This window comes from Juglans microcarpa x Juglans regia, chromosome 7D (assembly GCF_004785595.1).
Source record: "Juglans microcarpa x Juglans regia isolate MS1-56 chromosome 7D, Jm3101_v1.0, whole genome shotgun sequence".
Lineage (NCBI taxonomy): Eukaryota > Viridiplantae > Streptophyta > Magnoliopsida > Fagales > Juglandaceae > Juglans > Juglans microcarpa x Juglans regia.
In genome coordinates this window covers 15,660,479-15,732,567 of record NC_054606.1, presented here as the reverse complement: position 1 = coordinate 15,732,567, position 72,089 = coordinate 15,660,479, and the positions used below count along the sequence as shown (strand labels likewise).

At 36.3% G+C, this 72,089-nt stretch overlaps 1 protein-coding gene and 1 non-coding gene across 4 annotated transcripts; one reads left to right on the top strand and one right to left on the bottom strand.

The window, feature by feature from the left end:
* Positions 1 to 35,324: 35,324 nt before the first annotated feature.
* LOC121239816 (E3 ubiquitin-protein ligase RZFP34) lies at positions 35,325 to 39,921 on the bottom strand. 3 transcript variants are annotated; one of them, XM_041137143.1, is made up of 13 exons: positions 39,464 to 39,921; positions 39,222 to 39,379; positions 38,985 to 39,072; positions 38,785 to 38,844; positions 37,218 to 37,250; positions 37,041 to 37,118; positions 36,812 to 36,855; positions 36,661 to 36,701; positions 36,497 to 36,579; positions 36,312 to 36,403; positions 36,007 to 36,076; positions 35,862 to 35,903; positions 35,325 to 35,774 (listed from the first exon to the last, which is right to left on the bottom strand). In XM_041137143.1, exons 2-13 carry the CDS (start codon positions 39,323 to 39,325, stop codon positions 35,607 to 35,609), a joined length of 903 nt encoding a protein of 300 aa, XP_040993077.1. In that variant the 5' UTR covers positions 39,326 to 39,379; positions 39,464 to 39,921; the 3' UTR covers positions 35,325 to 35,606. The 3 variants fall into 3 exon arrangements, with proteins under 3 accessions (XP_040993077.1, XP_040993078.1, XP_040993079.1); XM_041137144.1 differs by having other exon boundaries at positions 35,631 to 35,774; positions 35,999 to 36,076; positions 39,464 to 39,652; XM_041137145.1 differs by having other exon boundaries at positions 35,676 to 35,774; positions 35,999 to 36,102; positions 39,464 to 39,652.
* A 17,144-nt stretch (positions 39,922 to 57,065) lies between these two features.
* On the top strand, positions 57,066 to 57,137 carry TRNAM-CAU. Its single transcript has one exon. It is a non-coding gene; the product is annotated as a tRNA-Met (tRNA).
* The last annotated feature ends 14,952 nt before the right edge of the window (positions 57,138 to 72,089 follow it).

The window sequence follows — 72,089 nt, the reverse complement described above, 5'->3', positions numbered from 1 at the left end:
CTTCTTAACATGACTCATTTTATAACTCCTCCACGTTGATAAGGTCATACAAGATTGTTTGTCATTTTTCACTTGCAACTCTAAACTGATATGCATACCAAGAAAATCTTCAACTCTCCAACATTCCAACAAATAATCTATATAGATTCCATAGTCTTCAATATATAATCCACCGTACCTAAAGCAAACATTTTTATCCTCACCATCTAACTATTCATAACAAAACTTTATAAACTTAATCAATTCAGCCATGTCCTGGATTTTCATACTTGGCTTCGTAAATTCCTTAGTTCATTATTCCAGAGCTGAATATTATCATTTTTCTAGAAGGCTCTCGCTACCCTGTCTATCAAGAGCGGCAAACCAGCACACTCATCAACAACTAACTTGGCTATTGGTTCAATGCCTAGAAGATTTACATTCTTACCCACTTTTTCCTGGAACATTTTATATGCATAAGCTATAGACATTTGCCTCACATAAATTTGTTTATGAGTTTCCATATAATGACAAATGTCATGGTGTCTGGTGGTCAATACCACTTTATTATCCTTCTGGTAATGGATTTCCTATCTCATGTAGATCAAGACAGTCCTATACTTCATCCAAAAGAAGTAGATACCTTTTACATTCTAATTCCGTAGATATTCGCCACACAATTTCATTATTGTTGCCATCAATAATGTCATCCATATTCAATTTTAGTCATTGTATAAATCCTTGTTGCAACTTTTCTATGCTCTGATCTTTTGATACGGTTGTCCAAATGACGAAGTCAAACATTTTAGCAATATCATCATTATTATTAAAGTTCTACATTATTGTTGTTTTCTCAGTTCCTACCATTCTCCAAAGTCCAACTCTCTAAAGATGGCCACTCTATTGAGTTGTCGATCCAAATGCTTTTTACTTTTGGAAGATCAATGAGTATTAGTGTCTTTGTAGAATATTTTCTTTGACTTTTGGCATCTACTCAAAGTTAGGGTTGCTAGTTCGGCAAGACTTCTAGCATGACTACTCTTTCCCAAATGTTTACTAACTCTAGGACATTGTTTATGTACAAATTTTATAAGCACTCTAACACCCTTCTTGTGACACTATTACCATCAACAATTATTTTAATTTCATTGTACTCTTCATCAAACAACCTCGCATCCTGTTGATGCCATTGACTCCAAATTCTAACAGTTTTGAAGCTTCCTTTTGTCCAATCAATTCAAATGCATTAGTTTCTTTAAAAATCTTTGAAATTGCACAATCCACCCCTCTACCATTTGCAAACTTTAAACACCTCCTGATCTAATATTCCAAAAAGTCAAGAATTCAAAACCAGGCTAACGCATGGTAACCAGCCAAAAACTGGGATTTGAAATGGAAATCCTTTCATGTAGGTCTCTTTGAGATAAAAATATCAAGACAATCTATTTTAAGAAGCAAATTGAAAGTGAAGTCAAATGTGATAAGGTAGCCACGACCTCAATAATAGCCATTGATACTACATTGCATGTCCCATTGTTTGGATCCACATCAATTCTTAGCTCTTCCAACAAAGAAAGACTTGACAAATATTTTGATGGAATTCCACATAGTTCAATTGTCCACTACCAGAATATAGTGAGATCCGCAAACACTTCAACTAAATCAAACGTCCAATCTGCATTGGAAAATGATTTATCCCGGTACCTCAAATGTCAAGCACCTCCAGTTGCATTAGTCCTATGTCAAATGGGATTTCCATTAGATTGATGCAAGAATTCAAATAGAGTGCTTTAAGGCACGTCAAACAAGATATAGATGCAGGCAATAATGTGATACTAGTCCCATGTAAGTTTAGCACTTGTAGATTATGCATGAGTTTAAAGAATGGCTCAGGAATTACTCTTTGAAGTTGGTTTCTACAGAGAAACAAAGTTGAGAGATTCTTGCAATCCGGCAATTCTAGTAAAGTGCACAAGTCATTATCCATCAAAGAGATTTGATTTGCTTGTTATCTTTCTATCTCACTAGGGGACTCTTGCAGCCCCTCCCCGGTTTTCACCAACATCTAAAATGTACTACGTTGCGAAGAAATTTTAACCGACATAGTCCGCAGCACTTGGTTCTTCTTAATATGATTCATTTTATCACTCCTCTCAAGCAAAAACACGCGTTGATAAGGTCAGGCAAGACTGTATGTCCTTTTTCACTTGCAACTCTAAACTCATATGCATCACCAAGAAAACCTTCAACTGTCCAACATTCTAACAAATAATCTATATAGATTTCAAGGTCTTCAAGATATAATGCACCGTACCGAAAGCAAGCCTTTTTATCCTCACCATCTAACTCTTCATAACAAAACTTTAAAAACTCAATCAATTCATCCATGCCCAGGATTTTTATACTTGGCCATCTTCATAAACTCCTTAGTCCATCATTCCAGCGATGAATATTATCCTTTTTCCTGAAGGCTCTCGCTACCCTATCTATCAAGAGTGGCAAACCAGCACACTCTTCAACAACTAACTTGGCTATAGGTTCAATATCTGGAAGATTTGCATTCCGACCCACTTTTTCCTGGAACATTTTATAAGCCTAAGCTGTAGACAATTGCCTCACATAAATTTCTTGATCAGTTTCCATATAATGAAAAATATCGTGGTATCTAATGGCCAATACTACCTTACTATCCTTCTGGTTATAACGGATTCCTATTTCATATAGATCAAGACAGTCTCAAACTTCATCCAAAAGAAGTAGATACATTTTACATTCTAATTCTGTAGATATTCGCAACACAATTTCATTACAATTATTGTTGCCATCAATAATATCATCCATATTCAATTTTAGTCATTGTATAAATCATTGTTGCAACTTTTCTATGCTCTGATCTTTTGATACGGTTATCCAAATGACGAAGTCAAACATTATAGCAATATCATCATTATTATTCAAGTTCTGCATTATTGATGTTTTCCCAGTTCCTACCATCCCCTAAAGTCCAACTCTCTAAAAATAGCCACTTTATTGAATTGTTGATCCAAATGCTTTTTATTTTTGGAAGATCAATGAGTCCTAGTGTCTTTAAATTGTAAAAGGATCCAGGTTTCAATTTAGTGTTTTCAAGTTCCATAATAACTTTTTCAATCTCAGGACATTGTTCAACTCTTAAATTCAATAGTTTAGAGAGTTGTTCAATCATTCATTTGAAAAAAATCTTCTTTAACTTCTGGGCATCTATTCAAAGTTAGGGTTGTTAGTTGGGCTAGACTTTCAGCATGAACAACTCCTACCCAAATGCTTACTAACTCTAGGACATTATTTATGTACAACTTTTCTAAGCACTCTAACACACTTCTTGTGATACTATTACCATCAACAATTGTTTTAATTTCATTGCACTCTTCAATCAAATAACCTCACATCCTGTTGATGCTATTGACTCCATAGTCTGACAGTTTTAAAGCTTCCTTGTTCCAATCATTTCAAACGCATCAATTTCTTTAAGAATCTCTAAAATTGCACAATCAACCCTTCTATCATTTGCAAACTTTAAACACCTCCTAATCGGATATTCAAAACAGTCAAGAATTCGAAACCAAGCTAACGCATGGTAACCAACAGAAAACTGGAATTTGAAATGGAAATCCTTTCATGCAGGGCTCTTTGAGATAAAAATATCAAGACAATCCATTTCAAGAAAGCAAATTAAAAGCAAAGTCAAATGTGATAAGGTAGCTACGTCGTCAATAATAGCCTTTGATACTACATCGCATGTTCCATTGTTTGGATCCACATCAATTCTTAGCTCTTACAACAAAGAAAGATTTGACAAAATATTTTGATGGAATCCTACATCGTTAAATTGTCCACTGGCAGAATACAATGAGATCCGCAAACACTTTGACTAAATCAAACATCTAATCTGTGTCAGAAAATGATTTATCCCAGTACCTCAAATGTCAAGATCCTCCAGTTGCATTAGTCCTATGTCAAATAAGATTTCTATTAGATTGATGCAAAAATTCAAATAGAGTGCTCTGAGGCACGTCAGACAAGATATAGATGCTGGCAATAACGTAATACCAGTCTCATGTAAGTTTAGCACTCGTAGATTTTGCATAACTTTATAGAATGGCTCAGGAATTAGTCTTAGAAGTTAGTTTCTACAGAGAAACAAAGTTGAGAGATTCTTGCAATCCGGTATTTCAGGTAAAGTGCACAAGTCATTAGCCATCAAGGATATTTGATTTGCTTGCTGCTATTCTATCTCACTAGAGGACTCTCGTATCACCTCCCTGATTTTTACCAACATCTTAAATGTATTACTTTGTAAAGAAATTTTAAGGGCCATAGTTTGCAGCACTTTGTTCATCTTAACATAATTCATTTTATCACTCCTCTCTAGCAAACACACGCTTATAAGGTCATGCAAGATTGTTTGTCCTTTTTCATTTGCAACTCATAACTAATATGCATCACTAAGAAAATCTTAAGCTCTCCAACATTCCAACAAATAATTTATATAGATTTCACAGTCTTCGGGATATAATGCACTGTACCTAAAGCAAACATTTTTATCTTCACCATCTAACTCTTCATAACAAAACTTTAAAAACTCAATCAATTCATCCATGCCCTGGATTTTGATACTTCGTCATCTTCGTAAACTCCTTAGTCCGTCATTTTGGAGGTGAATATTATCTTTTGTCCTGAAGGCTCTCGCTACGCTGTCTATCAAGAGCGACAAACCAACACACTCATCAACAACTAACTCTGCTATTGGTTCAATGCCTGAAAGATTTACATTTCAACCCACTTTTCCTAGAACATTTTATATGCATCAACTGTAGACAATTGCCTTAACATAAATTTGTTCATTAGTTTCCATATAATGACAAATGTCGCGGTGTCTGGTGGCCAATACCACTTTACCATCCTTCTGGTTATCAAGATTCCTATCTCATGTAGATCAAGACAATCCTAGACTTCATCCAAAAGAAGTAGATATATTTTATATTCTAATTCCGTAGATTTCGTCACACAATTTCGTTACGATTATTTTTGCCATTAATGATGCAATCGATATTCAGTTTTAGCCATTGTATAATTCCATCTTGCAACTTTTATATGCTCCAATCTTTTGATACAGTTATCCAAATGACGAAGTTAAACATTTTAGCAATATAATCATTGTTATTCAAGTTCTGCATTATTGTTGTTTTCTTAGTTCCTACCATTTTCCAAAGTCCAACTCTTCTTACATTCCTATCTCGTAGAAGGCCCAAAATTTCTTCAACCACCCTGTAGAGTGATGGTATATCTTGTGTTTTTGGTGCATGCATAGTTCTCACAGGTTCTGGCAATTTCTCAACCATTATTGCTGTGTCAAACTTTCCCGCTAACCAAAGGCTATGTAGTTCCTCACAGTTTTCTATGTCAAAATATAAGGCAAAAATAAAGAGTCAAATCTTAGTTTAGAGGATGTATATAGGTAAAAATGGATACAGCTAGTCAAAAGATGCTAACTAGATGCAGTCAAATCAGTCACAAAGTTGAATTATTAAAGAATTGAATACAACTTTGAATTTGACGAAAAGAAAAAGCAGAAGAAGAAGACACTAGACACAATTTTCACTCAATGGAGATTTTTCCATCCCTGGGCTTATGCTTCGTTTTCTTAATGCACACTAAATTTTGATTTATCTAAAGAAATTGGGTATTTTTTATAATAATTTTAGAAAAATTTACATTTCACCTACAACCATCATTGGACTATACTTGTATCATTTTGAACCATTAAAGTTCCTTTTCATTTCAAATTCAACTTCCATCAATTCTTGGAATTAGGATGAATGGAAGTCTCATTTCATAGACACAAAATATTGAAAATCCATTTACATATCAATTTGGTCTATACATCTATAACTTCATTTTATTTTTCTCCTTTCTTCCAAACATAGATCAATAACCTTTACTTTCAAAGAAAATTATGCAGCCAAGAAAAAGAGAGAAAATTATGCAAATATGTTACCCTGTCACCATAGTAAATCTGAACTAGCATAACATAGGCCATATATATTTATAAGAAAGAGATAGATACTATTATCAATATTTCTTTTTAACATGAAAAGGATAGGTTCATTTCAACGCTCTAGTTGAATTGGCTGGTCAATATAGTGAAAGCTTAATATCAAATAACATAATTACAATTAGTAACATAGGCAAAATAAATAAAACATCCACAAATTATCCAAAGATTTATAGGTTGTTTGGATAGTGAGATGAGATAAGATGGTTTTAGATAAAAGTTGAAAGTTGAATAAAATATTGTTAGAATATTATTTTTTAATATTATTACTATTTTGAGATTTGAAAATGTTGAATTGAGATTTGAAAAACTTGAATTATTTATTGTATTTTGTGTGGAAACTTATGAAAGTTGTAATGATAAAATGAGATGAGATGAGATGGGTTGAGAGTGTTTCTCAACCCAAATAACCCCTTACAATGAAACAACTGTCTACATCCATGGCAACGCCAATGGAAATTCATTACCAGCCACACATGGATTATAAATACACTACTAACTAAATATTCACATTTCCAATACCTATCATGTGATAACCCGGACTTAGCCAAGTCTTCACCTGTCTTATGCCGTCATGTTGGGCCATGCATAAGGCTTAGGGTCTTTGGGCTTTTTAATTTATTAAATTATTGTCTCAATATTTTTAGCATCCAAAGCCCATAGAAGAGGCCCACAAGGCCCATGGAATTCGGCCAAACCTTTTGAAATTAGGGTTTGAAACCCTAGTGAGGCTTAGGGCATGCCCAACCCATTTTTCCTTGCCACTTGTCACACATGCACTTCCACCAAAGGGCTTTATGAATCTAGATGCGATATGGGGAAGGAGGGTGAGAGAGCTTAGGGTTTTGTAACCCAAAAAGCCCCACACACCACCTTAGGATTTTGGTAAGTCCAAGGTTTTCAATGATTTGAAGAAAGGAAGGGACACATGGGAGCACTACAAATCAGAAGCACAAGTCTCCAAGAGACTTCTAGGGTTTCGACTATGGGGACTTGCATGCCCATCATGGGAATCCAACCCACTTTTTGCCACTTGTCATGCATGAAGGGAGTGCCTGAGGGATTCTAGAAGGGAGTTTGCTTGGGAAATGGAAGAGGCGGATGCGGAAGGCACACGCCCACACAAGTACCAAGGTTCTAAAAGAAATCTTGTGAGAGGAAGAGGAAGAGGTGGACAGCTAGGGTAAGACCCACATGCCTAGGGAACTTACACTCACGCCTACCTAAGACTCGCCAAGTGTCACACATGCATTGGATGAGGTCTCTTTTCTAGAAAAGTGCAATGATTGGAAGTGGAGGAGGTGCCTAGGATGATGCAACCCTAGACCCTAGGATTTTAGGCCACTATACCCACACACACACCCTCTCACGCCACTTGTCTCCCTTTGGGAGTCATTGAAACAATTATCTGTTTTGGGAATTATGTGAACAAGAATGACAACTTTTGGGATAAATAGTTTTATGGTACCATGCTCCATTGCAATTGTTATAAGCATTGCTTAGTTATATATGAATTTAAATTTTTTACTGCAATTTATTGCATAATGTTATAATATAATAGGTGCATTGCATCCTAACTGTTATGTAAAGGGGTATGTAGCCATGAGTTACATGTCCTGACATTTCAGTTACCATCAAATCCTAAGCGAGGATTGAGGGCGTCAAGTATCATACCCAACTTAAACTCTTAAGTCTTAACTCACAAACTTGGCACTCACAATCCTAAGACCCATTACATAATGATGCTCTCACACTCACTAAAGCTCTCTCTTCAAACTCACATGAATAGGCATCTTTCAACATTTGAACCAACTCACACACATCTTTCAACCTTCAAATACTTCTATCCTAGACATGTTTATTCCAATGTGTCTGAAAGGATACCTTAGGTTGAAGCCTCCAATTAATCAAAGTACTTGGTCCAAAGCCTCGAAACCAAAATTGTGGGGACCACGCCAACGCAAGTGGTCAAACCACCGTCCGAGGATAAGTGGCAGGCAAAGAAGAGAGCCTTTTCTCAATTTGGTAGAAGACGAGACAACGGTGTCCTACAGAGTGTTAGCTAGTCCAACAAGGCGACTGACACTATGTAAAAAGCCAAGCTGAAACATCTCGGTGCAAGGTGTAAAAAAAGATTTAAAAAAGCGCCAACAGTAAAAAGGCGAGAAAGGCTAGTGCAAAATGCGAGGTAAGAGTCTAAGACGAACAACAATGAAGGATATGGGGTGTCATATAAGGTTAGTACTAGGAAAGCTTGGAACATCAATTTTTTGCCTAACTCAACAAGTCCGAATTTTGGTTGGAAGAAGTTAAGTTCCTCGATCATGTGATATCTAGAGAAGGAGTCACAGTAAAACAGACTAAGATCAAAGCGGTCATGGATTAGAGTGTCCTACCACGGTACACGAGGTTAGGAGTTTCTTGCGACTATCAGGTTACTACAGGAGATTCATTAAAGAATTCTCCAAATTATCATGTTCTTTCACAGCATTGACTATGAAGAAAGTCAAATTCATTTGGATCGAAAAATGTGAATAGAATTTTGAAGAACTAAAGAGTTTGCAATTAGTGATGAGCACTAAGGGCTCGTTTGGACACTGAGAATCATATGTTCTCAAATATTTTCTTCCAAAATACATTTTTTAATTTCAAATCTTCAACTTTCTCATCTAATCATTACCTAATCATTACAATTTTTCTAAACTTTCAGACCAAACACAAAAAGTAATACAAGTTTTTCAAATTTCAAAACAAAAGTTATATTAAAAACTTATATTCAAATAATTTTCTAACTTTCTAATATTTTTATTCAAATTTTTCTCTCATTTGTCAAAATCTAATAAAATATCTTAACTCAAATCATTTCTACTATTCACAAACTATTTCATTATTATTCATAAATATTCTGAGATATTCTCAGTTAAAGTTACGCAAAAATCCAAAAATCCAATTTTGAATCCGACTTCAACAAATCGAGTCAAGCTCAGATTTTTTATTTTTTTAATTTCACAATCGAGGAGTCAATGGACCGACTCTGACTTTATGCTCCAACTCCGACTTTGCCCTCCGACTCTGAATCCAACTCCAATATTGTACATATGTTATAAAAATATGTATTTATCTATATATTTATCATATATACTTGTATAGTTATGTAGTAACTATATAACTAGAACTTATATAGTTAAATTCAACAATATACTAATATGAGCTAATTATTATAAAATAATATACTTGTACAATACAAATAGACTAATGACAGTTTAGAATATGTAAACATCATAGTATTACTATCATACATAATCAAGTATAGAAATAACTAAGAAGTCTAATATAATAAGTTAATAACACATAATATTGATTTACTAAACTATAATAACATGTAATTAGACACTATAAATAAATCTAGTGTAGAAATAAGTTATAAATAAGTTAGATAATAGTATAATATAATAACATATAGAATTATAGTATAATAACATGTAATTAGACACTAAGAATAATATGTAATACTACAGAATGATAACATGTATTAGAGACTACAATATAAGTTTAGTATAAAAATAAATTAGATATTAGTATAGAAGTAACTTAGTAGTGAATAATTTAGCTTTACTTTTTAATTTTATGAAAAAATTGAAATTTGAAAGCCCACAAAAATTACTTTTTTAAACTGGTCTAAATATGAAACTAAAAAAAAAAAAAAAAAGTCCAAAGCTAAAAGCTCAAATCTGACTCCACTCAGACTAGTTAGAGTCGAAGTCGGATAGGAGCCTCCACAAATCGGAGTCAGAGTCGAAGTTCGAATTTGAACTCCAACAACATTGGATTCAAATTCAAATTTAGAGGAATTCGGTCCTCACCCTCATTCTCAGTATCCAAACGAGCCCTAAGTTAAGATTCAGGAGCTCTTCATCTACAGACTGACACACAGTCAAAGAGGATAATTTTGATGCTGGAGGACATGTTGAAAGCATGTATGTTAGAATTTTAAGAGTCCTTGGGAAAACCAGATCCCACTCATCGAGTTTGCCAACAACAATAGCTACTAGGTGACCATCCAGATGGCCCCTTACGAGGCTTTGTATGGGATAAAATGTAAAATGCCTATATGTCAAGAGAATATAGGAGAGGCCAGGATGATTAGACTAGAGATCATACAAGAGATGAGGGAGAAAGTCAAGCTTATACTTTCATACAAGAAATGATGGATAAGGCTCAGAGTTGGTAGAAGAGCTAGACTAATGTAAGGAAAGAGTTGACTTTTGAAGAAGGCGATTGGGTGTATCTCAAGATATCACCCATTAAAAGAGTAAAAAGATTTGGGTTGAGATGAAAATTAAGCTCAAGATATATTAGACTTTATCAAGTATTGGAGAAAGTAAGTCCAGTGGCGTAGAGAGTGATGTTATCTAAGGAGTAGGAAGGGATCCATAACATGTTTTAAGTTTCCTCGTCGAGGAAGAATTTCGAGAACCAACAGCCCATAATGATTAACCTAAATCTAGTCCCACTGCAATCGAATCTAACTTACAAGGAAAAACCCATATGAATCGTAGACTAGAAGGAACAGAAACTACAGCCCACAACTGTACAATTGGTGAAGGTGCAATAGTGACCAATTAGGTTATTAATCGGACCCATGGTTAAGGTTTATATTTTTAAACCCCAAACTATATCATGGTCGTCACTAAATGCGCAAGCATGTATGCATAAAAGGACTAGAAGAATATGGTCGTTAAGCATCTAGGTTGTTTGAAATACTAACAAATTTCGAGAACGAAATTTTTGTAAGGAAGGGAGTTTGTAACAACCCAACCCAAATATTTTTAGAGATTAAATGCGAATATTTTGATATTTCGTAATGTATAATCCTCTTATTGTTATTATTAGTATTATCATTCTTATAGGGTTTTATGACATTAATAAGTTGTTCATTTTTTTAAATACAGATTTTTATTATAGCTATTATTTTAATTACAATTATTAACATTTTTTTAATAATAATCTTTCTTATTTAGCTTAAATATTTTGAGACCTTCCATCATCTTTCACACCTTTTTCTCTCAAACGTTCTTATTACATATATAAATTTTTATACGTCTCTTTCCGTCATATTATTTCTTTTCTTATTCATTTCATATTTTGCAACCGTTTTAAGCCGCATATCTCGGTTTGAATCTGAACACTTTTCTTCTTGCAACTGACGTACTCACACAAAGGAAAAACCCTACACGACTCCCATTTTTACCCACGTAGCCATGCACACACCACCACACTTTCAGCCCGTAACGCACCAGTGTATATATATAGAGAGAGAGACCTAATGTACGTTCATCTTCTTCAACCTCTTTGATTGCCACTCAACCTGCCATTGAATCGGGTGGAGAAGCAGAGCGCCAGCTCTTTCCAACGAACGGGCGACATGCACTCAAGCCATGGAGGACTCTCGCCGTCATCGTTGCACTCTATCACCACTCCAACATGAGTTACCTTACTCCTTCACAACAGCCAACCATCATGAACCACCAAATCAGCCCAAGGGATATCGACGTAGCCTATGTTTTATACCACAAAAACCGAGCATCACCATCCAATGGAAAGCTGCAACGGACGCAGCCACGCCGAAAGACCACCGAAATAGAGCCCACATGCATGTACCCGTGTCTCCTCCATCTTGCCTTGCCGTCGTCGATCACTATCCGACCACCCAGAACGGCCGTCACTTGGCGTCACTTTCTCCCTCTCGATAAGCTCCACCAATCTTACTCTGATCTCCTTCTCCATTGCATCACAGTGAAGTACCAACAAAACAGTTTTCTTTTCACTCGTTCTCAGTGCTCTCCCACCGCGATTGCCACCTTCCACCTTACCCAGCTCCGTCGTGTCTCCTTCTCTCGGAGAGTTTTGGAGTTCCTATGTCGCACGTGCTTTCCCCTCCCGTAAGCCACTATCTCCAATCTTCATTGTTTTGGTTTTCAAACTTTCCCAAAGAGTGCATGCAAGTTTTCTATTACTACAAGATTGCCCTTTAATCCATTTCTATATAGCTCCTCACGTAAAGCATATTGAAGACCCTTTGTTTTAATGCTTTTACCTTGTTGCCCTTGGGAAGCAAGTCATGGCAATATGCTTTCGGCCTGTTTTCACGTTGATTTTATACTAGACTTGATTTTTAATTGGAGTTGGATTATGTTAAATGATTTTTAAGTTGGACAGGTGTGTTATTGAGCGAAGTTGTATTTATTTATAGAAAACCATTTTATTATGTTTTACGTAGGTTTGGTTTTTATTAAATAAATGTGTCAGTCCAGAATTTTTATTGTTTATAGAAAATACTCGAGGGTTTTGAATTATATTATCAAGTATTAAATTATTATTATTATTATTATTATTTTAAAATGAAACTTCCATTCATAAACCAAAGAATACATGATGATTTGTCAACAATCACAAAAGGAGTAACCTCAGGTGGTTCCTCTTCCATCCAAATCTGTTCAGAACTTGAAAATAATCCTAACTTGGTAGCAACATCAGCTGCTTTGTTTCAAGTTCTAGTCACATGCTGGATGGTCCAATTTTGATGAGACAACAAAGTACTCTTTATATCCTTAATGAGTTGACCATTCCAAGAATAATCAGAGGTGTTCTTGTTGACAGAATCCACAACCAGGTTTGCATCTACCTCAAATTGAACACACCTTAAACCAAGGTCATTGCAGAAAGTTACAGCTCTGAGTAAAGCCTAGCATTCTGCTACAGCCGCAGATTGGATAGCACTTCTAGAGGCAGCTAAGATTGCATGTACTTCACCTCCAATGATCCCTTACTACAACCCCAATACCCATCCTCTCTGTTTCTTCGACATAAGCAACATCAATATTCGCTTTTAGGAACCCAATGCTTGGTGGAATTCATCCTTGCACAACTTCTGTCATTCGTATTCCTTCCTATATGACTTCATTTGAGACCTGTGAACCTGGTAGGCACTTGACTTCACCATCCTAAATTGCCAATTGAAACAGAAGAGAAGGGCTTCTAAATTTCACAGACTCCTCTGCTGAATGACATATCGGGCATATTGAATTCTCAACTATCCTTCTTTTCAATAGTTTTTCTTTTGTAGGTAAAATATTGTTTAGAGCTTTCCACATCAGCTGTTTTACCTTCCCTGTACAGTCCAGCTTCCATACCCCCCTCCACAACTTAGCATCACATGAAGATATAGAGGCCTGGCCTATGCTTTGGTTCTTCTTATCAAGATCAACAAAATAGGCAGATTTAACTGAAAACAATCCTTTATATGCTAAACCCCATATTACCTTGTTGTCCATGCCCCTGAAATTGACAGGAATTTTGCTTATACAATCTACTTCCTCCCTTCTAAATACTGAGTACAACATTTCCTTTTTCCAGGTCTTGGCATCTTCATCAATTAGCCCATCCACAGTAGCCCCAGCATCCAGAATAGATATTGGTATTTGAATCTGAAAAGTAGATAGAATAGGAATCCACTTATCTTTCCAAATCTTAATTTGTTTTTTATTGCCAACTCGCCAGACATACCCCATCTTTACCAAATCCAACATTGAGCATAAACTTCTCCAAATATGTGAGGGACAATAGCCAGCTTTTGCCTCCAATACATGACTTGTTGGAAAGTATTTTTGTTTGAAGACTCAAGCAGCCAAAGATGAAGGGTCTTGAATAAATCTCCAGACGTGTTTGGCAAGCAAAGCCCTATTGAAACAGTTGAGATCACGGAAGCCCAAACCTCCCATACTCTTAACAGCCCCTAACTTTGTCCTGCTTTTCCAACGTATCCCTTTGCTTTCCTTACTGTGATTCCACCAAAAGTTGGCAATCAATACTCAATTTCCTTGAGTAACACTTTTGGAAGCTTGAAACACTCATTGTGTATGCTGGAATTGCTTGAAGAACACTTTTAATCAAGACTTCATTGCCTGCAGTAGAAAGTAATTTTGACTTCCAGCTTGTGACTCTTCCAAATTGTGTCTTTGAGGCCTTTAAAAGTGTCATATTTAGATTTACCCACAACTATTGGTAAACCTAAATATTTATTATAATTGTCACAAATTACTCCTTCAGCATGTTGAAGAATACATTCCTTAACAACAACCCTAGTGTTAAAGTTGAAGAGGATTGAAGTTTTTTGTCTATTTAGCACCTAACCAAAAGCCACTTCATACATATGTAAAATATGAAGAAGATTAAACCATTCCACTTCCATAGACCTACAAAAAATACACAATCGTCAGCAAAAAGGAGATGATTGATCCTTATGCCTCCCTTAGAAGCTGCCACCCCTTTGATCAATCCCCTCATTTCTACTTGTTGTAGTAAATTGCTAAGGCCCTCTACACATATTAAGAACAGGTAAGGAGACAAAAGGGTCTCCTTGCCTTAGACCCTTTGAAGGCACAATAACATCTCCTGGCACTCCATTAACCACAACATAATAGGTGACAGACTTGACACAAGTCAGGAGCAACTTGATCCAATGATCACTAAATCCCAAACGAATTAGCATTGCTTCCAAGAAACCACAATCCACCCTATCATAAACTTTTGAAATATCCAATTTAAAGGCCATGCACCCTTCTCTATTTTCTTTCTGGTGTGCATTGAATGGAGAAGCTCATAAGCAATCATTTTATTGTCAGTGATCAAACATCCAGGAATGAAAACACTTTCGTTCTAAGAGATAATCTTTGTCAAAATTGATTTCAACCTATTAGCTAAAACTTTATAGATAAACTTGAACCACACATTGCACAAACTAATAGGTCGAAATTCATTAGTTGTTTTTGGGGAATTGGCCTTTGGAACCAGAGCGATAAGGGTATGATTCAAGCCTGATGGCATACTACCATTGTTTAGAAAACTTTGTACCTCTTTAGTAACCTCTGCACCAACAACATCCCAACGGTTTTGGAAAAGACCTGCACTAAAGTCATCTGACCCTGGTGACTAAAGTCAGGAGTGACTCTTTGTTCCACCCCATATAAACATGCATGAATGGAATTTGAGGATGGATGGGAAGATTGAAGAATCTGATGAAAATGGTTCCAAAATTTAGCTGTTATCTCCTCATTTGTCTCCAAAATCTGCCCTGAGTCATCCTCCACTTGCTTAATCATATTTTTCTTCATTTTTTGGTTGACACAAGCGTGATAGAATTTAGTATTTCTATCACCTTTAGCCAACCAATGAGACTTTGCACATTGTTGCCATCTCATATCCTCTAAATCTAGTAACACTTCTAACTCCTTTTGAGTTATTTTAATGGTCTGCATATTTTCTACACATTCCATCAATTTCAACTGTTTAATCTCTTTAACTTTTTGTTTGAATGCAGCTTCTCTATTTTTGTTAAGATTCCTACTCCAAGTCTTCAATTCTCTGTTGCATATTTCTAGTTTCTGCTGTAAAACACCAATATTGGGAGGCAAAGCACCCCCCTTCTGCCAAGCAGATCTAATAACCTCCTTACAACCCAACTCTTTAGACCAATTAGCTTCGTACTTAAAAGAAGATTGAAATCTAGTTGTTGGGCCTCTGATGTGTGAATATTCTAGAACCATTGGTCGATGATCTAAACACATAGCACTCAATGTTTCAACTTTAACATCATAAAACCCATCTCTCCACAAATTGTTTGCCAATACTCGATCTAACCTTTCTTTAGTAAAGGAGGAATCCTCATGCCTATTACTCCATGTGAATTTACATCCTCTCCACCCAAAGTCATAAAGATCCCCTTCTTGAAGAACCTTTCTAAACATATCAGTCTGAGATTTAGAAAGAACTCTGCCTCCTGCTTTCTCATCATGAGACAGTACCTCATTAAAATCACCTATGATGCACCACCCCATATTCCTTGGATTAAAGGATTTCAAAAGTTACCAAGCATCCCTTCTCTTACTCGAATCTGGATGCCCATAGAAACAAGTCGACAGCCAACACGGTTTATTGTCATTTGGTCTCACAATGGAATTGATATGTCTCTGGGAAAAATTGACCAACTCCAAATTTATGTCTTGTTTCCACATGATCATTAGGCCACCACTCCTTCCTACAACATCCATGACAACACAGCCTTCATATTTCACTCTCCTTGCTATAGCATTCGCAGTATTCAACTTGGTTTCCACGAGGAAATTCACATTGGGAGCTTTTGCCTTGAGTAGGAAACTAAAGCTTTGAATTGTTCAGAGGTTCCCAAGCCCCCAACAGTTCTAACTGAAAATTTTCATGATGCTCGGCGAGCCTAGACCCTAGCCTTCACCGCTTCAAAATTACACTCATCACTAGCCTTTAGAGAAGTGAGCTTACCTCTTTTAGACCCTGGCACCCCAGCTGACTAGTCTGCAATCGACACAGCAGGCCTTTTCTTCCCAACATAGTAATCTCACTCTGTTGACTCAGCACAGTGACCCCTAGCCCTCCGTTTCCACCGGGAATTACTTTTAGCAAGTTTCAGAGGTTGAGTTATAGAAGAGATTATAACTGCCGGATTTAGATTAGTCCCCTTTGACATAGTATGCGAATGGAGACTTCCCTTATACGCACTGATATCATTGGGCTTTTCAAGGGCCAAGGCATCGCTATCATCCGTTACTAATTGGCCCATGTCACTCGAACCCAACTCCAGATTAACATCCCCCAACAAATTTTCCCACCCAACTAGTTTCAAACAAGTATCTGCTTGTTGTTCTGAAGTAACTTCCTACGAATTAGCGACCCCTTATCCCCTTCAACATATCCCGTTGAGAACGTGCATCCACTTCCTCCAAATTCGAAGCCGTTGCTATCTCAGTGACATCCTTTCCCCCATGCATGTCGAAAATTCCGTCAACCATCCTTGAGGGATCCTATCCAGAATTTCTAGAATTGTGACCGGATTCCTTCCGCCGTCGCCCAATGCTAGTCCTACCCACTGAACCGTCAACCTCATTTACTCGAACCTCATGATTCAGGTCCTTCATTCCTCCCATCTTCCCTTCAGAACTTACATCAGGGTTTGAGAATGAACGTTTATAGTTGTCATCAGCTCGAAGCCAAGGACCGAACTGTGGTTTATTCGAGCAATCAGTATCAGCAGCCAAGGAACACCCAGCAACACCATGCAAAATCCATCCACAAACAAAGCATAATCGTGGAAGTTTCTCATATTTAAAAGCCAACCAAATCTTTTTATCTTACACCATGATGATTCGACCTCGTGCTATAGGCTTCTGTAAATTTAACTCAACCCACACTTGCAAGTACTTCCCACATCCGATACCATCCTCATCTATATCAACATCAAGAACTTTCCCCACAAATTGCCCAATACTCTCTCTCCAATCTTTAGTCATATGGCCCAACAGTAAATTATGAATCTGCAACCAGAAGTATTTCACATTAAACTTCATCTTGCCAGTTGTAAACCACCCTCGTACGACTCCAATATAAAGAGAAAATTGTCAAAAAGCCATGGCTTTCCTTTGAGTACACATTGCCTATCTGGCTAATTAAGGTGATTATAAAAACGTTCTTGTCAACTTTAAGAAAACTGGCCCTTTTGCTAATTCTCCATATTTTCCCCATAGTATTTGCAACAATTCCTTCCTTACAGCCCAATCAGCACAAATCGTCCAAACTAGACTCCTTCACCCTTCCATAAAATTTCCTCTTCACTACCAGAAGAGCATTTTTTAAACTATAGTAATAGTTTACAAGAATTTTTTTTATATTATACTATTAAGTCTATCTTTATGAATCAAATGTTTCTAGCAGTTATTTTTATAAACTTAGATACAAATATATATTAAATGATATTTGAAAGATTAGATATTTTATTAGTAGTAAATAGTAAGTTTTAATCTTTATTTTAAAATGCTTTTAAGTGCAATGTCTATCGTATGAAGAGACTTTTTACTGTTTATTATAATAGGTTTTTGATATATTTATGCTAAAGTGTTACATTTAAAATAAAGAAATATGTTAAGAATATTTGAATGATATCAGCATTTATTAGATTTATTACGAAATGAAATAATTATGTTATTTATAAGAAAATAAACATATTTTAAGAGTTGAGGTTTTTACTACTTATTAGAATTATATATAGCTCAAGTATTTTTTCTAAATTTTTAATATGTTATTAGTATTTGAATAATTTAAAATATCATTATTCTTTGATTTTTGTGTTAAACAAAATATTCATTTGATTGTTTTCTACAGTATGAAGTTAATTAAGTAGAAATATTCGACACGTTCTTCTAAAAGCATTAGTGACAATTCGTACTTCATATAGGAGACGAGCTACAAGGTGAAATTCAAAAAGCAGCATAGCGAGATAAGTAATTTGATCACAAATTAGGATTATCACAGTTTAGTTTATATAGATTATTATTAGAACCAGTTCTTTGGCAGCCATTTTTTATGTACCACTCATACAAGCATGTCACCCAGCACAACACACGATCATGTCATCAGTATCATGTTTAGATTTAGAAATTTACAGTTATTTATATCAGTATGTATTATGTCATGCATCTCACATCACATAAAACACGTAAGATATCTTAAGTTCAAGTGCAAGTTAAGATTAGATCAGTTAATCAGTTTAATTCATATGGTCATTCATATGCATGGGTACCAATGCAGCTCATATCAAGGTGGATGTACAAGCCACGGACTCAAGCGTGGTCCACCATACTATGCCAAAATACTATCAGCGGCTTACCTTATTGCAGCGGGATGTGGGGTTGATACACAACCTTGTACATAGGGTTAAGTGGGTTGGTCAATCAGATCAGTTAAATCAGTCAGATCAGTCAGTTAAATCATACCAGTCAGTTAATTCAGATAAGTCAGTCATGCATAGCATAAGCATCAGCATGAACAGTCATGATTTAAACTCTTAGCATGAAAATTTTATGAAAAATCTTATGTTTCTTATGTTTACGTTGTGATGAGTTTTTAATGAGTCTTCGAATCATTTTAGTTTATTTCATATTTTTAAACTACCCAAGTTAGGATGATGATCAGTGTGAGTAGGTTGGTCAAGCTTAGATAGAGCAATTGAATTTGATTTCAGACATTAATTGTTTAGTTATTTCATTTATTAAATCAAAGATCTCTTACCGCGTTTATTTTATGAAAATCGCATGACACTCCTAGCCTACAGGAAATCAGTGTTACAATAATCATGGTGTGAGAGAAGACGATGGGACGAAAGGTAGCCATACCATCAAAAATAATTTTTAGATTCATGGAAGAACGACACAAAGCAGTGAGGTTAGAAGCAAAACACCAGCAAGATGAGGAGGAACGCCGCCAAGACAAAGAAAGCTCTCGGAGGGGGCTAGGGCCTTAATAATAGAAATGTTGGACCACAATGGCATGACCGTAGCGTGGGGATATACAAATGTCCTACAATGCCAAATCTAGCAGAGAAGCTAGGATGCGAGAGAGAAAAAGCCAACAGGTGCACCAAAAAAAGTCGATGAAGGAGATAAGAGGAGGAAGCTCTTGTCCCAATCGGAGATGATGAAGGTCTGTTGGTGCATCTAGGTGAGGATAGGCCTCCAACTCAAATGGTGTTGACCGAGAACACCCTGCCTAGATCACCTCCCTTGGAATTTCATATGGAGGAAGGGTCCTCACCAAATTTCGAGGACAAAATTCCTAATAAAAAGGGGAGGATGTGAGGATAGTGCTAGCTCAAGGAGGCAGACCACTGTTCGAGGACAAGTGTAAGGGTAAAAAGAGAGCATTTCCTTGATTTGGTAGAAGACGAGGCAACAGTTGGCCTGCAGAGTGCAACTAGTCCAACATGGCAAGGGCAAGCAACACGATATAGGAAGCTAGGGTAAAACATCTCAGTGGAGGGTGTAACAAAGGATTTGTCACCAAGAACCAACCAAGCGAGAAAAGGCACCAACCGTACAAATTTAAGAAAGGCTGGTGCAAAAGGCAAGTTACGAGTCTAAGGCAAGCAACGGATAAGGACAAGACTCAGGAACGTAAGGGTTTTCTAGTATAACACAAAAATACTCCGAAGGTAACAGTGTCGTATGCAGAGGCCCATACTCCACCGAAAAGGTCACATCTGGAATGGGTCAGCAAGAAAAAGATTACGACTCTGTAGGCCATATCATCTGAACTTAGAGTCTAGTGCCACGTGGCAAATCGCAAGAACATGTGTGCATTGTCCTATCAGTTTGTCTATGTCATCCTCCATAGAGACGACCTGGACGAAAGGGCTCCTACTCAAGTATGTCTGGAGTCATAAGTAGGGGTGTAAATTCAAATCGAAAAATCTGAAAATTTTACCGGTTTTAAATCGGTCTGGTCCGAGACCGGTTCTTAGAATGTGAAAACCGGCAGATTCCGGTCTGGTTCCGGTTTTAGGATTTTTCAGACCGGCCCGAACCGGACTGGACCGGTTGATAAAAAATATATATAAAAAATAATATTTGTATTATTGTATATATAAGTTTTATATATTATGTATAATTATAAATTTTTATGTGAAATTTTTATATATAATATATATAATTATATATATTCATATATGAAATAATTTCTTATTATAATTTATAAATTATTACATAAAATGTTAATACTAAATCACTAAAAGTTTATAACTAATACTAATAGTCTAATATAGACTAATTACTATAGTTATACTTATAATTAATACTACAAGTTTTTACTAAAAGTTTATAACTAATAGTCTAATACTAATATTAAATGTATAGTTTATAACTAATACTAATATATAAGTTATAACTATACCAATAGTCTAATATTAATACTATTATATAGTCTAATATATTAATAAAAGTATAAAACAGATTTTTTTAAATCAGTTTTTTTTTTTTAAACAAATTTTTAATGACAAATTGTGAAACTAATATTTTAAAAAAACCAGAAAATGGGACAGGACCGGACCGGAAACCGATAAAACCGGAAGTACCTGTTTAGGAGGGTAACCGGTGCGTAATCGGTTTTGAAAATACAAAACCGGTACATACCGGTTCGGTCCTAGATTTTGTCCAAAACCGGACCGGACCGGACCGGTTACACCCCTAGTCATAAGCACGGCAAAATGACACCTAACGGTCCTGCCTATAAAAGGGATTAAATAAAGGATAAAATCTCACTTTTGAGATCGTAAGCATTGGAATTTCTTTGGATTAAGAGTATTTGAAGAAAGCAAGCGGCTTCAAAGAGAGCAACGAAGGGAGCAACATTAGCGCCGCCGTAGTATTTTAAATACTATTGAGGTAGGTTAACTTATAAGATAGTACTAGGAGTGTGGGGTAAATGTTGTTGGTATGTTGTAAGGTTTAGCCATGCATATTTTGTACTTTCTCATCTTTTTTCATGAAAATAATATACATATGCTTCATTATGTTTATGGACTATCTTTATACTATGATTTTGAGATGATGAGTTTGAATGGTTTGGAGAGATGCTGTGATATTGGGTGCGTGAGTCTTATCGCGAGTCAATCTTCATGGATAGGTAAAGGATTCCTCAAGCAATTCCTACAACACATCCATAAGTTTTATACGAGCAATAAGGGTCCTCATGATAATTGGGGTGGAATGCTTTCGTATTGACCTCACTTGATATACGGGTCGAGATATTCCCCAGGAGTATCATGTGTAGTGTCTTCAAGTCGGTTGACTAGGTAGAAAGTGTCCCCAACGCAATCATGTATATTTGAGTGTGTGTTGGATGATTTGAAATAGGCAAATTAGCTTGCATGAGTCGAACAATGAAGTGATTTCCTCACCTCGATGATAAATATGTATACGTGAGATTTGCACAGATGGTAACTCCTCAAATGGTGGTTCATCGCCATGCTTATATATTTGTGTTTTATTCCATTGGTAGTTCCTCGCCATAACTTGAATGCATGTGTTTTGCTTACAGGGTGATTCCTCCCCATACTCAAATATGTGTTCCCAGATCTTTTATATATAAATGTCATTGCAACGTCACGTACATTGTCTCTCATTAGCAATCTTGTCATAGTTGTTTAACCTATCTATGGTTTTGAAACCATAGATTTTGAGGCAGAGGTAGCCCTAGGAGAGGTTCCCGAGGAAGAAGAACTGACCATGCCCGAGCAATAGTAACAGAGGCCTTTAATAGATGTTTGTATTATTTGGGAGATATACTATTTAGTCAGGCGAGAAATCATGATTGGTCTGTCATACCTGGATGTAAGAAATGAACAAATGGTATTTTGTAATATTATTTCGGAAGTGATAGTAACATGTGAATATTTGTGTTTTAAAGAATGAACCTATTTTTTTATTTAGACCTCTAGTACAAATAGCACTTTAGTCTCTGCCTAAACTTATTCCACTACAATATAGATGTCTATTTACTTACACATGCACTTCCATGTGAAAATTGCACGCCTATGTCAATAAAATTCTAGAGTGTTGCCGACTAGTTGGCACTCTTGGCACCACAGATCCTCAACAGGTCCTTTACCGAGGAATGGGAGGCCACAAAAATTTTATCTCTTCTTTCGTTATTTTCTTTTTCTTACTTCTTTACCTTTTGTATAAAATTCAGTTGAACTTAAAGCACTTTATGGTGAACTCATTTCCATCTGTGCTATTTATATTCACACATTATCATTATTTTGTCACAAGGTGAAGAATATGAATTATTACAAGTGTTTGTATGCAACATGACATTACAAGATAATCAATGTTGTTGCCCAAGACTTCGATGATCATGCTCATTGTACGCCATCAGTTCCAGCAGTGACAAAACATGGGAAAACTTTAGAAGACTATAAGGGGTAGTGGCAAATTCCTTGTTTGCACAAATTATTTGATATGTCAAATAAGTTCTTGTTGTCTAAGATTCCAATGACCAACTTCAAAGTCTCAAAGGCTGGTACATGCCACCACTTCGGACAACATGTATATAGCACAGAGGAAACTTTACATATCAGACCAAAGGTGGCCAAAATTCCCCATGGTTGGTGAAATGCTAACTACTTCTAAAATATTGGCTCATTTTGGATGGATATTAATAAATTTAAGGTTTTTAAATTTAATTTTTAAATTTAAAAATTCAAATTTTAACATGAATTCCTTGTTTCCCTAAATTCTTAAATAAAATTTAAACCAATGCAATATCAGTAATCAGACGCCAGCCAACTAATGGGTATTCGAAGCTTATTAACCTTAATTATTGAATATATTTTGAAGAAAAATGAAATATTACGTATGTATTCCCCCTTATGACTAAAAGCATGTAAACATTCATGCAAGTAAAATTTAATAAAAACGTAATATTGCATTTTGTGAAGTCTCTACCCTAATCTCAGATCACCACCCCTACAATTAGGACTGTTCATCCAGGTTCCGACCCGGGAATCCGAGTATACCCGTCAGATTTAGTGACGACGAGACAAACACGTCAGTGAGAGAAAGATCAACCTCAGCTACCACTTGACCTGGATCTGCCCATGGCTCCGCTGAAATCTGAAATGGGTGACGCATTAATAATGGAAGTGGAAGATGTCAATGGTAAAAATGCTTATAGTTCATGCTTTCTATCTAAGACAATGGAGCTGGTTCCTAACACATTGAGAACCTCTATGGATCTCGATAATGTAGAATAACGACCTCGGAAACTCGAAGATAAGAGATAAACAGAGAGAGAGAGAGAGAGAGAGAGCATTAGAGATATGAAGTTGCGGCTTTGGGACTTGACGGGACTCCATGGAATGAGATAGAAGAGGGGGGCGAAAACCCTAGCCTTAAGAAAGAGATAGAAGAGTACCGAGTGGGGAATGAAGAATTTTTTTTTTTTTTTAAATATATATAAATCCGGGTACCGGATTTTCAATCCGGATTTACCCGGTTTCATACCCGGACCAGACTGTATAGGTCCGGGTTTTGTAATGCGGGTTCCGGCCCGGATCTGATCCGGGCCGAAAACCAGAACCGGAACCCAGGTATCCGGGTTCCGGACCAGGCCGGAAAAAAATCGGGCCCGGATGAACAGTCTTACCTACAATTGCAATCACCCTGTGAGTTGGTATCCTAGCTAAAGGTCTGGTTTGGATGCATGATTCAGATAGTTTTATTCGAAGCTCAAACTTAGGTCAAATTTTTGGTATCATGATGATTTACATGCAGTATTAACTGATTTTTGGTGCATATATCCATTAATTTTTCACTAAAACTCATTATCCAATTTTTGCTACCTTACACGACACGAACACGATCCGTTAACATGATTTCCCACCCCTAACTTTTTTAATAAGTAGATATTAAAAGTCAATGAAGCAGATTTTGTAAGGTAGTGATATTCTTCTAAGGTTATAAAAGCTAGTCCTCTGTACAGACATTTCAACAAGCAGAATATATGCAATTCTTTTCAACCTTTTCTTTATCATCCTACTCAAGGATTTGGTGATTTCTTTTACACTGTTTTTCATTTCTTTTAGTAGATGTAACCCTCCCATAAAAACATTATCGGGATCAGTTCCTCACTAAATCTACTAATTAAAAAAAAGTTCCTCAGTAAATCCAATTCCCCACCGAAACTCAAAGTAAACACATGTATTGGCATACCAAAGAATACACAATATATGCATCTAATATGCGTCCTTCCAACACAATAGACTTATATACCTCGATAGACAACCAAGTCAATCCACCAAATAAAATAGAAATCTAGCACTAAAGAACATAAATTAATAGTAGAGCATTCTTTGCCAAATTAAGGGCATAGACATGCCTGGGATCTCCTTGAGAACCTCAAAGCGTCTCCTGACTTTGGGAGATAGATTCTCGAGCAAATCGGATTGCTGCCCAGCAAGAGACTGTATCTTATTCTGCAGACAACACCAAGAAACCTTAGCACTATCAGCCAATCAAACCCTAAAAGCAAAGATAAAATGTCAACGAATTTCTAGCCCAAACTGAGTGTTCTTATTGAGAGAGGGAGAAATAAGGACAAAGAGAGAGACACGGAAAAAACCAAACCCTTTGTTTCATTTTTCCTTGTATTATCCACAGCCAAAGAGAGACACGGATACAAATTTACTAACCTTGAGATCATTAACGAGGCCTGCTCGATCCTCCTGGTTGAGAGCTTCACCAAGAAAAATGAAACAAAAATGCAAAAATAGATCAAACATATGGTAGCAGTAGCATGCTATCGTTGGATCAATTGTTCTTACCTTCCATCCTTTCAGTTTTTGGGCAAGAAAAATTCTAAGACATATAAGCCTACATCCAGCACACCCATTTAAAAAAATGTCATTTTATTTTTTTACCCAGGTAATGAAAATGATTCTAGACATATTTATAAGTAAAATAAGATAAAAAGATAAAATGACATGTTTTTAAGTAGATGTACAGTGTGTGAGGCTTATAAATAGCACGACTCTTTTGGGCAAATGATTCGTAAACAGCCGTACGAACTAATTAGCTAAGATTGAATAAGTGAAAGAGTAGAAAACTGGTCAGAAGCTCCCGATAATTAAAATAATATTTTATTCAATTTTAAAGTTCCATCTTAACTCATTTCAGGACAATTCATCTGTTCTAAACTAACCTTCCAAACCACATCTAATTCTTTCGGACTTCTCTCTCCATGGCAATGTTTTGAATACCGTATCGGACGTCGTACCGGTTAAGACATTGGAACGAAATATTTCGATACCGGTACCGTTTTGTGTACCATTTCGGGATGGTCGATATATAAATAAATTATATATATAAATATATATATAAATTATATTCTAAAATACTAGTCTATATATGAATAAATTATATATAAATACATATATATATATAAATTATAAATAGCCTAGTCTGAATTGGAGGTCAAAAAATGAATTTGTAATTTGAAAAAAATGAAGAAAAAAAATTAAAAGCCGAAATATCAGCGGGTACGGACCGAAATATAGGCTGGTACGGTCGGTATTTGGGCCGGTACGAAATACATGTACCAGACTAGTGGTCGGTACGGCATATTTCGACTGTACCAGCCGGTACGGTACGGTATTTGAAACACTACTCCATGATGTAAAAGAAAAATAGAAAATCAACTAAGTAAACTGGATTGACATACTGGTTTCTAAGATCTGAAATCGGTTCCAAAAGATCTGGATTTATTTTGAAAATGGGTTTGAACCAAACTTATATATATATATATATATATATATATATTTAAAATCATTTTACATACAAAATATTTTTTATATTACATATCATATACTAAATTGCTAATTAATATGTATAGTGTCAACTTGTGTAGTGTCATATGTATAAACAGTAAAATCGAAATGGGTTGAAATCAAAAAAATCAAAATTTTTTAATTCAGTGATTAATCTATCCGTATCCGTTTTTAAACTTTCAAAACGGATGTCTATCTATTCAGTTTTAAAAACGGATCGAATCAAGCCGGTTATACCCCTACTCTCTTGTTGCTCTTACTTATTGCTATCTATTTTTTATTTTTATATATTTATTTACAGAAGAAAACATTTTAAAGCATGCCCGAATTTAAATCAAACCCATTACACGCATCAACTCTCTATTTGAGCATAAAATAAACTCATCCGAGAAAGATCCTTAAAATCTAAGAGATCGTTTGAATATAGAAATAGTTTTATCTCATTTTATCATTACAATTTTCTGAAATTTTCATACAATATATAATAAGCAATTCAATTTTTTCAAATCTCAAAACAATACTAATATTAACAAATAATATTCTAATAATATTTTATTTAACTTTTAACTTTCATCTAAAATTATTTCATATCATCTCACTATTTAAACAGGACTTATCTTTTTTACAAAAATAGATTATGTGCACCAAATAGGGTAGCCCAATGTTTTAAATACCATATCAATGACTGTTTTAGTCGAAACATTGAAACGAGATATTTTGGTACCGGTACCGTTTCGGATACCGTTCTGAAATAGTTTATATATGAATAAATTATATATAAAAATATATATATATATACAAATTATATTATAAAATAATAGTCTATATATGAATAAATTATATATAAATATATATAAATTATAAATAGTTTGGTCTAAATTGGAGGTCAAAAAATGAGCTTGTAGTTTTGAAAAAATGAAAAAAAAAAAAAAAAGGGTCAAAATACCGGTCGGTATGGGCCAAAATATATGCTGATACGGGCTGAAATGACTGAAATTCTGACCGGTACGAAATAATACCCTTTTCTGTACCGGTTACGCCATAGAAACAGAATATTTCGATCGTACCGATCGGTACGATACAAAATTTAAAACTTTGGTAGCTGCCAACCCCCTCTAGAATGGTTGGCCACATGCCAAAATCTGCAATAATCCTCCTCAATCGGAGTGGATGTCGCCACCTCAATGGGTGGCTTCAAATCCTTCAAATTTGATGTCAATAATTTTTAACAGTCGTCACTCAAAGTGGCAAGTTGAATCAGTTATCTTTATAGTTATTCTAACCATTTCTCGTGGCATTCAAATTAGTGGTCGGAGGTTGTCTTAAAAATAATTAGGATTGGGTCTTAAAAGTCTCTGGCATTAGACTTTTTCTCTAAAAGAGTAATAATTCAATGTGGTTGAGCTCATTTTATAATTCTTAGAATCCTAAGTGGTAATTTAGGATTAGGGGTGTAAAAGTTAGGGGTGGCAAAATGTGCTTTCAGGTCGTGTTCGTATCGTGTCAAGTCATGAATATTCAACTACATAGGTCAACTCGAACCCAACCCGTTAAGTTAAACGTGTCAAACTTTCAAATTCTAACATAATTTATTTAGATAACGGGTCGTGTCATGTCACCCATTTTGACACATTTATTAATTAATTAGAAATAGGTTAACACGACACGACTTATTTAAGCTCATTTCATGTAAATTGGTTGAACCAACAAACATAACTCGTTTGACTTTTTTCTTTTTTTTAGAGGAACAATAGTAGTTTTATTCATCAAGGGGGACCAAATGGCCAATACAATTTGGAATTTCTTCTAGCTCTATAAGGACATCATCAATGTCAAGAGCATGCTTAGCTAAAACATGAGTAATCTCATTAGATGCTCTTTTAACATTTTGTACATACCATGATTCAAATCTGTTTAGAATCTTCTTTGTATCCATTGAAAGTATACCAGCTTGAGCCCAATTCTCACCCATCCCCTTAAGTTCATTCACCACTTGAAGGGCATCACCTCTGTGTATGACCTTTAAGTCCAATGTTTGCAGCAAAAAGGACAGCATGTTGAGCAGCAAAAGATTCAGCAAGATGGGGATCCGGGAGTAAGATTATTTTCATCCTCATTGTTGCAATAAAATTACCTTCCCAATCTCTGATAGCCACTTGAACTCCCCTTGTGCAACTTTGTTTCTTGACACTAGCATCCCAGTTAATCTTTTAGAAGCCATGAGGAGGAGCCACCCACTTAGTTTCAAGATTCCAGAAAACTGAGCAAAGTTTGATTGGAGTTTTTGTAGAACTTTCGGCTCCTCCATCTTCTGTTTTGACTGAATTGATAGAGTTGTAGGACTTGTAAAACTCTACTTGAAGATCACTTCATTTCTTCTCTTCCAAATCTTCCATATCACCACAACAAATTCAACTAGAAGAGCTTCCTCTATATCTGATAGCAAATCAAGGACCATATCTTTGAAGAAGTTTTGAATGGTATCATTATTCTGAAATTGCACTGAGCAACAACTCCACACATCATTTGCTTAGGAGCATTCCCAAAGAACATACTCCACAGTTTCATCAACCTGAAAGCATATGGGGCACAGTGAGTCTTCAAGAATTCTCATCTTTCTCGGATTTGGATTTGTAGGTAAAGCATTGTGACAAGCCTTCCAAAGAAACAGCTTTTCAGCACTGGTGATGGGTAACTTCCAGATTCTTCCCCATTTTTAATTTGGACAAGTTCAATAGGTGGATTGACCTGGGATGTCTGTTGAATAGCCACTTGCAGGTTATAAGCACTTTTTACTAAAAATGCCCCATTCTTGGTGCCACTCCATATAATCTTACCAGGACTATTACACAAACGAATTGGTATCTACAAGATAGTATTAGCTTCATCCTCAAAAAATAGTGCCTTATGAGTCTCAACTTTCCATGACATAGTAGAAGGGTCAATCATTGATGCCACAACTGCCTCAGGGTCTAGATCTTTGATAGGACTTTGAATCATATAAGTAGGGTATGGAAGCCACTTATCTTTCCAAATTTTGGTCCTACCTCCATTTCCAATGCGCCATATCTGACCTACCTCAAGAAGAGGCTTGGCAGAAATTATGCTTCTCCAGATGAAGGAAGCATTTCTTTTGATTTTAGCTTGTAGGAATTCCCCATTTGAGTAATACTTTGCAGATAAAACCTTGGCAGCTAAGGACTCAGGGTTTTGAAGCAATCTCAAACCCTACTTGGCTAGCATAGCCAAGTTAAAGAATTCGAGGTCCCTGAAACCTAGGCCACCATTTGCTTTAGATTTCCTCATGTGGTTCCAAGAGCACCAGTTAATCCTACTTTCATCCTCCTTTTGACCCCACTAAACTGTCTAATCAACCTGTTGAGCTCCACCACAATATATTTAGGAAGCTTAAAAACTCGCATGATATAGGTTGGGATTCCTAGTAGGACTGCTTTGATGATAACTTCTTTTCCAGGTTGAGATAAGTGCTTCAACTTCCAATTGCTAATTTTGCTTCTCACTCGATCAAGAATACTTTTGAAGCCTTTAATTTTGTCCCTCCCTATCTGAGTTGGTAATCCAAGGTATCTGTCATAGGATTGAGAAGATTTGATGCTTGCTACTGATATGACCAGGTCCTTAGCTTCAGTTCTTGTCTTGTCATAGACTTCGCTCATGTCTAATTTTAATAAGTTGAGAAAGGATTGGTTTCAACCTGTTTGCCAGTACTTTTGCCGATATCTTGTAGATAACTTTACAGAGTGAAATAGGTCGATATTCAGAAACTTTGGTTGGGTTCTTTACGTTTGGAATTAATGCAATGTGAGTTGCATTAAAATCTCTAGGCCAAGAATCAGCACTGAAAGCTTCCTATACTGCTGAGCATACCCCATGACCTACAACATCCTAATATTTTTTATAGAAAAAGCAGGAAAGCCATCAGATCCAAGGGACCCTAGGCCATTCATACTAAAAATAGCTTGTTTTACTTCTATCATAGAAATCTGCTTAGTAAGAGAGGCATTCATATCATTTGTTATAGAAGTCTCCAAAGCATTAATGCATTCTTCTATAAGCCTAGGTTGAGAAGAAGTGAATAAATTTTGAAAGAAAAACTGAAGCATTCACTCACCTCCTCAGGCTTATCCACAGTAATACCTTCTTCATTAGAGATCTTCTTGATGGCATTTGATTTTCTCCTTTGATTGGAACACATGTGGTAGAACTCTGTATCTCTGTCGCCTTCCTTGAGCCATGTTTGCTTGACTCTTTGCTTCCATTTTGTGTCCTCTTCTAGCAACTTATCAACTTCCACTCTAAGTTGGTTAATATCCTCATTGCAGTACCCTTTATTCATCACTTGGAGCTGTTTTATCTAATTGAGCTTGGAATTTATGAACTTCCTATTGTTCTTGAATGAATTCTTGCTCCATTGCATAAGGTACTCCTTGCATCTGTGAAGACCTTGTGTGGTTTCAATCTCTGCTGTAATGTACTGTCCCTAGCCTTCTTGATCAAAGCACCACATTCTTCTCGAGAGTCCCAATTGACTTCATATCTAAAGGGCCTTTGTTTCTTCTCCCCATAATCCAAACCTATAGCAACATATAGCAAAATGGGGGTTTGGTTTGAGCATTGAGCACTTAGAGTTGTTACACTGCTCTCATAAAACAAATTGAACCAAGACAGATTCCCCAAAGCCCTAGTTTTTCTTTTGTGAAATGGACCCCCTCTCTCCTATTGCTCCAGGTAAAGAAATCACCCTCAAAAGGAATGTCATTTAGGCCATTGTCCTCAATTGCAAATCTGAAAGTCTCCATCATTCTGTAAGTTTTTTCAGCAACACCAACTTTCTCATATTGATGGTAGATTTCATTAAAATCTCCAAGGTAGATCCAAGCCTAACCATTCCAAGGTTTCAAACCTCTTAACAGATCCCAGCTACCCACTCTTTTAATAGCTTATGGGTGTCCATAAAACCCAGTGAGAATAAATGTTTGATCACCCTCTAGACTGAGCACCTTAACTGAGATATGATGCCTAGTATAAGACAATAAATTAACGACATTGTCTCCTTTCCACAACAATGCAATGGCTCCAATGAGGCCTCTACTGTCAATAATAAAACTATGAGAAAAATCAAATTGATTTCTGATCATTTCCACCTTACTTCTAGTACACTTTGTTTCCATGAGGAAAACAATGTTTCAGCTCTTTTGACACACCAAATGGTGCAGTTCTCGAACTGTCCGAGGGTTCACAAGCTCTCGGCAGTTCCAACTAAGGCAAATCATTGCTCTTGGTGGGGCTGCAAAGCAGCAACCACCTTAAGGGTTGATGAGGCAGGAACTTCAGTGTTGTACATTGCCTTAGTTTTCTTAGCATTGTGAGGTTGAGAAGTATGATCCAGATAATTGGTACTTGCCCTCCTTCTGGCCCTTCCTCTAGTTACAAGTCCCCCCTCCAAACTATTAGGAGGAACTTCTCGGGCTCTCCTCTTCCAACTAGCTCTCTTTTTTACATTGCCTTTGTAGAAACAGAAGCCCACAGAATCATGTTCTTCCTCATCCACTAGGCTAGGAGATTTAAAAAGCAGTATAGGACTCATCTCCCCTACTGACATGTCCATGTCATGATCCGAGTCATTAGCAACCAAGGGTGAACTAATAACATTAAGCTAGACTCCCTCTTTTCCAATAATTGATTCCACATCCACTCGAGCCTACTCACCAGATTGAGAGAAAGTACCAAGACAATATGTAGAGTGCTGACCTGGATGTGGATCATTAGCATGATTGAAGGACCAATTCTTGGAAATGACCCCCTCTAAATTAGCTAAAGGGTCCATAAAAGGAAGCTGATTCTGTGAGAGATTTAAGCCTGGGTCAAAATTTGTGGACATCACAAGATGATTTCCATCATCTCCTCCCTTGATTTTTTCCTAAGAATCTGCCAAGAAAACCTCCAAATCAGAACTTCCTTTTCTGCTATGCTCATCCTCCTATGCCATGGACTGGTGGCAGGAACCTCCTCCTAGCCGTGTGATCTCTGATTTGTCATTGTATCTCTTAGACTCCTTGATGCAAGATTTGGGAGCCTCAACCCTCAGCCATGAGCCAAGTTGCATTGGTAATTCATCATTCAGTTTAAACAAAGGGTAACCCCTCCCCTTGGGTTTTAACACCCCACATTTGAAGCAAAAATTATGAAGGCTTTCATACTTGAAGGCAATCCATGATTTTTTATGAGTCCCTTGAACCCACTTACCACGAGCCAAAGGTTTGGTGATGTCCACTAGTACTCTCACCCTGAGAAAGTTGCCCCAACCTAATCCAGCTTCATCGACTTCCACCTCTAGAACCTGTCCTATTCCAAAGGCAATGAGTTCCCCATAATGTTTATTCATGCCAGCCGGTGGTATGTTATGCAACTGCACCCAGAAAGGTTCATGAGAGAAAGCAATAGCACTGGTTGGAATGCTGACATCCACTTCTTGAATGGCAATTAAAGATGGGTCAGAAGTCCATGGCCTGCCATTGAGAATCTTCCTTAAATCTAAGACAGTTTGAAACTCCACTAGAAACTTGTTTTCTCCTGCATCAGTGAAATGGACCTAACCATCTAATCTCCAAACTTGAGGCATTGTTGATCTAAATGCTTCTTTATTAAAACTCTTATCAGTTGTTACCATACAAAAGGCAGTTCTTGCCTTTCAACGCTACTTCTTCCAGTGACTAAGTCATAATTAATTTATGCGGCAATTCGCATATTTCACCTTCACCGTATTTTTCATATGTTACACCCATTACCTTTAAGTGCTACTCTGCTCTGGTATCTTTTCCACAATGATTCATTCGAGATCCGCTTACGTTCTTTGTCGATCCAAGAGTAACAACTTCATTTTTAATATTCCAAAGTGGACAGAAGAGTTTCACTAGAATATTCATGTAACAACCCCGCCCTAGGAAGGGAGGAATTATTAAATTAACATGTTCTTTTTTTTTTTTTCCTTTCTAATTGTGTGCAACCAATATAAATATAAAATACGTATATCCTATATTTCCTATTAGGACGGAGAACACATTTTCCAAAACATACATCCACACAGAGGACTTTCAAAGTCCATCACATATCCGTAATAAAATAAAATAGTTTGGGTTAAGTTGGGACTCCGCCCCCATTAAGTACAAAAGAAAGGCCCTAAGCCATAGTACGGGTCACCTACAACCTCCACAAATATTTACGCCACTTCCCAAAATAATACAAGTTTAGTTTTCAAACCCAACAGTGTCCCAAAAGGGACCCATCCTAAAAGCATAAAAACCAACAACCAACATAAACTCATCATCATGAGATTGAACCAACAGGGACAATACTAAGCAGCCGTCTCTCCCTCCGTAGTAATACCACGCTTCCCAGCTTCTTCATTGTGTGGACGTTTATGTTTTAAACACAAAATGAATTGAATATTCAGTAAATAGTAAACCATGCAGTTAACATACTAATCAGCTATTTTTTATTTTTTGAAAACATGCATACGTAGAGAAATAAACAATACATTCATGATTCACTTTCCTTGTTGCTGCTGTGTGCAGAAGAGATCATATTCAGTAGAAACGGTGCAGAATTCATCACCTCTAGTTGTTGTTTTTATTGAAAAAAGCAATACTCCCATGAAGATATAAATGCTATGGTATGTGATTGATGAACTTTATTACCGACTCCTATGGTTTCTACAACACTCTTATGAAGCGGAGCTGGGTGCTGCTTAGGTTGCTTGCAAATTAGCGGACTACATGGGAAATACCGAAGCAATAATCGAAGGAGATGCATTGGAAGTAGTGGTTTGAATCAAGAGAATGAAGGGCTTGCTAAAAGAATGGAGCTTTATCAGAGATCTACGTACTGATCAGAAGAAAGTCAGAAGCTATACTCGGGTAATTGCATAGATGGACCAGAAGTTCCTAATCATATTGTTACAGAGGATGAAGTGTATGAAACCCGTTAATCTGTGCACTTCCTTTTTCTTCCATGTATTATTCAGCCAAAAAAAAAAAAGACCTTGCATGCTTGGATGTAAGATTTTCTTAAGAAAAAGTTTTATATTCTTTTTTAGAAAGCTTTGATAAATGAGGATTTTTTTTTTTTTTTTTTCTTTTTAGAATTTTGCACAAGTGGTGGAATATTTTTGAAGGGAAAAATTCTTTGAAATGTTTTTTTATAGGGACTTTAAAAAATATAAGTGAGGTTGGTTTTAAAAAATGCTTCGAAAGAAAATTTTTTATAGGGATTTTCTTTTTCTTTTGCTTTGCTGTAGTTAACTTTAGTTGTTTGTTACTGTAGTCAAGATGTTATTTTGATTAGAAAAACTACACTTGCATATAAACTGTCTGGAGAATTGAGAAAATTTGAGTTTTAAAAAATTCCAAGTTGCCAACACTGTTTTTAAGTCCAGCAGTGTTCAGGTGGCTGCGACCAATCAACCAACAAATGATAAATCTGTGCAGAGCTTTAGGCCGTCTTTAGAACTTGGATTGAAGATCAATTTAGTTTAATCTAATTTTAAACCGTGTCAAACATCCAGACACTCAACTCTCAAATCACTAAATTTATTTCAATTCAAAACATCTTTATACGTGAAATCCACAATTTTTTTCAACTCAACATCTCTTTATAACCGAGACACAACTTTTTTTCAACTTCTCATAAATACATCTAAACTCATCTTAACATTCAAACGCATCTAAACTCATCTTCAATAGGCCCCACAAAACTCACTCCACCATCTCAATTCATTACTATTCATAAAAAACTCAACTCATTTCAACCCAGCTCAACATCTAAACAAAGCCTTAAAACTTCAGCACAGAAAATTATTCGACCGATATTGCAGGTACAATTTCCAGCAGATTTCAGTTTAGAAGGAATGGTAGTTAGAATCCGGTACTGAAGGCTGTGCCTCCTGTCATTTGTAGGCAAAAATACGGAGATGTTCCAGAATATAAAAAAGAATGATGACAATTATGATTGAAAATAGCCCAGACAAGCTTTACATTGAACCCAATCGGCACATTAAATCATGAACCCTTTCTTTTCTTCTCCCTCCTTTTCCTTTCTTTTGTTTTGGAAATCATGAGCCGATTACTGATTGAACATTATACAAACATTTTTTTTATAAGTAAATTGTATAATGTTTGTATATATGATTGAACATTATACAAACATTTCTAACAAAAGCTTGGCTTCCCCTGGAAAAACGAATGGTTGGTTAATCTAAAAGCCTCTCGATCAACCAGTGTGACAGCTCATTGTCTCAGCCACCCTCGATGCGCACGGTGCAGTTGGTTCTCCTTGGATCTGTCTTGTATTGTAAGACTTGCAGCTTAGGCATTTATGCGCCATAACGTGAAATCGAACGTTAGAATTTGCTCCACAATCATTGCAGAGAATCCAGACCTGATCATACGAAATCTCGATCAGAGATATGTGCAACCAGTTGCCATTAAAGAATCAAAGGTCTTCATGCTACGCTTAGTTACTTACCATCTTATTCAAGTATATTTCAGGCATTGGAGTTGAGGCAATCTGCATATGAAGTTAAGTAAAAGCATGTCAGGGCATGAAGAACAATATTATTAGTACAAGGTCAATTTTTCCTGGAAAACAAAGAGTGGAGGTACCCATTTACCACTTTGTCAAGCTTTGCCCATGCACTGGACATATCACCGATGGACTTTGAGCAGATGGGGCATGAGTACCTGCAAGACGAATGAATTGATTCTCCCTAACCGAAAATTCGCCCAAAGAGTTGAAAATCAATAGGCATGACGAAGCAAGAATAAAAAATATAAATAAGTTTGAAATTATAGAAAAGAGGAAGATTGTGCAGACTTCGAGAATTAGAAGTCTAATTTTATTATTGCTGTTATAATATTGCACGTCTTGCATGCACAACACAACGGACATGCAAGTGAAGAAGAAACAAATGCTCACCGGAAATGTTGCATCATCTCTTCCATACATTCATCATGTATTGTGTGTCCACATCGCAAGACAGTAATCGCTTTCATTGAATCAAACAGAAACTGCAAACAAAACAGAGGCCCTCATCTCACTGATTATATATATATATATATATATATATATCATTTTTATCAAACATCAGTACTGTATAATACCTCAAAGCAAACCGGGCAATTGTGGTGCATTGCTCTTTCAACACACTGATGTCCATCTTCCATAGACTTCGAGTAGCAACATTCTGAGCAAAAAATTGCAAGATAAGAAGAAGTAGAAGATGATGTTCAGCCAATGGTCAAGAATTAGGCAACCCCTCACTTACCACATTTATTGCAGTGGAAGAAATTTTCCTTGCCTCCAATTCTGTAAAAATAAATTAACAAGCAAAGACTTAGGAAATGAAAGCATATAAAACTCTCTAGTCATTAAGGAATTAATGAAGTGATAAGAAAGAAATGAATTATAAAATTAACCTGCAGATTCCGCATTCATCACAGTGGAATTGGTTCTTTGAAGTCTGAAAGAGGAACAAATAGGTTGTATAAGTTAAAAATGAAATTTGCAAACCAGCATACAAAAAATAACCAACAAGAATAATGAAGAGAGAGAGAAATCTTTTTTATCCAAAAATTAAAATGAAGAGAGAGAGAGAGAAATCTTCATCTTTTTCCAATGGATCTGGCTCGAAACTTTGGAACTTACATCATCGTCAAAAAACTTGCATTTTGTACAGAAATACTTTCCCATACAAACGCCACAACTCATGCAATACTGCTGAACCTGATTATAGTACAAAAACGATAAGATCAACATAAAAAATTAAAAAAAAATCTCCAAAATTGGCACTAAATTTTCAAGTGTAGTATTTAGGGAAGTTACATCTTGTTCTGTACCACATAGGGAGCAGATGACCTGTAAATCAGAACAAAACTTTGACAAATTAGAGAAGTGAAGAAAGTAAGATAACATACTACATTTTTTCATAGGTAAAAGAAATTTTATTGATAAAGTAGAGAATATACGTAGCCCAAGTATATAGGATGTATAGAAGAGAAGGCACCTGTTCACCTAGTGAAGAACTAGAGACAAATACAAGAGACCGATAAAAGAACACCAATTTTACGACCACCAAAATCAAACCCTATAAAATATTTTTTTTTTTTGATAGGTAAAACCCTATAAAATAAATGCTTTTTACATTCTTTCTTGCTTTTCTTATTAGTATGAGTCATTTCAGAAGCAATTTGTCTTTTCATCATCCCAAGATATCCATTTATTTACCTAAGGGTCAAAGAAAAACCTTGAAACAACCAAAGTATCATCCTAAATGCAAATATTTTGGTATCTGCATAAACTATATTGCTCTCAAGAGACATGAAATGCAAAGAGCAAGCACAGAGTGTCAACGTGATAACTGATTGCCAAATAAAATCCCATCCCTCCTTTAATTTTCTGTTTCTGGCAATGCTAATGGTCAAATGCAGAGTGATGATTTACTTCTAAGAGTACACACACGCACACATACATATTGTATTTGTTTATCTATGCAATATGACTCAAATTACTATCATCCTTAAACTTAAAAATACTTTAAAAATATCATTTTCCAGAATCGAAGAACAGCTCAAAAGTTTGGAAATAATGCACCTAGATTAATTAGAGATGAATTTTGGCACCAAATCCAACATCAATGTGGGTGTGGTGAAAGAGGCAAGAAAGCCAACAATAGCTTTTAAGGAATCCAGTTATTAGTTAGCCGACCTTAAAACCTCTCGCACATAATCAAACCCTGAATTTGTAACTTCCTCTATCTTAATAACTGAGAGTCCACTATCCCCATATTGGCAACAGTTCTCTTTCTAAGAGAGAGAAAAGAAAAGAAAAAGAGTTTCAACGAAGTGCTACTGACATCAATCCTCTATTTGCAAAAGCTAGCATTCTTCTCCTTGCTTTTAATTTTTGCCATGATTCCTTCACTAGGCTAAGCCTAGGCAAGACCAACTATGGTGACAGAACCAGAGGCATACCAACACATGCAGTCCGCTTGTCAAAGAACGTAACAATAACAAATGAATAGGCGACGTTTGGATTTAAAAAATATTTCTTCTCATCTCATCGTATCATTATAACTTTTTCAAATTTTCATATAAAATATAATAAACAATTCAATTTTTTCAAATCCCAAAACATTATTAATATTAAAAATAATATTCTAACAATATTTTTTTCAACTTTCATATTTTGTCTAAAACCATCTCATCTCTAAATCCAAATCAGCTTGAGTACAACAGCTTTTGTCATGCATTATAACACGGAGAGACGGCATCCTAATGTATCTATCCATCAGGAAAAAAGTATAAATCTATAATAATTTCCAAAAGTAGAGACACCTTTCAGCCCACTTGAAATTCGTAAACTGAAGAAAAAAAGAAGAAACTTTGCCAACCTGTTCTACTTCATGGCGTGGAAGATCATGTTGATCAAGAGGATCGGTTTCCATGGAATTCTGCTCATGTACCAAAAAAAAAAAAAATTAGGAAGAATAAACATTGGAGCAAGAATATAGAAGTTGTTATCAAGAACAGAAGCAAAGAGAGAGAAAAACAGAACTAAGAAAGGATTAGATGTATAAATATAAGTACAGACCTTTGCTTCATTATGGCAATGCCTGCAATCGAAAATCTCATTGCAACAAGGCGCTCTGATCTTGCATCTCCTCCTGTAATGGGAGCACCTGCCCGCAAACACAAAGAAACCGAGATTTTGAATCACTGGATTGTCAAAAGCAAAGAGACCCAGATCCAAAAGTGAGCTTTACAGAACAACCATTAAAATAATAATAATAAATAAAGATGCTATCAGCAGAAGAAACATAAGGCATACCCGTAATTCCCAGATCCGTTTTCCAACGCAGACACATCTTCATCACTAAGTTCAGAAATTGCAGAACTTTGAGAAGACAATGAAGCCATGGTTTCACTCTCCATTCTTTCTATAACTCTGAACCCGCAGATGATTCAAAAAGCAACTTAATGAATTATCTGAAAAATAAAAAACTAACATTAATATTACAACTCAAAGAACAAAACACAGCATAACAAAAACTCAAAGCAGAAAAACCCCACCTTCAAAACACAATGTATCGCTTTTCCCAAGGCCAGAAATTACAGACGTTTTAGGGGGGAGACTCAGCTGCCAGAGAACAATACGAAGGTCCTGTTTATATATATATATATATATATGTTAATGTCGAAACAGAAAAGGGAGAGCCGACTTTTTTGTTTTGTTAATTCCAAAGAACAGATTTAAAAACATAATTAGAATCCGAACTGAACTCTCTCTCTCTGTAAAAAAAATCTTCCTACTCCTCAAAAATCGAAGATGGGATTTTTACTACACGGCACGGAATTCATATTCATGCGCGTGCGTGTTACGTAGGACTCGTGTGATTCATATGGGATTGGCTAGATAAACCGTTTCTCGAAGAAGACGAACGGTTCAGATTTTGATCATCCTAGAAAACTGCAAAACACCCACATAGACACAGACACGCCAGAACTGACCAAATGCCATCAATATCTTTGACGAAATAATTGATTGTGTTGGAATATAAAGGCCGCTTTTCCAACTCATTGTGCACTGTATACAGTACATTGCTTAACTGACCACATTTGGACCTTTAGTTTTGACAATTTTATTTATTAAGTTCTTATTGTAATAATTTAGAATATGTTTAAAATTTTTTGCCAAATGATATTTATAATTGTATAATGGATAAGAGTCTTGTAATCTTTTTTAAAAAAATAATTAAATATTAGATTCACATAAAAAAATTAATTTTTAATAATAAATCTTATTCTTTTTTATAATCTTTTTTTAAATAATTAAATATCAAATTCACATAAAAAATTAATTTTTAATAATAAATCTTATTCTTTTTTATAATATTTTTAAAAAAAATTAATTAAATATTAGATTATCATAAAAAATTAATTTTTAATTATAAATCTTATTCTTTTTTATAATTTTTTTTAAAAAATTAATTAAATATTAGATTCATATAAAAAATTAATTTTTAATAATAAATCTTATTCTTTTTTAAAATAATTTGAAAAAATAATTAAATATTAGATTCACATAAAAAGTTAATTTTTAATAATAAATCTTATTCTTTTTTATAATCTTTTTTAAAAAATAAAAATAATTAAATATTAGATTCACATAAAAAATAATTTTTAATAATAAATATTATTATTTTTAAATAATTACGTGATATTTATATATTTATAATTATATAAAATATTATTTTTATAAAATTATTTTTATTATAAAATAAATATGATGAATGAGATTAAAACATTTTTATACACTATTCTAAAATTTACATTGATAGAGTATGTGCATGATTAAGATGTTGACTCCGAGCAATAATTATTTTTTCCAATCACCATCAATTAAATAACTCATCATTACATATTTATCTCTAAACTAATAAATTCGCTATCCGCGGTTTATTAACTTCTTTTAAATACGCGCCCACAATCATTCAAGCTCTTGATTTTGAATTGTCAATTATTTTAATAATAATAATGCTATTTGATCATAAACTATTTTATCAAATAATTTTGTTTATTTTTAGCTTATGCATTGATATTTTATGCTTACTATTTTTGTTATCCACTGGCAACATCTTATCGATAAGCAAGTGAATTAATACATATTGAGAAATATTTTATTCACAAATAAATATGATTGAAAATGAGTTTATAAATTAATATGTCTTATTATGATGCATTAGATTATGGTCTTGTTTGAATTCAGAGATAAGTTGATATGATTTTAGATGAGTTAAATAAAATATTATTATAATATTATTTTTAAAATTATTGTTTTGGAATTTAAAAATTTTGGATTGTTTATTTTATTTTATGTGAGAATTTAAAAAAGTTGTAATAATGAGATGAGATTAGTTGAGGTGAGTTTCGAATCTAAACAAGGCCTATAAAGCTTTTTTAGATTTATCAAATCACATCTAGCTATATCAATTTAAAAAATTTACTTTCGCTAAATCTATTGTGAATCCAGCACTTCTTATACATATTTTAACACTATAAAATTAGAGGCACTTATTATAAAAGATTATAAAATGAAAGGAATTACAAAAATAGAATTTACCAATAGACATGACATACTATGATATGCAAGGCATCTTTTTTTTTTTTTTTTATCATAAAAATGATCTTTACAATGAAGTAGTATTATTTTATAAAATTATTTTTTATTTCTTTTTGTAGAGGTAAGATTTCTTTGTAAAGCCAAGATTATGCTGTTGATTTTATTTTCAATTAATGTACTAAAAACAACGAACATTAATCATTAAATCATATAACACATTAGACGCCGTAAAATTAATACGAGCAATTTCAAAGAGGCGTAGACATTATTTTCAGTTTGTCCATCTAATACAAAATCAAATAAAGAAATACCCTCTTGACATCAAGCATAAGTTGAGTATTTCAGATATTTGAAAAGTGATATTCATGATTTTTATAACTTAATGTGGCATTTAAGTAATTGAAAACATTATTGATGTCGTGTTTTGCAGGTTTGGGCAACTCCACGCTGGTAGCACTCGGGTTTTTCCCTGCAAGAGGGAGAATGGGGGAGCTCGGAGGCTGTGGTACCTCCAACGCTCAAATTAGTCTAAAGTTGAAGATTAAGAGATAAATGAGAGTCAGAATGAAATAGCAAAGAGTGCTCAAAGATATAAGTAACCCCTTCTCTGCGGAGTGAGGAGTATTTATACCTGGTTGAGATGAGTTCCGAGGTGATAGTGACTAGTCATGCGGCTCCGTATGGGGATCGCACGTCCATGCCAGGCTCCTACCTCCCCCCAGACCTACCAGGGGGCATGCCGCCTCATGCCAACCCTTGGTATGCATTAAATGCAGCATGGCCCGGACAGTCTCGACCCTGCTCCATTAAATGTGGTGTGGCCTTGTGCAAGCTCACTTTCCCTCCTGCTTCGTCCGGGCAACGATGTCAAGGATGAGGACGTTTCTGACAATCGGTCAATTTGCCCTGTCGTGTCAAGGTTAGGAATGTCTCTATCAGAGGTGCCAGGTCGCACGATCTCCCAACCTTCTGCCAAAGCTCCTACCTCGTGTCCTTCCTTCTAGAATGTCCGGGCCCTTCTCAAGTCGTGGGCCCGGAGCCTGGGTCTTTATCCTGAGCCAGGTCCTTAGGGATTTCTCCCCTTACAAAAATATTTATAACTTTTTACTTATTTTCTAATCGTTTAGTATCATATAAAAAGACGATAAAAGTTATCAAAAAATAAAGAGTACAATAAGTAAGAATTTTTCAAGACATTTATGTTAATAAACATTGTTAGTGTTCTTGAATTAAAGAATAAACTCGCATTGGCCTACATGTATAAAAAGTAATGATATACTTATAATATAGTTTTTATAATATTTTATATAATTATGTTTTATATTAAGGATATTTTTATAAAATAATATTATTTTATAAAAATATTCATCATTTAAATTTGTTTGTATAAAAAATTATATAAATATTTCGTTTTCCATGCATAAAATCCGAATTAATGTAGAGCTGGAAACTTGGAAAGTGATTTTAGTTTATTTTAATTATTATATTATTATTGAATATTAATTATAATAATTAACACGCTTCTGTTTACCACACCATTCTGCCCACAGGAAATGGAATGTATAGTTTGTTGTGAAAATAATCAGGTGGCAGTGCCAGCGAAAGGACACGAAGATAACTGGATAGGATCTGAGTAGTAGCTGACGAGGACTGGGACCCACCACGTCTCCTGACCTACGATGCTGTTCCTGTCCCCAATTTGGTCGTCCATGTAGCCTACCTTCTGTAAAACGTGTCAATTAATGACTGGTCGTAAATGCAAAGAACCCGCTTTTTGACCCTTTTGGTGGACAATTGCCCTTTTCAATGTTTTTGGATAGGAGCAAGTCACATTAACGTACTTTCCAGTTTGAGTTTTTCAGCTTTATCGGTTCAGCCCACTTGGATGCCTCCGATTTTTTATTTCTATTTTCAAATAAAACTTGAAATTTAGATCGATTTAGATATTAGATACGTTTGGGTGGGGAGAAATATTGGAAAGAGTGGTGAATAATAATAAAAAAATAATAAAAAAGAAATAATATAATATTAAATAATAATAAAAAAAATAGATAAAAAGTAATAATAAAATAATTAATAGTAGTGAAGTATGCTGAGAATACTTAAGATATTCTTGATACTTAGTTAAGATGAGTTAGATTTTTTATGAATAGTAATAAGTTGAAATGGTGGAGTGAGTTTTGTAGGATCTATCTAAGATGAATTTAAATGTATTTATAGAAAGTTAAAAAAGATTGTGAATTCTGTATATAAATATGTGTTGAGTTAAAAAAAATTATGGATTCTACATGTAAATAAGTTTTAAGTTGAAATAAATTTAATTATTTAAAAATTTGATATTTAAATATTAGATTCAATTTAAAATTAGACTGAATTAAATTAATCTCAACTCAATCCAAACGTTTGCCTTAATCGATTTTATTTTAACTTGATAGGATATTTATTCTTATCGGTTCCATCATATTTGGTCGACTCTAAACGATTCAACATCGTATTTACTTTTTAGATTGTATTTCAAATATGAGTTTTAGCTAATTGTTTCAAGAGAAAATTAGAAAATTAATGAATATTTTATTTTTTTAATTGAATAAGAAATTGTCGGAAGATAGTATTTTGTACTAAATTTATGATTATACCTAATACATGACTTCAAATGAATATTCTCATATAATTTAAATGCAGTAAAAAATAATATTGGAGAAAAAATTGAGAACATCTGAAGTCATGTATATGAATTGGATCTTGATAAAACTATTATGATCTATATTATATTTTCTTTGAAGCTAACCAATTTTTTCTTTTTTTTTTTTTTTTTGGAGAAAAGAGAACTTCATATTAATATCTCAGAAGAGATGATTGTGAATACATTGAGGATAATCCTCTACATGAATTGAGACCTCAGATAGGTCAAGTGAACTCTTAGCCAGGTAGTGAGCCACTACATTGGCTTGTTGAGGTACATAACAAACAGACCAATATAGATATGAGCGTAGTAATTTCTTGATGTCTTGAAAGATCAGTCCTGCAGTATTCCAGTTTCAGCTGAATCATTTGTGCCGTTTACCACCTACTTTGAATCCTCTTCGAAGAAGAAATTGTTAAGTCTAATCTCGATGCCTAATTGCATTGCTCTCAAATCAGATAATGCTTCTCCCAGAAGTGGATCAGGAAAAGAGTAACAAGGGCTCCTGAGTGTTGCTGTCACAAGGCCATCCCAATCTCTGATTGACACACTGATGCCCACCTTGTAGTTGACCTTGTCAATGGCTGCATCCCAATTTATTTTATAACTGTTGGTAGGAGGCTTACACCACTTGGCAGGAGACTTCCCTTTGGGGGTTATCTTTTGTTGGTGTCTTTCTAACTCATCCAAGTCTGATATGCTGGTGGAGAGAAGCTTTAAAACCTGTTGAGGTGAGGTGAATCTGGATTCAAAGATAAATTTGTTCCTTCTGTATCAGAGTTCCTTAGCTGTGAGAGCTAGCTTAGTGTGTTCCTTTATAGGAAGAGTAGATAGAAGCTCTGTGAGCAACTCGTAAAAAGGAGCCTCCTCAGTCCTGCTTCTCTGTAATCTTCTCGAACTATTGCTCCATACATCTTGGGCTGCTTTGCACGTCCATAGAACATGGGACGTGGTTTCTGGGTGAGTTAGACATATTGGGCACATGGTTGAATCCATGATCTTCCTTTTGTGCAGGTTTACCCTGGTAGGAAGAATGTACCTTGCTGATCTCCAGAGGAACATTTTGACTTTGTTTGGCACTCTAAGCTTCCATAGCAGTTTCCTTAGGACCCCTTCATTAGTTGTATGGCACCCTAATGCTTGCCCCTTATTGATTTCATTCATAGAGACTTGGAGATGGTATGCTAAATTAACTGAGAAGATACCATTTGTAGTGCATCTCCATATCAGTTTGTCGTCGTTGTTGCAAGGACTAATATGAATTCTAGGTATAATTGCAGTCTCCTTAGGAAAATTTGATATTTGAATATTAGATTGAGTTTAAAATTAGACTGAATTAAATTAATCTCAATTCAATCCAAACGATTGCCTTAATCGATTTTATTTTAACTTAATAGGATATTTATTCTTATTGGTTCCATCATATTTGGTCGACTCAAAACGATTCAACATCGTATTTACTTTTTAGATTGTATTTCAAAGATGAGTTTTAGCTATTTGTTACAAGAGATAATTAGAAAATAAATGAATATTTTGTTTTATTTAATTGAATAAGAAAATGTCGGAAGATAGTATTTTGTACTAAATTTATGATCATACGTAATACATGACTTCAAATGAATATTCTCATGACTTTATAATTTAAATGCAGTAAAAAAAAATATTGGAGAAAAAATTGAGAACATTTGAAGTCATGTATATGAATTGGATATTGATAAAACTATTATGATCCATATTATATTTTCATTGAAGCCAACCAATTGAATGTACAAGTTAAAGTCTAATATCTTGCAAACAGATTCAAAAGGATATTACCTGATGTTATATCATACAACTAGTGTCTTCATACCGGGCAGGTTAATCTCAGATAATATTATGATAGCATATGAAGCCTTCATCAGAGAATTGAGCCAAGAATAAACTTGCTTGCAAATAAAAAAAACTTCACATCCTTGATGAGGTTCCATACATTACACATCATCGTTTTAAACGCTTCCTTGTTAAAGAATTTACGGGTATGAAGTTTGAAGAAGGGGCAGTGATCATCATAATTCAACATGGAATCCAAATTTGAGCATTGTATGAAAACCTTCGAGTTTCCACATCAGACAGACGCATTTTTTCCATCGATTGGTTAAATCATCAGCCATACTGAGAATTTAATCCCCAATCGAGCCCTACAAAGGGCAATTTACATGTAAAAGTATCCAACAACAGACTCCCAAGTAGTAAAATCACACAAATTCGACTATTGAGAAAAACCAAACCACCAACAGAGTAGTTAAAAAAGAAAGAAATATTGAAATAGAAGGCTGGCAAGTATAAATTATTTGCCTTCGTGTATTGTATTTATAGGTATAGATTTACAATGAACAAATTGATATGTACAAGCTCTTAAAATATAGGAGATAAGGATAACCATACCTCCAACTATAACTCTATCCTGATAAACACCTAACTCATAGACTCATCCTCTAGTCTACTGGAAGAGATAACTGATGCTGAAGACAGATTTATCTTAACATCCCCTTTCAAACTCATGGGAGGATTAATGATCATGAGTTTGTCTCTAAGCTCTAGAAATTGAGGAGCAATCAAACCCTTGGTAAAAATATCTGCACATTGATCTTCAATTCAATGTAGTGAATAATAATGTCTTGTTCAACACTTTCTCTCTAATAAAATGATAATCTACTTCCACATATTTTGTTCTAACATGAAAAATAGGATTAGATGCAAGTGCAATGGCTCCCATATTATCACACCATAATTGTGGAGATGTTACTAGTGGACATTGAAGTTCTTTAAGTAGCATGTGTATCAATATAGTCAGCAGTACTTATGGCCATTGCTCGATACTCTGCTTCTGTACTGGACCTTGAAACTACAGGTTGTTTCTTGGCTTGCTAGGAAATTAAGCAATTACCTAGAAAATTCTCATATCCACTTGTAGACCTCCTGTCTGTTGGATCACCATCCCAGTTAGAATCACAGTAAGCATTTAACTATAGGGCACTTGAGGGGAACCACAAGCCATAATCCATTATGCCTTTAAGATATCTTAATACCCTTTTTACTGCTGTCATATGAACTGTAGTGGGACAATGTAGAAACTAATACAGTTGATTAACTGAAAAGGCTATCTCAGCCATGTGAGTGTACAGTATTGTAAAGCCCTCACGATATGTCTATAAATTGTAGGATCTTTGACAGGGTCTCCCTCAAACTTGCTGAGTTTCTTACTAGACACGCATGGTGCTGAGTAAGGTTTAGCTCCAAGCATGCCAACTTTGTTAAAAAGATCACAAATATATTTTGCTTGGCTGAAATGCATCCCCTCTTTGGAGTACATGTACTCCAAGAAAGTAGGATAAACTCCTTTTGTAAATTCTCAATCAATCACTCAATACTCGAAGAATGTGTCCCCATTACAATAATGTCATCAACATAGATAAGCACAAATAAATGAATGTCATCTTTATGAAGCATAAAGAGAGAGGTGTCAAGCAGGGAACCTTTAAAGCCGAGACATTGTAAGGTTTGAGTGAGTCGATTGTACCATGCTCGAGGAGCTTGCTTAAGGCCATAGATGGCCTTATGTAATCTACATACATGGTTAGGATACTTCTGATGCACCAATCTTTTTGGTTGCTCCATAAATACTTCTTCATAAAGAATACCATGGAGGAAAGCATTGGAAACATCCAACTGCTTAATGGGCCAATGGAAGTGTTTTGCAAAAGCTAGCAACAGCTTAATTGTGATGGTTTTATTACTAGACTAAAGGTCTCAGTGTAGTCATATTATCTCTTTGTTCAAAGCCTTTAGCTACCAATCTAGCTTTGAATCTATCAATAGAGCCATCAGCTTTTGTTTTTAGCTTATAAACCCACTTGTCGTTGATGACATGTCGATCTCTAGGTCTTGGACAACGAGTCCATGTTTCATTATCCAATAGAGCCTCGAACTCACTATCCATTGTAGCTAACCATTGAGGGTTTGCCATTGCCTGAGAATGTAGTTGGTTCACGAGGAAGGGTTGTTGTGAGTAAGGCTTTAATAGGATGTTTGGTGGACTTATTTGAGTGGTACAGTTTGGAAGTCAGAAAATTGTTTAGGCCTAGAGTTGCCAGTTATTGATCGAGTGATGACTCTAGTTAGGGCCACTATAGGTGCTGGAGAAAGAGTATGCATACTTGGTGTAACGTCCCAAACCCAGATGGTCTGGAGACTTACTACCTGTCTCTTAAGAACTTATTTTCCAACACAACTAAAATAAAACTCAAATCTTTAATAGCAAAACTCAATATCAAGAGTTCTAAATAACCACCTTGAAAACTTCACAAAGTCATTACTGCAGATAAAATAAACTAAGGAGTCCGTAATCTCTCGGTAGTCATAACAACCCAACCAATAATTTCATAAATCTTACTGAAACTCAAGATATTAATAAAACTCAAAGACATTAAACCTAAGAACACCAGAAATCTTTCTTCTACCAACATCTCCTCAGCTTAAACACAAACAACAATCTAATCCAGGTCCTCATTTGAACTCTCCACATCATCTGAGAAATATTATAATGATAGGGGTGAGTTATCAACAACTCAGTAAGCAGAAATCATATGCTAGTGTGCAAACATGAGCATTTACAAAGTAGAGCATGCAGAACAAAATATTTTCCAGAGTTATCATGCGGAACAGAACATGTTTTCAAAAGTAACAAAGCGATGGTTTTAAGACAAGTAAAACCCATAGTGCTTTGGCATAACATAAACTGAGTATCATCATCAGATCAAAACGGAGCATAAACCATGTTTCACCCCGTGGTAGGGTTGTGCTAATCCCGGTGGCCAAACCAGGTAGAGACAGAGGTGAAATCTTTCCTTTATTCTTCTCGGAGCCCCGAGTGTGCACACAATAAAGATCACAATAAAACCACTTTGTTTCCAAAGTGGGTGCACTCAGAGACAGAGAAGTTGGTATCAACCCAAACAGAGCAGAGCATAACAGAGCAGAGCAGAGCAAAGCAGAGACAGAGTCAGATACGAAAACCAGTACACCATGCCAAAGGTTTTCAGATGTTATATCAAAATAATACAGAGTATCAAAATAGAATCAGACAGTTTACACACATTGAACACAAAAGCCAGAACATCTTTTCAAATAAATGCACAACTTTTCATATTCTCAATATAGCTCATTTTTTAGATTTCAGAAATCACATGACAGAATTTAGCTCATGTCTACACAATGCATGTCAGAACATATTTTTCTCTTTTTCGTACAGATTTCATGAGTATGCAAATAAACGACCAAGGTTGGTTTTGTTTTTCCCAAGTTCTCATTTCACCACAAAAATATGCAAAGTTTTCAGAAAATCAACCTTAGTCTCAAATAATTCGTGTAAGGCCTAGCATAGGAACCCCGCTTACCTGACACCTGCAGCGCATTATCTATGACTTGAATACGGTCTCTATCCGTCTCGTCACCTATTCATAAAAAAATATAAACTAAATATTAAAGTCCAACAACACAAAATTGGTCTTAGACAACCTAAGACCCAATTTCTAGACCATAATTCAGCAAGTTTAATCCAACTCAAACAACCAAATAACAATCTGGACAGCCCACACTTCGACCCAAAAATATTCTATACCAATCTCAGTATTGTCCAATACAAGCATCAAAACCAATGTCAACTCCGATTATCACTAACTCACACTTATTTCAGCAGCTCATACTCCCAAGCAATCGTCAACAATTTAACCAGGACGACACTACACACTACTCTCTCTCCGTTCACAACTCCACAACAGGAAAAAAAATATCTAAACACTTCTAGATGTTAAAAGGCCCCAACAAAACCCTTCTAAACATTTCCAAAACACCAAACCAATAATCCAAAAAATATATCATCACCTCCTAAAAATCATCAATATTCATCATGACCAACGTCAAACTCAAAACACCAATATTTAAATCCGAAACAGCCAACAAATTTCATAGCATAAACCAATCTCACACAAACAACTCCATCATCAAATCCAACCGATCTCCTTACTCCTCGGACTCAGTCCGGCACAACCAACACAGTAAATATGAATTAGCGCAGAAATACATTTAAATATCAAAAGTTCTTTGGAAAAATACTTACAATGCTATAATATAATTTTTGAAAGATCACAAAGGTGCTAAAAGTGACAACGCAGCAACAAAACAGTGTCAAATGCACTGTGGCCGTGGGTCTCAAAAACTCACTTTTGAACGGGTGTAAATGAAGACCCGAGATTGATAGGGTAGGGCTTAGGGATGTCGGTGAAGCTAGTGGTGGTGGTGGTTGGCCGTGGGTGGCGGCGCAATAGGCGGTTGAAGTGCAAAAACACCCAAAACGGAAATATTGATGGTGGGGCTTCACCGGTGACAGATCGGAGGTGGGGTTGGGTCCATTGGGTTGCTAGGAGGTCGAGGATGATGTGGTGAAGAGATGGTGGCTGGAGGTGGCGCGACGGCGGCGCAGTGGTGCAAGGAATGCCGTGGCTTCGTGTGGTGCTTGGAGGCTAACGGCGGCGCGGCTGGGGGCTGGAAATCGGAGGGAGAGGTCGCCGGTGGGTGGGGGTGCTGGGAAGCCGGGCGGTGTCGACCACCGCCGGCGTACGGTGGCACTGGGGTGAGAAGGAGGATTGAACGGAGAGAGAGAGGGAGGGGGGGTTACAGCGCGCGAGAGAGCAAGGGGAAGAAAGAAGAAAGAAGAAAAAGAAAAAGGAAGAAAAGAAAAGAGGAAAGAGAAAATGTAGGAAAAGAAATGAGATCCAATCCTCACATCTTGGGTCACAAAAATGATCCAATGGAAACGATTTTAAAACAGCAAGTGAAATAAAATAATTCAAACGCAGTGATTAAAATGAAAATAAATAATTAAACCCAATAATAAGCTAATTTAATATGAAAAACAATTTAAATGTATTACAATAATCAATTATAAGAAAGCATTTCAGAATAATTTTCACTAAAATTAAAAACATAAAAATAAACCCACTAAAAATCCAACCAATTTTAAAATAAGAGAATAAATTTTTAAATTAATAACAAATAATCTTTCAATTAAAAATACACTAAAATACGGGGTGTTACATCCTCTTTCCCTTAAAAAAAATTTCGTCCTCGAAATTTGTAAGGTCAAACATGACGCTAAAGCAGGATAGAAGATGCAACCCAAAACACGCTTGAAAAGACCATACCATCAACAACTCCCAACAAGCATGAGTAATGTTCTCTCAAGTCTATTTCCATTGGCAGTTCCATCATACTCAATTAGTCCCCCAGTGGCACAACACGTCCAGTATTCCTAGGGTGACTATGATATCCAAAATCTCATTTTTCCACAAGAGCCTTAATACAACATCCAAGGAATCCCAATGATTAATAGCTCTATTCGATAATCTATACTAACCTCAATTGACTCCTACGGTATAACTTCCAAATATTCATTGTATTCCACCTTTGGTAACCTAATAGTCATTTCCAAAGTTAACCATCAATAACATAATTGGTACAACTAAGTGATTAGTCTCCAACTACAAGTATCGTCTCAAAAATTCAAGTCACGACTAATTTCTCAAAATCAACACAAAATTTGAACTCCTAATTACAACAAAAAAATCACGCTCCTACTGCGCACTCTGATAATTCACCATATGCATAAAATTTACATCCTCATAAAAACAACATCATCGAGTACAAGGTGGCTCCATACCTACTGACCAGAAAACTCTTATCACATTTTGGTAGAAAAAATGTTTGATCTCCCAAAACCATGAATTATTACACTTTTTCCTCAAAATCACCAAGAATGCCTTCTTGAATCTACACCAACTATCATCCTTAAATTGATATGGATCAAATCCCAAAATCTGCCATTACAACCCCGAACTAATAACAATCATTATCCAAACTAGATCAATACCTTCAATCTCTAAAGAATTAATCTCCTTGAAAATTCCTATATCAATAACTCGACTCTAATCAATCCCATCTTAATGGTCACATACTAATCAGTCTCCAAAATAAATCAAGTTAGCACACCAAGCCCACAAAATTAAAAATTTAAATCTTATTTCAATTCAGTCCTTCAAATATGTAATTCTAAAACCTTAAATTATACCAGAATCATTCTCCGAAATCTATAAGATCGATGAACTTATATCCAATAATAAAACAATCGACTCCCGAAGCTTTCAAAATCTAAAATATTAAATGATAACAATCATTCCCTAAAGTCTGCAAAACCTTAAACTTGGTGAAATTTCCGTAAGTCTATCCTTAAAGTTCGTTGAACTTACAATCTTCTATCCTAAAGCCTCGTGTCATACTTCCATGAAATCGAAAACCTCAAATATCTTACTTCCCAAATAGATCACTCAGACTATGCCGTTCCTTTCAAACCTTGATATTATAAATGCACACCAAGTCGATAAAAGTTCAAGCTTACTCTGCTAAATATAACAATAGCGTTCTCAGTCGTACCATATTCCTGTCATAACTTAATCTTTAACCCGCTTTTCAGTTTTGAATGAAACGAACAAAATAAAATAAACTTAATAAATAAAATAACATAATTTCAATTCAAATAAAATAAAATCAAAGAAAACCAAATAAATTCAATTTAAATAATAATAATAATAATTTTAAATTAAACCTTTAAACTTTTCTGGTACTGCACATATGGTTTTACCCATTCTTAGCCATATCTTTAACCAACTCGTATAGTCACTCTTATCATCTCATATTGTAAACCCAACATCGCTCTAAACTGCAGTACATCTTTAAAAACCAAACCACAAAAAAAATCTAAACTTTAAATCTTAAAAAGATTATCTCTTATACTCCACAAAGTAAGCTTGTCGGATCTAAAATCTCTAAACCTCAAAATCTCAAAACTCAATCATAAAGTCTGCAAAATTTAAAACCTTAAATATTCACAAAATCAGCTCTTATTCTATACAAATCTACACCTCAAATCTGAAGTTTCTCCCTAAACCCACGGATATCCAAAACTCAAATGTTTTTAGTCAGCATAACCTCAAACCTATCTTTCGGTCAAACTTAGGTCAACTTCAAAAGCTAAACCTTAGATAATTTCCAAATCATGTCCAGCATCCTACAGAATAAGCTTACCGGATCTAAAACCTGATATGTTATAAAAATCATTTCTTAGAATTTGCAAAAATCTAAATCCTCAAATCCCATCAAAATCAATCACAAGGGTTTTGTTTTTTTTTTTTTTTTTTTTAGAATCTCAAACTTAAATATCCACATGATCATCCTTAAATTCCTCAAGTTCCTACACTGAAATCTAAACCTCCAAGGTTTATAGTATGCAGAATTCAAACCTGGCTCTGATACCAAATGTAATGCCCCAAACCCAGATGGTCTGGAGACTTACTACCTGTCTCTTAAGAACTTATTTTCCAACACAATTAAAATAAAACTCAAATCTTTAATAGCAAAACTCAATATCAAGAGTTCTAAATAACCACCTTGAAAACTTCACAAAGTCATTACTGCAGCTAAAATAAACTAAGGAGTCCGTAATCTCTCGGTAGTCATAACAACCCAACCAATAATTTCATAAATCTTACTGAAACTCAAGATATTAATAAAACTAAAAGACATTAAAACTAAGAACACCAGAAGTCCTTCTTCTACCAACATTTCCTTAGCTTAAACACAAACAGCAATCTAATCCAGGTCCTCAAAATCACCAAGAATGCCTTCTTGAATCTACACCAACTATCATCCTTAAATTGATATGGATCAAATCCCAAAATCTGCCATTACAACCCCGAACTAATAACAATTATTATCCAAACTAGATTAATACCTTCAATCTCTAAAGAATTAATCTCCTTGAAAATTCCTATATCAATAACTCGACTCTAATCAATCCCATCTTAATGGTCACATACTAATCAGTCTCCAAAATAAATCAAGTTAGCACACCAAGCCTGCAGAATTAAAAACTTAAATCTTATTTCAATTCAGTCCTTCAAATATGTAATTCTAAAACCTTAAATTATACCAGAATCATTCTCCGAAATCTGTAAGATCGATGAACTTATATCCAATAATAAAACAATCGACTCCCGAAGCTTTCAAAATCTAAAACATTAAATGATAACAATCATTCCCTAAAGTCTGCAAAACCTTAAACTTTTGGTGAAATTTCCGTAAGTCCATCCTTAAAGTTCGTTGAACTTATAATCTTCTATCCTAAAGCCTCGTGTCATACATCCATGAAATCGAAAACCTCAAATATCTTACTCCCCAAATAGATCACCCAGACTATGCCGTTTCTTTCAAACCTTGATATTATAAATGCACACCAAGTTGATAAAAGTTCAAGCTTACTCTGCTAAATATAACAATAGTGTTCTCAGTCGTACCATATTCCTGCCATAACTTAATCTTTAACCCGCTTTTCAGTTTTGAACGAAACGAACAAAATAAAATAAACTTAATAAATAAAATAACATAATTTCAATTCAAATAAAATAAAATCAAAGAAAACCAAATAAATTCAATTTAAATAATAATAATAATAATTTTAAATTAAACCTTTAAACTTTCTGGTACTGCACATATGGTTTTACCCATTCTTAGCCATATCTTTAACCAACTCGTATAGTCACTCCTATCATCTCATATTGTAAACCCAACATCGCTCTAAACTGTAGTACATCTTTAAAAACCAAACCACAAAAAAAATCTAAACTTTAAATCTCAAAAAGATTATCTCTTATACTCCACAAAGTAAGCTTGTCGGATCTAAAATCTCTAAACCTCAAAATCTCAAAACTCAATTATAAAGTCTGCAAAATTTAAAATCTTAAATATTCACAAAATCAGCTCTTATTCTATACAAATCTACACCTCAAATCTGAAGTTTCTCCCTAAACCCACGGATATCCAAAACTCAAATGTTTTTAGTCAGCAGAACAGTCATAGATAATGCGCTGCAGGAGTCAAGTAAGCGGGGTTCCTATGCTAGGCTTTACATGAATTATTTGAGACTGAGGTTGATTTTCTGAAAATTTTGCATATTTTTGTGGTGAAATGAGAACTTGGGAAAAACAAAACCAACCTCGGTCGTTTATTTGCATACTCATGAAATCTGTACGAAAAAGAGAAAAATATGTTCTGACATGCATTGTGTAGACATGTGCTAAATTCTGTCATGTGATTTTTGAAATCTGAAAATTGAGCGATATTGAGAATATGAAAAGTTATGCATTTATTTGAAAAGATGTTCTGGCTTTTGTGTTCAGTGTGTGTAAACTGTCTGATTCTGTTTTGATACTCTGTATTATTTTGATATAACATCTGAAAACCTTTGGCATGGTGTACTGGTTTTCGTATCTGACTCTGTCTCTGCTTTGCTCTGCTCTGCTCTGTTATGCTCTGCTCTGTTTGGGTTGGTACCAACTTCTTTGTCTCTGAGTGCACCTACTTTGAAAATAAAGGGGTTTTATTGTGGTATTTCCTGTGTGCACACTCGTGGCTCTGAGAAGAATAAAGGAAAGATTTCACCTCTGTCTCTGCCTGGTTTGGCCACCGGGATTAGCACAACCCTACCATGGGGGTAAAACATGGTCTCTGCTCTGTTTTGATCTGATGATGATACTTAGTTTATGTTATGCCAAAGCACTATGAGTTTTACTTGTCTTAAAATCATCGCTCTGTTACTTTTGAAAATATGTTCTGTTCCGCATGATAACTCTGGAAAATATTTTGTCTGCATGCTCTACTTTGTAAATGCTCATGTTTGCACGCTAGCATATGATTTCTGCTTACTGAGTTGTTGATAACTCACCCCCTATCATTATAATATTTCTCAGATGATGTGGAGAGTTCAAATGAAGACCTGGATTAGATTGCTGTTTGTGTTTAAGCTGAAGAGATGTTGGTAGAAGAAGGACTTCTGGTGTTCTTAGTTTTAATGTCTTTGAGTTTTATTAATATCTTGAGTTTCAGTAAGATTTATGAAATTATTGGTTGGGTTGTTATGACTACCGAGAGATTACGGACTCCTTAGTTTATTTTAGCTGCAGTAATGACTTTGTGAAGTTTTCAAGGTGGTTATTTAGAACTCTTGATGTTGAGTTTTGCTATTAAAGATTTGAGTTTTATTTTAGTTGTGTTGGAAAATAAGTTCTTAAGAGACAGGTAGTAAGTCTCCAGACCATCTGGGTTTGGGGCGTTACATTTGAAGTTGACCTAAGTTTGACAGAAAGATAGGTTTGAGGTTCTGCTGACTAAAAACATTTGAGTTTTGGATATCCGTGGGTTTAGGGAGAAACTTCAGATTTGAGGTGTAGATTTGTATAGAATAAGAGCTGATTTTGTGAATATTTAAGGTTTTAAATTTTGCAGACTTTATGATTGAGTTTTGAGATTTTGAGGTTTAGAGATTTTAGATCCGACAAGCTTACTTTGTTGAGTATAAGAGATAATCTTTTTAAGATTTAAAGTTTAGTTTTTTCTTGTGGTTTGGTTTTTAGAGATGTACTGTAGTTTAGAGCGATGTTGGGTTTACAATATGAGATGATAGGAGTGACTATACGAGTTGGTTAAAGATATGGCAGATTTTGGGATTTGATCTATATCAATTTAAGGATGATAGTTGGTGTAGATTCAAGAAGGCATTCTTGGTGATTTTGAGGAAAAAGTGTAATAATTCATGGTTTTGGGAGATCAAACATTTTTCTACCAAAATGTGATAAGAGTTTTCTGGTCAGTAGGTATGGAGCCAACTTGTACTTGATGATGTTGTTTTTATGAGGACGTAAATTTTATGCATGTGGTGAATTATCAGAGTGGCGCAGCGGAAGCGTGGTGGGCCCATAACCCACAGGTCCCAGGATCGAAACCTGGCTCTGATACCAAATGTAACGCCCCAAGCCCAGTTGGCCTGGAGAATTATTATCTGTCACTTAAGAACATGAACTAAAATAAAACTCCAGAACTTTATTAGCAAAACTCAATCTCAAGTACTCTAAATAACCACATTGAAACTCTACAAAGTCATTACTGCAACAACATAAACTAAGGAGTCCAAAATCTCCCGGTAGTCATAATAAATCAAACTAATAACTTCAAAAGTCTTACTGAAACTCAAGATATTAATAAAACTTAAAGACATTAAAACTAAGAACACCAGAAGTCCTTCTTCTACCAACTTCTCTGTTTCTGAGTGCACCCACTTTGGAAACAAAGTGGTTTTATTGTGGTCTTTCCTGTGGTCTCAACACTTCTAGATGTTAAAAGGCCCTAACAAAACCCTTCTAAACATTTCCAAAACACCAAACCAATAATCCAAAAAATATATCATCACCTCTTAAAAATCATCAATATTCATCATGACCAACGTCAAACTCAAAACACCAATATTTAAATCCGAAACAGCCAACAAATTTCATAGCATAAACCAATCTCACACAAACAACTCCATCATCCAATCCAACCGATCTCCTTACTCCTCGGACTCAGTCCGGCACAACCAACACAGTAAATATGAATTAGCGCAGAAATACATTTAAATATCAAAAGTTCTTTGGAAAAATACTTACAATGCTATAATATAATTTTTGAAAGATCACAGAGGTGCTAGAAGTGGCAACGCAGCAACAAAACAGTGCCAAATGCACTGTGGCCGTGGGTCTCAAAAATCTACTTTTGAACGGGTGTAAACGAAGACCCGAGATTGATAGGGTAGGGTTTAGGGATGTCGGTGAAGCTAGTGGTGGTGGTGGTTGGCCGTGGGTGGCGGCGCAATAGGCGGTTGAAGTGCAAAAATACCCAAAACGAAAATATTGATGGTGGGGCTTCACCGGTGACAGATCGGAGGTGGGGTTGGGTCCATTGGGTTGCTAGGAGGTCGAGGATGATGTGGTGAAGAGATGGTGGCCGGAGGTGGTGCGACGGCGGCGCAGCGGTGTAAGGAATGCCGCGGCTTCCTGTGGTGCTTGGAGGCTAACGGCGGTGCGGCTGGTGCTGGAAACCAGAGGAGGAGGTCGCCGGTGGGTGGGGGGGTGCTGGGAAGTCGGGCGGTGTCGACCACCGCCGGCGCACGGTGGCGCTGGGGTGAGAAGGAGGATCGAACGGAGAGAGAGAGGGAGGGGGGGTTGCAGCGCGCGGGAGAGCCAGGGGAAGAAAGAAGAAAAAAAAAAAAAGAAGAGAAAAGAAAAGAAGAAAATGAAAAAAGGAAGAAAAGAAAAGAGGAAAGAGAAAATGTAGGGAAAGAAATGAGATCCAATCCTTACATCTTGGGTCACAAAAATGATCCAACGGAAACGATTTTAAAACAGCAAGTGAAATAAAATAATTCAAACGCAGTGATTAAAATGAAAATAAATAATTAAACCCAATAATAAGCTAATTTAATATGAAAAACAATTTAAATGTATTACAATAATCAATTATAAGAAAGCATTTCAGAATAATTTTCACTAAAATTAAAAACATAAAAATAAACCCATTAAAAATCCAACCAATTTTAAAATAAGAGAATAAATTTTTAAATTAATAACAAATAATCTTTCAATTAAAAATACACTAAAATACGGGGTGTTACACTTGGTAAGGTGATCTGAGAAGATTCTAGCATCAAATGGGAATTGAGATCAGTGCTAAGGTAAGGTTCCTATATAACAAGTATTGAAGCTGGAGGAGTTGGTTCTTGTGTTGGCTGTTGTGAGGATACCGTTTCAAAAGTTAACTGGGGGATTGTCTCATTGAGATTATTAATAGAATAGAAATGAGAAGGTAATAGAGTGATACCAGAGTGCAATGATTGATCTCGTACATGGTTGGAAGGTGTAGCCTTTACCTGTGCAGGAAACAATTGTTCATCAAAGACTACATGTCTTGACACATAAACTTTATTTGTTGCTAAGTCAAGGCATTTGTACCCTTTTTTATTGGAGCCATACCCAATACACACATTGTTTACTTCTAAACTCTAGCTTGTGCTTGTTGTAAGGTCTAAGCAAAGGATAACAAGCACACCCAAAGGTTTTCATGAAGGGGTAGTTTGGTTCAGATTTGAAGAGTTTAGGAAAGGGAGTATCATATTGTATAGAGGAAGATGATAATCTGTTTATGGAGTACACAACAATATGAAATGCTTCTACCCAGTACTTAGAAGGAAGAGATGATTGAGCTAGTAAAGTAAACCCTGTTTCAATAATGTGTCTGTGTTTTCTCTCTACAATTCCATTTTGCTGGGAGGTATGGGGACAAGTTATGGATGAAATATCTCACTGTTATTGAGATATTTGGCAAAAACCCAAGAGATATACTCACCACCTCTATCAATTTGAAATTTTTTGATCTTTTGGGATAGTAGATTTTCAATGATGCATTTGAACTTGAAAAAGCACTCAAATAAATCAAATTTGTGCTTAAGACGAAAGAACCATGAATATGTTGAAAAATCATCAATAAAAACCACATAATAGTTACATCCATTTATTGTAGGAATATGGGATGTCCATACATCACTGTGAATTAACTCTAATGGACTAGAAGACACTCAACTAGACTCTAAAAAAGGAAGTTGCTTACTCTTTCCTAATTGACAAGGCATACATAGACTTGACTGAGACTTGCTAGAACTTATTGGAAGATGATAATTCTGGAAAACTTGATGCAGAATTTGAGTGTGAGGATGTCCAAGTCTCTTGTGCCATATGTCTATGGTAGTCTTGACTCCAACCAAAGCCACAAATGCCTTTTTATTCTTGACTGAGTTTCCTAACTGCACTGGATATAGGCCACCTTTGCTTGGTCCCTGTAGGAGGATTGCCCCAGTCAAGTTGTCCTTAAGAAATAACTGTCAGTAAATTTGAATGAGCAATTATTGTCATGACAGAATTTTTGTATAAAGAGTAGATTGTTTGATGCATTTGGACAATAGAGAATATTTTTCAAGTGAACAATGGGGGTAGGTGTTCTAAATGAAGATGAGCCTATGTGTGTAATGTGAAGACCATTACCATTCCCAACAATGACAGTGTTAGTACCTTGGTATGGTTGATGCAATGTCAAATTGTTCAAGTCTGCCATGATATGGTTTGTAGCTGTAACATCACGTATTTTAGTGTATTTTCACTTAAGGATTATTTTTAATAATTCAAAAATTTATTCTCTTATTTTATAATTATCGGATATTTTAAATGTGTTATTTTATGATCTTTAAATTGTGAAAATTAAATTGTTATGTTTTCTTAATATTTATTTATTGTTGTACATTTAAATTGTTCTTCTTTTAAATTAATTGATTGTGGGATTTAATTATTTTATTTTCATTATATCATTACGTTTAATTTATTTTAGTTGATTTGCTGTTTTAAAATCATCTTTGTTTGATCATTTTTTGTGACCAAGAGGTGAGTATTGGACCTCATTTCTTTTCCCCACTTTTCTTTTTTCTCTTTTTCTTTCCTTTTTCCTTCTTCTTCCGCCGATCTCCTTCCCCACGCGACACACAGCCTCCCTCTCTCCCGTGCGCTTCTCTCCTTCCACCCAATCCACCGCCGTCGTGCCGCCGTGCGCGACACCGCCCCTCCCATCAGCTTCCCCACCGGCCGGCGACCACCCCCTCCATTTCCAGCTCCTCCATCGCCGCCGATAGCCCCCACGCACCACTCCAAGCCACGACGCATCTTGAGCTCCAGCGCCGCCGTCGCACCACCTCCGGCCACCATCTCGTCACCACTTTATCCTCGACCTCCTAGCAACCCAATAGACCCAACCCCAACTTCGATCCGCCACCGGTGAAGCACATTTAACTCATCTCCGTTTAAGACTTTTTGGCCTTAAAACCACCATTTGTGCCGCCACCCACGGCAAACCACCACCACCATTGGCTTCACTGACCTTTCTAGGCCCTACCCTATCAATTTCGGGTCTTAGTTTTTCTCCGTTCAAAAGTGGATATTTGAGACCCACGGCCACAGTGTATTTTACACTGTTACGTTGTGAGTCACCACTTCTTGCACCTCCGTGATCTTTCGAAAATCATATTATAGCGCTATAAGTATTTTTCCAAATAACTATCGTGATTTAAATGTATTTTTGCACTAAACTCATATTATTGTGATCTGGTTGAACATGCCGGACTGAGTCCTAGGAGTTCGGGGGTCGGATGGATTATAGACGGAGTTGTGTATTTGGTTGGTATTGTGAAATGTTGGTTGTTGGTATGGTGTTGTTCATGTAAATGGCATATTGCACGCATGATCATGTTTGTAAAGGAAACTGGGTTTTCGTGTACATGCATTCATGTTCATGTGTTTCATGAAAACTGAGTTTTCATATGTTAAAGGATTTTTGGGTGCGTGTGTATCACGACCCCAAGCTGAGATGGGGTATTATCTCGGTGGAGCTCCTCTGGTCACTCAGGAGCGTAATATACTGAGTGACGTCCCCTGGGTTGTCGCTGGGCAACAAAGGGATCGGACGAGATGGTCTCGTGCCAACTCCGTGGCCCCTCTGCTGGTGGGGGCTAGAGGATGCTTGGCCACGTACGCGCTGGGCGCGGAACTGGGCATCGCTCCTTGCGTAGTGGGTGCTTGGCCACGAACGCGCTGGGCGTGGAACTGAGCATTGCTACGAATCCTGGACATGCGGATGATCCCTAGGGGAAATCATGGTGCATTGGTTAATGGAATAATGAGCTGTTTTCTGGAAAAATAGCGTTTGTGATTAAAAGGTTTTTATATAATTCATTTTATGGGAAAATGAGATTTTATTGATTTGGGTCATTTTCTGGAAAAATGATAGAGTATTGTTTTTGGGCCAAAATGAGATTTTGGGGTGTGTGGAAAATAGTATTTTTTAGATTTAATGTATATCTCATCATATGCATGCATGTTAGTAGCATTAATGTATTTTATCTCGTAGTTATTTGGGTATACTTACCTGCAGTACCGTTCTATGGTAAACCAGATTTTGATGCAGAGGAGGATGAGGGTGAGCCTGAGGAGTCGGCTCCGCCCAAGGAGTGATTGGATCACTCCATTTTGGTTTGGGACTTGTAAATATTTATTTTGGATGACTGTATAATTTTTAAACTTTTTTACTGATTATCTAAATTGTATTAACAATTCTGGTACTTAGCTGTATTAATTATCCGCTACGTTGTTATTGTACACTGTTGCATATACACACACTTGGCACTAACGTTGGGATGTGTGACCTTGTTGTCATCATCCCGGCATCTCAATTCCCGTGTCTCCTTACATGGGGGTCGTGGGGGCCACATGTGGTATTAGAGCAGTTCGGCTTTGGGTAAACCCACATGTCCCTTAGATGAAGTACCAGAAATATTATTTTAAAAATATAAGTTAAATTATTTATTTTAAGGTATCATTTAATTTGGATTTGTTATTTATTTTTTTTATGTTATATTATTTTATTTTACTTTATCTTAGTTATTTCAATGTTTCTTTTGTTTTATGTTTGATTTTGTTCGGGTGTTTAAACGGAGTTAATATTGCTATGATAGGAAGATGGTGAGACCAAGAAGGCAAGCTAATGAGCCCGAAGATGAATTACCGAGGTGATGGAAATTATGCCATGGCGAGAGCGTTGAATAGGATGACAGAGTTCCTCCAACAGAATTTCCGACCGCCGCAAGGAGATTTAAATAGAGCTGTCCAAGTTGGGTGCACCTATGAGCGCTTTCTAGCGCATAGGACTCCTGCCTTTACTGGGGAGGAGGATCCACTGCGAGCTAGGAGGTGGATAGAAGATCTTGAGAGAACATTTGAGGTTTGTGGGTGCACGGAGGCCCAAATGATATTGTATGGAAGCTATATGCTGCAAGGTGAAGCGGCAAATTGGTGGCAGACCAAGCGGCAACTCCTAGAAATGGAGTTGGGATCTTTTGCTGCTGTGTCCTGGCAGCGATTCAAGAAGGAGTTCGACGACCGTTTCTTTCCTATTGCGGTGAGACGGCAAAAGGCTTGGAAATTCAATAATTTGGTACAATGAGACATGAAGGTCGAGCAATATGCTAGGAAATTTATGGAGCTTGGGCGATTTACTACTCACCTCATTGCCACTGACGAGTTGCGAGTTGAGCGTTTCCAGGAGGGTTTGCGCCATGATATACGCAGACAAGTAGCCTGTCTTGAGATTGTGGATTTTCAGAAATTAGTAGATTTGGCCACTATTGCAGAGCGGGAAAATACTTTTGTGGTAGGCTCCCCTCCAGGCCAGAAGAGGCGGAGTTTTGCTGGTGAGGGCAGTAGTTCTGGGTCACCGCATAAGTTTGTACAGAAGACTGGGGCCCGTTCGCAGGCAGCCTCTGGGGTTCGTGCAGGAGGTCGAGCTCCAGTTTGTAGCAGGTGTAATAGAGCCCATGAGGGTGACTGTGGCCAGAGAGGGATCCAGTGCTTTAGATGTGGCCAGTCGGGTCACTTTGCTCGTGAGTGTCCCAATCAAGCTCAAGGAAGTCAAGGAGGACGAGGAGGTCGACGAGGCGGGAGGAGCAGCCAGAGATAGTTAGTACAAGCCCGAGTATATGCTGTGACTCCTGGTGATGTGGATTATGGGGCTCCAGAGACCCACGATGCTGGGGTGATTACTGGTATGCTTTTAATTTAATTGTTGGACTTGATGTTTGGTGTGAGTTGGTTTTTGGATTTATCTGGTGTATGTATTTGCTTCAGGTAGAGTTCGTCTATATGATTTTTATGCATGTACCTTGTTTGATTCTGGGGCGTCTCAATCTTTTGTGTTCGCTACTTTTGCGCGGATGTGCAATCTAGTCACCAAGCCGTTACCGCAATCCTTGGTAGTGACTCTTTCAAATGGTGAGCTGGTGTGGTGCTCCAAGGTTGCTTTAGGCTGTCCTTTGGATTTTGGTGGGAGGACATTGGATGCAGATTTGATTGTATTCAAGTTGCTTAGATTTGACATAATTTTAGGTATAGATTGCATCAATATTCTGCAAATATCAATTCTAGAAGTCAGATAATTGGCTTACAACTTTCGGATGGAAAGTATTTGGAATTTGTGGGAAGCAAGTTGAAAGCAAGACCTGCAGTTATATCTGCAATTCAAGCTAAGAGAGATATAGCATGTGGAGCAGATGTTTTTTTGGTTCAAGTGGTTTCTACGCCATCCGAGAAGAAGTCTTTAGTGGATATTCCGGTTGTGGAAGAATTCCCTGATGTATTGGTGGACGAGTTGCCCGGATTGCCTTCTGTTCGTGATTTGGAATTTGTTATTGATTTGGAACCTGGAATGGCTCCTGTGCATAAGGCTCCTTACCGTATGGCACCGTCTGAGTTAAAAGAGTTGAAAATTCAATTGCAGGAACTTGTTGATAAAGGATTTATTCAGCCTAGTACTTCACCGTGGAGAGCGCCTGTTTTGTTTGTCAAGAAGAAGGATGGTACACTAAGAATGTGCATTAGCTATCGGGAACTTAACAAGGTGACTATCAAGAATAAGTATCCTCTTCCTAGAATTGATGATTTGTTTGACCAGCTTCAGGGAGCAGCTGTCTTTTCGAAGATTGATTTGAGATCAGGGTACTATCAGTTGAGAATAAGAGATAAGGACGTGCCCAAGACTGCTTTTAGGACGAGGTATGGGCATTATGAATTTAATGTGATGTATTTTGGGTTAGCTAATGCCCCTGCCGCTTTTATGGATTTGATGAATAGGGTGTTTCGGCCTTTTTTGGATTCTTTTGTGGTGGTGTTCCTTGACGATATTCTGATTTATTCGCGAGATGTGGAAGAACATGCTTGTCACCTTCATTTGGCACTTGGAAAATTAAGGGAGCATCAGTTATATGCTAAGCTAAGTAAGTGTGAATTCTGGTTGGAAGAAGTTAAATTTCTTGGACATGTGATTTCCCAGGAGGGAGTGGCCGTAGATCCTAGTAAAGTGGAAGCTGTTTTGTCATGGCCTCGTCTTTCAACAGTTCGTGAGATACAGAGTTTCTTGGGACTTGCCGGCTATTATCGAAGATTTGTGGAGGGGTTTTCTCGACTATCTGGACCTCTCACTGCTTTGACTAGAAAGAATGCTGAGTTTGTATGGTCTGATAGATGTGAGAGAAGTGTCCTAGAGTTGAAGAGAAGATTGACAACGGCACCTGTTTTGGCACTTCCGGAGCCACACAAGCCATTTGTGATTTTTAGTGATGCATCTAAATTCTGGTTGGGATGTGTTCTTATGCAAGAAGATCGAGTTGTTGTTTATGCATCTCGCCAGTTGAAAATTCATGAGAGGAATTATCCCACCCATGATTTGGAATTGGCAGTTATAGTTTTTGCTCTTAAGATTTGGCGGCATTATCTGTATGGCGAAGTCTGTGAAGTCTATACCGACCACAAGAGTTTGAAGTATCTGTTTACTCAGAAGAATCTCAATATGAGGCAGAGGCGGTGGTTAGAACTGATTAGCGACTACCAATGTGAGATCAAGTATCATCCTGGAAAAGCGAATCTAGTCGCAGACGCTTTAAGTAGGAAGTCTCAACAGGTGGAAAAAGCAGGGTCGTCAGATGTGGATTCTCTCCTTTGTGGGATAAGGAGACTCCTTATTGAAAGTTCGCAGCAGGAAGAATTATTATCTTCAGTTTTACATATCCGGGTTGTGAATTTTGAAGAATTGAAAACTATTCAAAGAAGGGATCCAAAGTTGTTGGCCATCAGAAAGAGAGTCAGAAAGTCTAAGGGACTCTTGCACTATAGTCTGGATAAGGATGGTATCCTTCGGTTTCAGGATCGTAGGGTGATTCCCCGAGATTCAGAATTTAAGGAGCGAATTTTAACAGAGGCTCATGCGGCTCCTTATTCAGTTCATCCAGGAAGCACGAAAACGTATCGAGATTTAAAGAGAAATTACTGGTGGAAGGAATGAAGGTGGATATTGCCATGTCTATCGCGAAATGCGACACGTGCCGTCAAGTTAAAGCTGAACATCAAAGACCTGCTGGTAGGCTTCAACCTCTCCCTATTCCTAAGTGGAAGTGGGATGATATTTCTATGGATTTTGTTGTGGGTTTGCCGAGGACTCCTAGTGGAAAGAACTCAGTTTGGGTGATTGTTGACCGATTGACCAAGAGTGCCCATTTCTTGCCTATCAATAACACTGACTCTTTGGGTAAGTTGACTCGGTTGTATGTTAAGGAGATAGTACGTTTGCACGAAGTGCCCAAGAGTATCGTGTCAGATCGGGACCCGCAGTTCACGTCCCATTTTTGGAAGAGTTTGCAAGCAGCTTTAGGCACTAAGTTGAATTTTAGTACTGCATATCACCCACAGACAGATGATCAATCAGAGTGTGTTATCCAGACTCTTGAGGATACGTTGCGTGCTTGTGTCTTGGAATTTTAGGGGAGTTGGGAGAATCACCTGCCGCTAATTGAGTTTGCTTACAATAACAGTTTTCATTCCTCCATTCAGATGGCCCCGTATGAAGCTTTGTATGAGAGGAAGTGTAGATCACCGTTGTGTTGGGATGAAGTTGGCGAAAGTAAATTAATTGGGCCTGAGATAATTCAAGAAATGAAGGACCAAGTTCAGTCTATAAGGACTAAAATGGCGGAAGCCCAAAGTTGCCAAAAGAGTTATGCAGATACAAGGAGAAGAGATTTATCATTTGAGATAGGTGATTGAGTTTACCTTAATGTCTCTCTGATGAAGGGGTTAAGCGCTTTAGCAAGAAGGGAAAGCTTAGTCCGAGGTATGTTGGCCCTTTCCAGATTATAAAGAAAGTTGGGCTAGTTGCTTATAGAGTTGCTCTGCCAGATTATTTTTGGGATGTCCATGATGTGTTCCATGTGTCATCTTTGAAGAAGAGTTTTGGACAGCTAGAGTCGCGTTTTGTTGACTCTGAACGCATTGAATTTCGGCCTAATCTTTCTTATGAAGTTGCCCTGACTCAGATTGTGGATTGGAAAGAGCAAAGGTTAAGGTCTAAGACAATACCTTTGGTGAAGGTGTCATGGGGCGATCCGATGGCTCAGGATTTCTCTTGGGAGAGAAAAGCTGACATGAGAGAGTAGTACCCGTATCTGTTCGATTGATTCTGGCGGTATGTTCTTAAGTTTGCTCCTAGTTGAATCTTATTCCTGTCTTAGCCTTAATGTTTGACCTTGCCAATTTCGAGGACGAATTTTTTTTTAAGGGGGGAGGATGTCACACTCCGTATTTTAGTATATTTTCACTGAAGGATTATTTTTAATAATTCAAAAATTTATTCTTTTATTTTATAATTATCGGATATTTTAAATGTGTTATTTTATGATCTTTAAATTGTGAAAATTAAATTGTTATGTTTTCTTAATATTTATTTATTGTTGTACATTTAAATTGTTCTTCTTTTAAATTAATTGATTGTGGGATTTAATTATTTTATTTTCATTGTATCATTACGTTTAATTTATTTTAATTGATTTGCTGTTTTAAAATCATCTTTGTTGGATCATTTTTTGTGACTCAAGAGGTGAGGATTGGACCTCATTTCTTTTTCCCACTTTTCTTTTTTCTTTTTTTTCTTTCCTTTTTCCTTCTTCTTCCGCGGATTTCCTTCCCCACAGGACACACATCCTCCCTCTCTCCCGTGCGCTTCTCTCCTTCCACCCAATCCACCGCCGTCGTGCCGCCGTGCGCGACACCGCCCCTCCCATCAGCTTCCCCACCGGCTGGCGACCACCCCCCTCCATTTCCAGCTCCTCCATTGCCGCCGATAGCCCCCACGCACCACTTCAAGCCTCGGCGCATCTTGAGCTCCAGGGCCGCCGTCGCACCACCTCCGGCCACCATCTTTTCACCACTTCATCCTCGACCTCCTAGCAACCCAATAGACCCAACCCCAGCTCCGATCCGCCATCAGTGAAGCACATTCAACTCCATCTCTATTTCAGACTTTTTGGCCTTAAAACCACCATTTGCGCCGCCACCCACCGCAAACCACCACCACCATTGGCTTCACCGACCTCTCTAGGCCCTACTCTATCAATTTCGGGTCTTAGTTTGTCTCTGTTCACAAGTGGGTATTTAAGACCCATGGCCACAGTGTATTTTACACTGTTACGTTACTGAGTCACCACTTCTTGCACCACCGTGATCCTTCGAAAATCATACTATAGCGCTATAAGTATTTTTCCAAATAACTATCGTGATTTAAATGTATTTTTGTACTAACCCATATTATTATGATCTGGTTGAACATACCGGACTGAGTCCTAGGAGTTCGGGGGTCGGATGAATTATGGACAGAGTTGTGTATTTGGTTGGTATTGTGAAATGTTGGTTGTTAGTATATGGTGTTGTTCATGTACATGACATATTGCACGCATGATCATGTTTGTAAAGGAAACTGGATTTTCGTGTACATGCATTCATATTCATGTGTTTCATGAAAACTGAGTTTTCATGTGTTAAAGGATTTTTGGATGCGTGTGTATTACGACCCCAAGCCGAGATGGGGTATTATCTCGGTGGAGCTCCTCTGGTCACTCAGGAGCGTAATATACTGAGTGACGTCCCCTGGGTTGTCGTTGGGCGACAACGGGATCGGACGAGATGGTCTCGTGCCAACTCCGTGGCCCCTCTGCTGGTGGGGCTAGAGGATGCTTGGCCATGTACGCGCTGAGCGCGGAACTGGGTATCGCTCCTTGCGTAGTGGGTGCTTGGCCACGAACGTGCTGGGCGCGGAACTGAGCATCGCTACAAAGCCAGGACGTGCGGATGATTCCTAGGGGAGATCATGGTGCATTGGTTAATGGAATAATGAGCTGTTTTCTGGAAAAATAGCGTGTGTGATTAAAATGTTTTTATGTGATTCATTTTCTGGGAAAATGAGATTTTATTGGTTTGGGTCATTTTCTGGGAAAATGATAGAGTATTGGTTTTGGGCCACAATGAGATTTTGGGGTGTGTGGAAAATATCTATTTTCGGAAAAAATAGTATTTTTTAGATTTAATGCATATCTCATCATATGCATGCATGTTGTTAGCATTAATGTATTTTTATCTCGTGGTTATTTGGGTTATACTTACTTGCGGTATCGTTATATGGTAACGCAGATTTTGATGCAGAAGAGGATGAGGGTGAGCCTGAGGAGTCGGCTCCGCCCGAGGAGTGATTGGATCACTCGCATTTTGGTTTGGGACTTGTAAATATTTATTTTGGATGACTGTATAATTTTTAAACTTTTTTACTGATTATCTAAATTATATTAACAATTCTGGTACTTAGCTGTATTAATTATCCGCTGCATTGTTATTGTACACTGTTGCATATACACACACTTGGCACTAACGTTGGGATGTGTAACCCTGTTGTCATCATCCCGGCGTCTCGATTCCCGTGTCTCCTTACATGGGGGTCGTGGGCGCCACAGTAGCCCCACTGCCAGCTAACCACTTATCACCATCATGTAATGCATTAGACTGGGATACCATGCTGCAAGTTCATCTGGGAGATGCCTTCCTTGATAGGCAAAATCCATTTGATGAAAGCAATCTAATGCCTGATGACAAGGAGTCTAATGCTTTTACCACAGATTTGACAAGGAGTCTTGTTGGAGGTAAACTGATTTGAAGAGCTCTTACCTTGTGGCTGGTGTCCAGAAGGAGTATCGCTTTTCTTCTGGTTTGAGTTCTTCGTAGTAGGGTACCTTAATGGTCCTTGAAAACCATGCTTTGGCTTGCGGTTTTGTCCTGGGAATTTTTTAGAATGCAAGGCAAAAAGACTTGTTTCTGCAATAGGTGCATGACTCTCGAGTAGTTGTTCATAACTTTTTTTTTTTTTTTTTTATAAGTTCATAACTAAGGAGTTCAGATTGAAACTTCTCAAGGTTCATAGAGGAGTCCTTGTTAGCAAAGGAATAAGATGCAATGAAGGGATTATAGGACGGGTTTAAACCACCTATAATGTAGGAGATAATATCTTCATCACTTACGGTTTTACCAACCAAAGCTAATTGGTCTGCAATAGCCTTTGTTGAACGAACAAACTCAATGCAGGTTTGAGTGGCTTTTTTTAGGGTCTGCAACTGACGCCTGAGATGATCCACCCGAGATTTTGAGGGTGAAGCATACTTGGTTGAAAGAGCATTCCATACATGTCTGGAGGTATTTGATCCATACACTGTGGGGACTATCTTATCAGACAGTGTAACAATGAATCAACTTAGAATATACTGATCCTTCTTTTCCCAAAAAACAAAATCTGGGTTCAGCATCATGGAATCCTTTGTATTATGATCCTAAATAAACTGATCTGGACAGGGCTCTAAGCCATCAACAATGCCCATTAGTCCATTTGTTCGCAGCATGGGGAGAAATTAACATACCCATGCAAGATAATTAGTATCATCCAGTTTAGTGTACATTGGATGTGACAAATTTGGACTAGAGAATGATAAAGAAGCAGCGAAATGGTTTGAATCAGCCATAGATTCGGTGTGAACCTGGAGGCTCTGATGCCAAGAAAGAAATACTGAAATAGAAGGCTGGGAAGGATAAATTATCCTACCTTTGTGTATTGTATTTATAGGTATAGATTTACAATGAATAAATTGATATGTACAATCTTCTAAAATATAGGAGATAAGGATAACCATACATACGATAAAGATAACCATACATATGTACATAAACACCTAACTCGTAGACTCATCCTCTAGTCTGTTGGAAGAGATAATTGACACCGAAGACTGATTTATCTTAACAAAAAAAAAAAACTTCCAAAATTGTTAGAGCACGAGCAGTTACTTTTTTGGCGAACATTGAACATTAGATCTTATTTGACCAATAAATATCAGATTAATGTTCGGACCACGATGCTCGTCTGAACTTTAGGTTACCGAGACTGAGACCAGTCAGTCTCAATCTATGTTTTAGAGGACTAAAAAGTTTTGGTGTGGTCCACGGTCCAGGATTTTTCCACCTCGAACCGGACCGAATGAAAAAAAAAAAAATTTATATATATTATTTATATAATAATTGCATAATTGACAATATAAAATTTTAAATATGTTATTAATACTTGTTAATATTCTATAAATTAACAATATTTTATATATATCTTCATCTAACCTATCACTATTAACAATATAAAATTTTAAATATGTTTTTAACACTTGTTAATATTCTATCAATTAACTAATATATTCTATCAATTAGTTAATTATATAGTAATTATATAGTAATTATATAAATTAATAATGTAATTTTCATCTAATTTATTATCATTGACCATATAAAATATTTTTTTATTGAGTTTGTTACATAATCCACATTAATAAGTTACTTAGTCTAATTTAGTATTTAAAATAAAAAATTTTATTAATTGATTTAAAAAAAGAAAAAAAGAAAAAAATAATTAGGTCGGACCGAATGGACCGACTAGACCAGACCAGACAGACCCGATAGCTACCGGTCCCGTCCCGTCCCTAAAGGTGTTCGGTCCGGTCCGGTACGGAAAAAATGATGGACCGAAAATGTTCAGTCCATCGCCGGATCGGACCAAATCGGACTGGACCGACTGATTTGCACCCTTAGATAATTCCATTTTGATAGGATATAATTATGGAAAATTTGAATAGTGATTTGAATTGAGATAAAAGTTAAAAGTTGAATAAAATATTGTTAGAATATTATTTTTTAATATAATTATTATTTTAAAATTTGAAAAATTTGAATTATTTATTATACTTAGTATGGAAATTTAAAAAAATTATAATGATTAGATGATATGAAATAAAATGAGTTAAAATGTATTTTATATCCAAACCTTCCCTCAATACTTTTGGCATTGTTTTTAGGCTAAGGCGAGAAATGCTATGGCAATGGCAA

Excerpts from the sequence above, each read along its gene's own strand:
- LOC121239816 (XM_041137143.1), bottom strand. The coding sequence starts at position 39,325 with ATGGAGAGTGAAACCATGGCTTCATTGTCTTCTCAAAGTTCTGCAATT. Across the intron at positions 37,251-38,784 it reads CACGCCATGAAGTAGAACAG|GTCATCTGCTCCCTATGTGG; the intron begins GTTGGCAAAGTT and ends TCTGATTTACAG. Across the intron at positions 37,119-37,217 it reads TATGTGGTACAGAACAAGAT|GTTCAGCAGTATTGCATGAG; the intron begins GTAACTTCCCTA and ends TACTATAATCAG.